We start from the raw sequence: 70,936 nt of genomic DNA, 5'->3' as shown, positions 1-70,936 counted from the left end.
ATGATCCATTGATGTAGGTAGGGTGTTATTATTGTATTGCTGTTTGTCCCTTTATTTCTGTTACTGTTCGCTTATATATTTAAGTGATTCTGTGTTTGGTGCATTAAGTGTTCACAAGTGTTACATCCTCTTGTTGACTGACCCCTTTATTATGATGTAGTGCCCTTCGCTGTCTCTCATTGCTGTCTTTGTTTTCAAGTCTGATACAAGTATTGCTATGCTTTCTTTTCATTTCCATTTGTATAGAATATATTTTTTCAACCCTGTCACTTCTGGTCTGTATGTTTTCTTAGATCTAAAGTGCATCTTTTATAGGGTGCATACATGTTGGTCTTATTTCCTTATCTAGTCAGCCGCTCTATGTCTTTTGATTGGCACACTCAGTCCATTTACACTACAGAAGTTATTGATAGCATGCACTTAATTGTCATTTTGTTAATTGATTCCTGGTTGTTTTTTCAGTTCTTGTCTGTTCCTTTATTTGTTTGTTCTCTTCTCCTGTGATTTGATGACTTTCTTTAGTATTGTATGTTGTTTTTCTGTGTTCTCTTGTAGCTCTCTGAGCATCTTTAGAACACTTATTTTGAATTCTTTGTCAAGCAATTCCATTTTTCTGAGGCCAGTTACTGGATATTTACTGTATTCTTTTGTGATGTTTCTCTTTTCTTCATGATCCTATAAACTTGTGTAGGTGACTATGCGTTTGAAGCAGCAGTCAAATGTTTCAAGCTTTATAGATTGACTTTGATCTGCAGGTAGGAATACAATGAATCATGCTGTTATCATGGGTCTAGTGGAGCAGGCCGTCAAGTGTCGGGGTTCGGGCTGCACAACTGCAAGGCCTTGGCTGGCTGCTGTTGTGGCTCCTGCTTCCAGCAGGGCTTGGGCGGAGGGAGCAGAGAGGGACGCAGGTGGCTAGTGCCTGCAAATGCAAATACTTCTGTGGGGCAAAAGCTGGTGAAATCATGGTGGCTGAGCTGGCTGTTAGCTTCTTCAGAGGTGAAGTCTGCTGTATTTGTGTGCAAGGTAAGTCACTGTTAACTGTGGTCACCCCCACTGCATAGCTGTTATTGATAGTCCCTCATTTTCCTCTTTGTTCCTAGTTATCTCTATGTCTCAGCTTTGCCAGTCTCGGTTGGGTGACACAAAAGTGTGACTTTCTTGCAGTGTCTCAGTTGGGGAGTGGGATAGTGCAGGTAAAATAAAATTGTCTTCCTTCTCTTCTTGTACTGTTATTTTTTGTTGTCCTTGTTATTGTACTACTGAGTTGTTAAAAGTTTGTTAAGTGAACACTGGACCTTCCACAGAGCTGTTGTAGTTTGTGGATCGCTGTCCAGCTATTGACCTTTGTGGCAGAGTGGAGGTTGATTTCCCCTGTGTCAACATCTTGAAATATCACCTTGATGAGTGCTGTTGATAATGGAAGCTATGAATGTGCGGGTGCAGGGGGTATATGTGAAATCACTGTGTATTCTCAATTTTTTTAGTAACCCTAACCCTGCTATGAAAATATAAAGTTTTCAAAAATATGGGAAAATACTGATGAGAACAATTAAAGAGGATTGAGGTAATGATATATTACTTGTTAGTGCATTGGAAAACTCAATTTAGTTAAGACATAAACTCTTCTTAAACTGATCTTTATATTCAATAAGATCATATTCAAAATTCCATTCAGTATTTTTGTAAAAATAGGCAACTTTATTTTTAATTGTGTATTAGAAAGAAAGGACCAAAATAGTTCACCTTTAAATATATTCCATTCCACTAATTAAAAAATAATTTGGAAAGGAGGGAGAAATAGAAGGAGGGAAGAAAGAAGGAAGGGAGGAAAGAAGAAAAAGAAGGGGAGAAGAGATGGAGAGAGAAAGAAATCCACCATGCATTTACGAGACATTTTTTAAGGTTGAATATGTACTACAAATAATTTGTGAATAAATACATAGGATTTAAAAATCCTTAACTGACATAACTTGGGATAATAGATCAGAACTATGATTTTAATATAGAGGAGACATTTGAATGACCTGAGGAAAATCAATCCCAACTCTTTCTTTGCCTTTGAAACTTTAATAGATTTTAGAGGCTATTCTATAGCAGGATCATAAAACAGCTCACAGCTGCAGATGACTTCAGTGAAAATATGCAACTGAGGTTACTGACCCTTTTTACAGTTCTTCGTTGGAAAATGAACAAGTACAGATAGATTGAATTATAAGTTGTTCTGTCAGGTGTGGACTAAGAACAATTGATGTAACTTCAAGCTAAATGTTACCAATCATGGTGGGTGAGGTTGTAGCAGAAAAAAAAAGTTTCCTGTAAGTTTGTAAACAATATTAAGGATCTTAATGCTCTCTGATTCAGTTTCCTTCAATAAGCTATTATCAGTAAGTCTGTTTGGAAAGGAACAAACTATGAACATTTTCTATAGGAATTACAAGAAATTAGTGATATTTTCTCCAGAGATAGTCACAATTAAGTGTATAATCCTGGTTAAATTATTAGAATCAAGCTTGAGTAAAAGACTGAAAGAAAACACAAGAAGAAGATGAGAAAATAACCAGTGCCTCTTGTAGGAGGCACAGAAGTTTGATTAGTGATAAGCCAAACTAAAACATGGTTTAATAAACACTTAAAGACTACTTGTGAGGAAAAAGAATAAACATTTTTTCCCCTGAGTGCTATCCTCTGATTCTGAGACCCTTGCATTATAATTTTGGCCACATTGTGAGGGGGATAATTCTAAGATATATACTGGACCTAAACTGTAACCTAAGATAGCAGCAGAACTGAATTAAAACATAAAGTGTATTGCAGCTGCAATTAACAAAAAACATTGTTAATATGGACAACCTACCTGGAAACCATTTGAAACAGCTAGTCTCTATATTTAGTATACACAAAATCCTTGCCTTTGAAAGCTGATATTTAAAAGACTGATAGTGAATGATCCCTTGATCACTTGATCTTCTGTGAACAAGATTATTCCACTGAAAACAGAAAAGTTACAGTGTTGCATAGGTGTAGTGGAAGAAATACTTCTCAGTGTGTGAATTTCTCAGTATAAGTGATTCACATCTAGGTAAGTGCTCTGAGACTTGTCAGCTGTGTGAAATATTCAGGTTATGTGGGATAAAATTGTTTGTTTTCTCACCCCCAGGGAGTTGAGAGTTTCCCCTGCTACAGGCTGGTCACACTGACCATTTCATTAGCTTTCTGTGTCTCCAAATAGTCAATATAATCAGCATGTAGAATTACTTGCACATGTCTAATACTCAACTATGAATAATTATCTTTTTTTTTGAGTGAGAACACTGATACCTTCTTTGAAATAAGTAAAGGAACTAAATAGTTTCATATTTCTTCTCAATATGTAGCCAAACTAAACTACTCTAAAGGGAAAGAACTGGTTACTGGTTTTGCCACCACTAAAACTTGCCTTTACCGTAATAGGTATAAGTTTTAATTTTATAGTTAATGTGATTTCATGAGCTGCAATATCTCATGGAGATATTGTATTGTTTGCATTAATGAGTCTTCATGTGAAATTTGGAACAGTCTGTTAAGTTAAAAAAATAGCTAACTGATTGAAAATAACTAGTCATCTAATAATATAAAAGGTGAGGGTAATGTTTTCCTTTAAAATTCAAGACAAAATGGAATAGCACACTCACCAGTATAATGTGTGTGTAATAGAAAAACTCACTGAAAAAGCTGCCTTCCCATGCTTGGGCCCACAGGGACATCCTCTGTGAAATGACTGTTCAGGGAACTCACACTTTCAAAAAACCAAAAATATTCTTTCGAGGGAAATGTTGTAATGGAGTTCTATGAGACTGGACCCCTAAGGGTTTAAGAAATTAATGGCCAGAAGTTGGAACAAATTTCTATTTGAAAGTTGCCAACAATGTTTAAAAATTTATCTTTAGAGAGAGACTGTTCTTTACTTTGAGGAAAGGGTTTAAGTGATCTCTTGCTTATTTAAAAATAAAACAAAGTATCATATTCTAGAATTGAAAGAATGAGTTACACATTTCTGCTGAAACCAGGGCAGAGAAATAGCTGTCCCCACTATATAAAATATAAAATGTGTGTGTGTGTGTGTGTGTGTGTGTAATTATCTATCTTCCTGAGTGTTATAGGATCACAAGTTGAGAAAAATAATGCTTACTGTCATGGAGATACTGTGCTGTTCGCTAGGTTCAATTACCATCTCAGTTCTGAATGCAAGTCTCCTCTTTCAGTTCATTAAATTAATGCCCCAGTATTAGGACTTATTAATATGCCTTTTAGAGCTTTTAGAGTTGAACATAAGCAGATGAAATCACAGTGCTAAATCTGTTACTGTGAAATGTCCACTTCGTTACATGAATGTGCAGTTGAGATTGTCCATTTCATCTAAAAAACTGCATTTAAACTCTCATGATCAATAATTTTTATAAGCAGACTGTCCTTAACATATGGGGTTTCTGATTCTTTACAGGAGTGGTTCTGAATCTTGACTGCACATTACAATTATCTGGGGAATTTTAAACAATTCTGAAGATCTTGCCTCATCCCCAGATGAATTGTATCAGACTATCTCAAGGAATGGTCTAAGGAGTATGTTTACTCTCCCCAGGTGATTCTTATGTACAGTTATGGTAGAAAAACACTATCCTAGAATATTAAGGATACCTCCTACAGAAAAAGGAGAAAAGTTGCTGCTGTCACAGTGGTTCAGCATTCATTTATTAATCTCTTAGCAAATTGTTATAATGGTTTAGACTAATAATATTTAATATAATTGAAATTTGACTCTTTGCTAAGTTCTGTGATACAAAATTTGCGTATATTATATTCTGTAACCTTCATGTCGGGCCAATAATCTAGATGTTATTATGTTACCTCTTTTTACTAATGGAGGAACCAAGGCACATAGAAAAAGTTACTTGTTCAAAACTTCTTAATTAGGGTTTGGGAGATACGGGATTAGATTTCACTGTTACATAAAACACTGCATTATGTTTAACATTCTTAAAACAGGACAAAATTATTCTCCATAGGTTTGATATCCCAAGAATATTTCTCCAAGATTATTTATTGTTTAGGGTTATATAATCTAAGATTGATATCCCAAGCCTGTTAAATCAATTAGCCCTTGACCAAATAAATAAGCTCAGGGCATTATATTACTGTAAACAGCAGAGAAAAGAAAACAATTATATTGTAGGCTCAACCAATTTTTAATTTAATAAATTAAGTAGTAATAAATATGTGACAATTTATTTGCTTGTATTTGAGCTTACCTGCAAATACCCAGATAAGCTCCACCCACACTGAAGAACCTTTCAGACCATTCAAAACTAATTAGAATTTCAATACTTTATTTTTTAAAACTTTTTTATTGAATGAAAGATTCTTTAAATTGTATATAGTGCTTTACAATTTTCAAAAGTTTCACATACATGATATTTCAAGACAGTTAATGTCAGTTGAAGTATCAAAACCCCACTAACTTCAGTTAAGCAAAATGAACAAAACAATGGACACATGAGAAGATGTAATATTGCATTCTGTACATACCTAAGACTTTCATTGTTCTCTCCAAAACTCTTTGTCAGGGTCCACCAGAACAGTTAGAGATTTTAACTTACATGCATTTAATAGAATTCCCTAAGGGGGGAAAAAAAGCCTAAATAAAGCTAAAAAGGAAAGTCAATAGATACTCCAGTTACTTTTCAATTACTAACAAAAAGCAAGATTAGAAAATTCATTAAAAATCAAAATGCTGCACCTTTGTCTAAGAGAAATAGACAGGGTCAGAGAAATTATTTAAAGAAATAATAACAGAAAACTACCCACATCTGGGGAAGGAAATGACCATCCAAATCCATTGTGCCCAAAGAACCCCAAATAGACTGTACATCAAAAATTTTTCAGATACATCACATGTCAAAAGTTAAAGACAAAGAAAATTAAAGACAGAGAATTTTGTGCAACAAGAGAAAAGCAACTTGTCACATAAAAGGGTATATCCAAAAGACTAATAAATGAATTTCTCAGCCCAAACCTTGCTTATCAGAAGATAATGGGATGATATACTCAAAGTGTTCAAAGAGAAAAAAAAAACTTACTAACAAGCACTACTTTACCCAACAAAGCTCATCATCTAAGATTAGGAACAGGACAAAGATCCTTACTCCTGACATTTCTATTCAAAATAGTACCGGAATTCCCAGCCAGAGAAATTTAGGCAATTTTTTAAAAGGCATACAAATTATAATGTAAGAAGTAAAGTTGTCTCTGTTTGCAGATGACTGATTATAAATGTTTTCCCTAAAAAAAAACTACTATTAAGCTATTGGAACTGATCAACAAATTCAGTAATGTTGAAGAATACTAACTATATCAATATATAAAATTCAGTTGTTTTTCTGTGCACTAACAATAAACCATTATAAAAAGAAATCTCATTTACAGTAACATCAGAAACAATAAAACAGAAATAAATTCAATCAAGAAGGTGAACAGTCTGTACACTGAAAACTATAAGACATTGATGAGAGAAACTGAAGAATTTACAAGAAAATAGAAATATATTCATGATGATGAATTGGACAAATTATTATTGTGAAAATGTCTATACTACCCAAAGGCATCTACAGATTTAATGCAGCCTTATCAAAATTCTAGTGGCATTTTTCATAGAAATAGTAAAAAAAATTCTAAATTTTAAATGAAACCACAAGTGATTCTAAATAGCCAATGCAATCTTAAGAAAGAAGACAAAAGCTGGAGATAGCAAACTTCCTTACTTCAAATAATATTACATGGTAATAATTATAGTAATCAAAACAGCTTAGTACTGGTATAAACACACACACATAGACCAAAGGAAAAAAGTAGTCAAGAAAAAAAATCTCACACACATATGGCCAACTAATCTTTTTTTTTTCTCATTAAACTTTATTTTAATGGATCTCAAAATTCTGTGATAGATTTTTGGTCAAGTTGTTTCCATTAAAAAGTACTGATTTAAAAAACTAATAACTTAAAACTGCCGCACACACAGAAGAAACAAATGGTCCCCAAAACATTCTCCTTTCCTTCTGAAGGTTTTATGATTAAACTTAAATGGCCAATTGAGACAAACAGTTCTGAGACCGTTCTCCCACCACTGATTAAGACTGGGGCGGCAGGTACTGGGGATAATACTCATTTAGCCTTCTGAGCTTTCTGGGCGGACTTGGTGACCTTGCCAGCTCCAGCTGCCTTCTTGTCCACTGCCTTGGTGACACCCACAGCAACCGTCTGTCTCATGTCATGGACAGCAAAATGGCCCAGAGGAGGATAGTCAGAGAAGCTCTCAACACACATGGGCTTGCCAGGAACCATGTCAACAATGGCAGCCTCACCAGATCTCAAGAACTTGGGGCCACCTTCCAGCTTTTTCCCAGAATGACAGTCAATCTTCTCCTTCAGTTCAGCAAACTTGCAAGCAATGTGAGGTGTGTGACAATCCAGCACAGGTGCGTATCCAGCACTGATCTGGCCCGGGTGGTTCAAGATAATCACCTGAGCTGTGAAGCCAGCTGCTTCCATCGGTGGATCATTTTTGCTGTCACTAGCCACGTTGCCACGACGGACATCCTTGACAAAAACGTTCTTGATGTTGAACCCCCGTTGTCCCCAGGGAGAGCTTCACTCAAAGCTTCATGGTGCATCTCAACGGACTTGACTTCAGTTGTAACATTGACTGGAGCAAAGGTGACCACCATGCCAGGTTTGAGACCACCAGTCTCCACTCGACCCACAGGGACAGTACCAATACCACCACTCTTGTAGATGTCCTGGAGGGGCAGATGTGAGGGCTTGTCAGTTGGCTGAGTTGGTGGCAGGATGCAATCCAGAGCCTCAAGCAGCATGGTTCCACTGGCATTGCCATCTTTACAGGTGACTTTCCATCCCTTGAACCAAGGCATGTTAGCACTTGGCTCCAGCATGTTGTCACCATTCCAGCCAGAAATTGGCACAAATGCTATGGTGTCAGGGTTGTAGCCAATTTTCTTAATGTATGTGCTGACTTCCTTAACAATTTCCTCATCTCTCTTCTGGCTGTAGGGTGGCTCAGTGGAATCCATTTTGTTAACACCAATGATTAGCTGTTTCACACCCAGAGTGTGAGCCAGAAGGGCATGCTCACGGGGCTGCCCATTCTTGGAGATCCCTGCTTCAAAGTCACCGACAACAGCAGCCACAATCAGGCAGCACAGTCAGCCTGAGATATGCCTGCAATCATGTTTTTGATAAAGTCTCTGTGTCCTGGGGCAGCACTGATGGTCATGTAGTACTTGCTGGTCTCGAATTTCCACAGGGAGGTATCAATGGTGATACTGCACTCACGTTCTGCCTTCAGTTTGTCCAAGACCCAGGCATACTTGAAGGAGCCCTTTCCCACCTCGGCAGCCTCCTTCTCGAACTTTTTGATGGTTTTCTTGTCGATGCCACCACATTTGTAGATCAGATGGCTGGTGGTGATAGACTTGCCCAAATCTACATGTCCGATGACCACAATGTTGATGTGAGTCCTCTCCTTTCCCAGTTTGGCTTAGATTTAGTGGTGGTTTTCCTGACACTTGTGTCCTGGTGGCAAACCCATTGTGAAAAAGTTTGGTCAACGAATCTTTAACAAGTGCACCAAGAGTGCATAATAGAGAAAAGATCATCTCTTCAATAAATGGTCCTTGGGAAAACTGGTATCCACATGCAAAAATTTTTTCAAAGTCTTTGAACTCTTGCCTTATCTTACACCATACACAAAAATCAACTCAGAATGATTAAAGACTTCAGTGTTTAATGACTGAAACCATAAAACTCCTAGGAAAAATATAACAAAAAACTTCCTTGACTTTGGTCTTTGCAATGAATTTTTTGGATGTGACATCAAAAGAATAGGCAATAAAGTAAAAATAAACAAGTGGGGCTACATCAAACTAAAATCTTCTGAACAGTCAAGGAAATATTTTAAAAATGAAAAGATAATCTATGGAATGCAAGAAAATATTTGTATATTAAATACCTGAAGGTGTTAATATCTAAAATATATGAGAAATTTGTAAAACTCAACAATAACCACCACCAAATACTGATTTTAAAATGGGCGACCTGAATAGATATTTCACAAAAGAAGATAGGCATAGGGCCAAAAGGTTTATTAAAAATTGCTCAACAGCACTAATCATCAAGGAAATGCAAATCAAAACTACAATTAGGCATCATCTCACACCTATTAGAATGGCTATTGTTTACAAAAAGCTCCACAAAATATAACAAATGCTGGTAAGGATTTAGAGAAAAGGAAACACATACTTTTGGTGGAACTATAAATTGGTGCATCCATTTTGTAAAACAGTATGGAGTTTTCTCAAAAATTAAAAAAAAACCAACCCTACTTTATGACCCAGTGTTCCCATTCCTGGCTATTTTTCCGAAGGAATTGAAATCAATATCTCAAAGAGATACCTGTATTCTTATGTTTATTGTATCACTTTTCACATTAGGTATGGGAACAAGCTCAATGTCCACTGACAGATGAATGAATAAAGAAAATGTGGTATATACATGCACACTACTATATGTAGTATATACATATAGGAGTGGACTACTATACAGCCTTTAAAAGGAAGAAAATTCTGCTTTTACAACAACGTATATGGACCTGAGAGACAGTGAAATAAGTCACAGAAAAACAAATACTGTGTATATGCACTTATAAGTGGAATCTAAAACTGTGAAACTCGTAGACATAGAGAGCAGAATGATTATTACCAGGGACCGGGGGGAGAAATAGATGAGGAGATTTTGGTTAAGGGGTTTTCAGTTATAGAAGAGGAATAAGTCTGGAGAGTTAATGTACAGCATGGTGACTACAGATAATAATACTCTGCTATATAATTGAAATTTGCCAAAAGGCTAGATTCTAAGTATTCTCACCACAGACACAGAAAGATAACTATGTGAGGTGAGAAACATGTTAATTAGCTTGATCATTTCACAATATTTGTATATAAAATCCTCAAGTTGTACATGTTAGATCTACACAGGTAAAAAAATCTTGAAATATTTATGCTGAAGTCTATCTGGTTTAAAGAATCACTGACTCATTAGCAAAACTAATAATGGAAGTTATAGCAAAAATGACATTGGACAACATAATTTTATAAAGTTCTATTAAATTAGTAAAAGCTAAAACCAAATTCCTTCTGTATAGCACAGGGAACTATATTCAATATTTTGTAATAGCCTTTAATGAAAAAGAATATGAAAATGAATATATGTGTATATATATGCATGACTGGGACATTATGCTGTACACCAGAAATTGACACATTGTAACTGACTACACTTCAGTTAAAAAAATGAGCAAAACCTGAAATACAAAGCAAAATGTATCTGCATTAATAGAATTTCCTTTATGAGGTATATGTAAAGTTTGTGGGAATCAATAAAACAGATGTACATTTTGATTATTCTGTCTTCTGATCAACACTTCTCATATCATTTAGGAAATGAGAAAAGAGGTACAAAGATAAATGAAATCTGTTCAGATGGGCACAGGGTATATACCTAGTTATTATAACAGTTATTTCTTACCTCATTTCAGAATAAATTTAACAGGAGAGACCAATTATGTAAGTAAAAGTAATATGCATATTTTCTTTTCACCAGAGAATATGCTATAGTTGCACGACCAAAATATTTGATAAATCTATAAATGTTGCATTTGTTTTTGTGCATGTAAGCAAAGTGGACTGATAGGTTGAACAATTCAAATTTCATTCGGGCTGTGTAGACGAACAGTGTTGAAAAATCAGACAACCAAATGTTAATTTCTTCCATAAGAAAGGTTTTTATTTATCTTTTTGGTCCAAATTACCTATATTATTACTTAAATTACCTATATTATTACTTCAGCCCTTTCCTTTTCTTTGCCTGTGAAGGCATAGTTTTAATATATTTTATATCAAATCATAGCTATGGTTTTTAAAGACTCACTGTCAGATTTAATATGTTTAATTTAATATGTTTACTGTGCTTAGATTCCATAAATTTTATCTGCCATAAAATGGAAGCTTTTACATCCTTTACATCTCTTCTATATCAGCCATGCATCAGGATAAATAACATGCCATAAAAGAGCAGAAGGCACAGTTAAGATAGAATCATTATGCAGGTAGGTTATGGCCTGCTTTATATGAGAACAGCTTCCCTAAAGAGACCTAATGGGATGACTGACCTATAAAGCATTTAATTTGTTGTTAGCATTTCATTTGATTGCCTTGTAGTTCCTCCAGGAATAAAACTTTTGATTGTAAAAACTTCTAAATGACACAATGGTTAATTCCTTTTCCTGTAACTAACAGGGTCTCTCAATGGAGAACACAAAATTGTATACTTTTATTTCATAGCTGTTTCTCTGGTATGGTTTCTAAACTCTGAGATAATGCAAAGATCAAGAGTAGTTAAATAGATCATTCCTTAACTTGTAAGAGCTTGTTTTAAGAAACAATTGCCCTTATGGTAGCTCACAGAGAAAAAAATGTGACAATGAGTGTTTATATGTCCATGTATGACTGAAAAATTGTGATGAACACTGGAATTTGACAAAACATTGTAAAATGATTGTAAATCAATAAAAAATGTTTAAAAAAAGGAAGAAGTGGGAGAAAAAAAAGAAACAACTGCCTTATTGGTACCCACACAATTCTGATTACAAAAGAGAAAAATAAGAATATAGAGAGGACACAATTTTTCATTAAGAATATAATGAATTTTCCACTTTGGAACAGAAAGCCTTCTGTAGTATGGAATAGATAGTATAACATTTGATAATAAATAAGATGATAAATATATTGGAGGCCAATCATGTTAAGATATTTCTGGCTGTTAATACAATATTTAAAAGAGTATTAGCCTGTTTTCCACAGAGTTTTTCTATACATATTTGGAACTATATAAATTGTCCTAAAAAGTAAAAAAATATATATATTTTTTAGAATGTAACTCAGTGGTTTTCAAACTTACTTGCACACTGGAGTCGTCTGTGGACCTTCAAAAAATATTGATCTCTCTGCTACACTCCAAGAGAATGAGATATATTTCATCTAAGATTTGTCCTGGTCTGAAATTTTTGAAAGATAGCCATGTGATTCAATTGTGCAGACAAGATTGGGGAAAAAAGACTGATGTAAACTAAAAGTAATTACTGAAACCCAGGTTCATTGTTAGGTTCAAAATTAGAAAACTAAGCAGTAGCTAAGTAATTGCTGATTAAGCTCGCCGAGCGCGCCTAGCTGCTAGTTTTTTGAATGCTAATGAAATACACACGCACACACATACACAAAGTCTGAAAAGTATTTTGACAACAGAGAAACAAACTCCTTAATTTGCTTAAACACATGAATATAGTAGAATTCGTAGTGCAGTGACACAAGTAAATAACTCAATAATCATTTGCTGCTTTCAGAGCTAAATGAGACTTCATTCATTTTATCTATAAAATAAATGATTCAATAAATATTCACATTAAGAAGTGCTGGGTTATAAGCAAGAATAATTTAAAGGTATAAAATACAAACTAAAGGAGTGTTTTTGTTTTTCTCCTATTGTCCATAGACATAAACATACTGCCAACAGGTGACGTGTTTTGCAGTCCTTAACGAAACCACCACCCTGGGCAGATTCAGAAGACAGCAGTGGCTGACAATAGATTCTTAAAAATATGTTATCAGTGATAAGTCTCTAACTCTTTTCTCTGCACTTAAAACTTTTGCCTGGATTAGGTGAGCGTAAATAAGGTAGACATGGTGGCAGAGTTGTTGTCATGGGCCATGGGATAATAATATAAAAATATTTTATGATTAAAAAAAAGTCTAGCAACCCTTAATGTGTAAAGACATACAAGTGCCAAAAGATCATACATGAAAATCATGAATACATTCAAGTTTAGGGATGAAAAGCCCGCAGGGGCCTAGCTACCTCAGATATCACTTAGTCACATTTAAGGCGAACAATTAAAACGGGTTACTTGAGGCTTAAAGAGTTTACCAGGAGGAAGAATTCTCAGTGTTAAAATTGAAACAGTCTTGTGAAAAGAGGGCCAGTTAGTCGATCCAACACATTTCATCTTCTGCCTTATTGTTTCAGGTACATATTTTATAATACATTTTTAATTTTAAAATAGTTTAGATACACATAAAAGTTGAGAGAGTAGTACAGATAGCTCCCCACCCACTCTTCCCCACTGTTAGCACATTGCATTAGTATAATATGTTTGTTACAAGTAATTGATCAGTATCGATGCATGACTACTAACTAAAGTTCATACTTTATTCGATTTCCTTAGTGCTTATTTTGAGTGTTTTTTTTTTCCTGTTCTAGGATCCCATCTAGCATATCATCACGGTACTTGCAGTCATTCTGTCTCTTTAAGCTCTGTCCCAGAAGCTTGAATGTGGAAAATGTTTCCAAATGTATTTTATGAGCTAGCACCACCCTATACCAAACGTGAACAAGACACTAGAAGAAAAGGAAGCTGAACATCAGTATGCCTTGTGAATACTGATACAAGAAAATCCTCAACAAAGTACTAGCAAACATAATTTAACAGCATATTAGAAGAATTATACTATGCTCAAGTGGGATAAAAATGAATCAATGTCTTCAACAAATGGTGCTGGAACAATTGTACATCCACATGCAGTAAAATTAATCTAGGCACACACCTTATACCCTTTTCAAAAATTAACTCAGCATAGATCACAGACTGAAATGTAAAATGCAAAATTACAAAACTCCTAGAAGATAACATGAGAAAGAAAAACGTAGATGGCCTCAGGTATGATCATGACCTTTCAGATCCAATACCAAAGTGATGATTCATGAAAGAAATCATCGGTAAGGTGGATTCATTAAAATTAAAAACTTCTGTTCTACAAAAGACAACGTCAGGAGAACAAGAAGACAGGCTATAGATTTGATGGAAATATTTGCAAAAGACACATCTGATAAAGTACTCTTATACAAAACATACAGTGAACTCTTAAAACTCAACAATAGAATACAAACAACCCAATTTCAAATGGGCCAAAGACCTTAATAGAAATCTTACCAAAGATACAGTGATGGCATAAGCATATGAAATATGCATATGAAAATGTGCTCCACATCTTATGTCATCAGGGAAATGGAAATTAAAGCAACAATGAGATACTACTTCATAACTATTAAAATGACTAAAATTTAGAACATGGAAAACATTGAATGCTGGCAAGGATATGTGACTACAGGAACGTTCTTTCGTGGCTGGTGGGAATGCAAAATGGTACAGCCACTTTGGATGACAGTTTGATGCCTTCTTACAAAGCTAAATATACTCTCAACATATGATCCAGTATTTATGCTCCTTGGCATTTATCCAAAAGATTTGAAAATTATGTGCACACAAAAGTTTGCACATGGATGTTTATGTAGTTTTATGTATAATTGTCAAAACTGCAAAGCAATCAAGATGTCCTGCAGTAGGTGAGTGGATAAATAAATTGTGTTACATCCATATAATGAAATATTATTCAGCACTAAAAACAATGAGCTATCAAGCTGTGAAAAGACATGGAATAATCTTTTTTTTTCCTTTTAGAAGTAATAATTTATTTTTAACATTTTTTATTGATTTATAATCATTTTACAATGTTGTGTCAAATTCCAGTGTAGAGCACAATTTTTCAGTTATACATGAACATATATATATTCATTGTCACATTTTTTTCTCTGTGAGCTACCATAAGATCTTGTGTATATTTCCCTGCGCTCTACAGTATAATCTTGTTTATCTATTCTACAATTTTGAAATCCCAGTCTATCTCTTCCCATCCCCCACCTCCTTGGCAACCACAAGTTTGTATTCTATGTGAGTTTATTTTTGTTTTGTATTTATGCTTTGTTTTTTTGTTGTTGTTTGTTTTTTAGATTCCACATTTGAGCAATCTCATATGGTATTTTTCTTTCACTTTCTGGCGTACTTCTCTTAGAATGACATTCTCCAGGAGCATCCATGTTGCTGCAAGTGGCATTATGTTGGCGGTTTTTATGGCTGAGTAGTATTCCACTGTATAAACATACCACATCTTCTTTATCCAGTCATCTGTTGGTGGACATTTAGGCTGTTTCCACGTCTTGGCTATTGTAAATAGTGCTGCTATGAACATTGGGGTGCACGAAGACATGGAATAATCTTAACTGCATATTACTAACTGAAAGGAGCCCACCTGAAAAGGCTACATACTGTATGATTTCAACTATATGACATTCTGGAAAGAGCAAAACTTGAAGACAGCAACAAGTTCAGTGGTTGCCAGGGGTTAGTAGGGCTGGGGGGAGGAGACAAACAGGCAGAACAGGAAGGATCTTTAGGGCAGTGAAAATACTCTATATGACATCATAATGAGGGGTACATACTGCTATATATTTGCTTAAACCAATAGAATGAACAGCACCAAGAGTGAACCGAAATGTAAACTATGAGTTTTGGGTGATTATGACATGTCAGTGTAGGTTCATCGGCCTTAACCTACCAAGTGTACCACTCTGGTGAGTGATGTTGATAACGGGAGAGTATGTGTGAGGGAAATCTCTGTGTTTTCCCCTCAATTTTGCTGTGAACCCAAAACTATTCTAAAAAAAAAAAACTTAAAAAATAGAGTTTTTAAAAAAATCAATCAACAATCAACATATATATCACATTAACAAACTAAAGAAAAAATAGAAAGCATGATCATCTCCATTGATGTAGAAAAAGTGTTTGATAAAATTCAACAAACTTTCATGATTAAAAAAAAAAAAACAAGAAATTGTCCACATAAGCATAGCACCTGACCATCACAAAGGCCACAGAGCGAAAGCATACACACACTGTCATGTACACAACAGGGTGAGAAAGGAAGTTTTTCTTCTAGGTTTAGGAACAAGATGGGGATACCTGCATTTGCCCCGTTTATTCAATACAGTATCAGAAATTCCAGCCAGAACAATTAGGCAGAAAAAGGAATAAAGATACACAAGTTGGAAAGGAAGAAGTAAAATTGTCTTCAATTACAGATGATAAGTAGAATATCCTAAAGATTCACAACAAGAGTGGTTAGAACTAACAGACAAATTCAGCAAAGCTGTGGGATATAAAACCAACACACAAGAGTCAGTGGCATTCCTATCAACCATACAAAGTGAAAATTCTGAAAAGGAAATGAGGAAACAATTTAATTTGCAATAACTTATAAAAAAGAATAAAATACTTAGGAACAAACAATGAATGGGGTGACAAACTTGTACACTGGAAATTATAAAACATTGCTGGAGGAAATTAAGACACACAAAAAATGGAAAGAAACCCCACCAAGTTCATGGTTAAAAGACGGTATTTTTAGGATGTCAGTAATACCCAATGCAATTTATCACTTCAGTGCAGTCCCTGTCACAGTTCAAATGACAATTTTTCAGAAATAGAAAAATACATCTTAAAATTCATACAGAATATCAAGGGATCTTGAGATGCCACATAATATCTTGAAAAAGAACAAAGTTGGAGGTCTCACACTTCCTGACTTCAAATCTTGCTACAAAAGCTACACTAATCAAAACGGTGTGGTACTAAAACAAAGACATACAGACTGATAGAGTAGACGAAGAGAACCAAGAAACAAACCTTCAGATATAGAGTCAAATGATTCTGAACAAGGGCGCCAAAACCTTTCAATGGGTAAAGGACAGTGTTTTCAATAAATGGTGCTAGTAAAGTTGGATATTCATATACAAAAGCATGAGTTTAGACCCTTACCTTACACCATATACAAAAATTAACTCACAATGAATGAAAGACCTAAATGTGAAAGCTGAAACTGTAAAACACTTAGGAGAAAACATAGGATAAAGCTTCATTACGTTGGATTTGGAAATGATTATACCAAATGCATGAGCAATTTTTTAAAATGGATTAATTTGTTTTGATAAAATTTTTAAAAATCCTTTTGTACATCAAAGGACATCATTAAGAGGATGAAAAAGAACTCAAGGAATAGGAGAAAATATCTGCAAAGTAACTGTCTTATAAGGGATCAATATCCAAAAAAAAATTAAGTACTACTACAACTCAACCAAAAAAAAAAAAAAAGCAATCAAACACAAACAACCCAGTTAAACATGGGCAACAGTCTTTCATGGATGTTTCTCCAAAGAAGGCAGACAGATGACCAACAAGCATGTGAAAATATTATCACTATCATTAATTATTAGGGAAATGCAAATCAATACCACAATGAGATAACACTTCACATGAATTAGGATGTGTTTTATTAAAATAAACAGAAAAGAACAAATGTTGACAAGGATATGGAGAAATTAGAACTCTTGTACATTGTTGGTGGGAATGTAAAATGGTGCAGCCACTGTGGAAAACTGTTTGACCAGTCCTCAAAAAGTTAACCAGAATTACCATATAATCCATCAACTTCACTCCTAGGTATATATCCAAAATGTTGGAAGCAGAAATTTGAACAGCTATGTGTACATCCATGTTCATAGTAGCATTTTCCACAGCAGCCAAAAAGTAGAAAAATCCAAGTGCCCACTGATAAACAAAATGTGGAATATACATGCAATGGAATATTATTCATCCTTAAAAAGTAATAAAATTTTGATACATGCTACAGCATGGATGAATATCATAGATCTCATGCTAAATGAAATAAGCATACACAATGCGACAAATACTGAGTGATTCCTCTTACATGAGGTGCCTGGTTTAGTCAAATTCATTGAGACAGAGAATAGAATTGTGCTTGTGCAGAGCTGATTGGTTTGTGAAGATGAAGATTTCTGGAGATGGATGGTGTTGATATTTGGCTAACAATGTGAATGTGCTTAATTCCACTGAAAATTTTAGTACAACTGAAAAATGGTTAAAATGATAAATTTCTCTTCTGTGTATTTTACTATAATAAAAACTACTTTAGCAAATTTCAAATAAAAATTTTGTATCTGTCTTACGATAGAGACGTAGAAAACACACACATTGTCATTGTTTATTTTACTTGTCCACAATTTCCTTAAAACACAATTTCTGTTATTAAACTATCCCACCAGTTTGGATTATTTAAGCAACATGTCTGTGGTCAGCAGCTTTACTAATTCCTTGCTTTACTGAGAATAGTTTTTATTACTTTGAAAACAATTAATGCTTTGACTGAATAGGGAGTAAATTATTATTCGGTAACAACATATTTTTTTATCCTAAATATTATTCTCCATTCTGTTTATTGAGTATAAATATGTGTGTTTGCTTGTGTGTGTGTGTGTGTGTGCATGTGTGGTAGAAAAGGAATGGAGTGGTAAGAATTTTGAAAGAATTAATAGCATCATTTTATTTATACATACCTTTTCTACATTTCATAGACACTCACATATTCAGATATATGTAAACACATGCATAAAAAGAAACTGGAAGCTGCTAAGCTACAAAGCAAAGGTCAATAAGATATTTCATTTTCAATGAAGTTTTCATCTCTTTTAGCCTACCAGTCCCATCCTTGGTAAATTATAAACTTCTCAGATGTATAAATTATATTTTTTTTGCTACATATCACATGATTCTCATATATTAAAATAGTCTATGCATGCATCCACACATATGTAAACATACATAAAGATATATATTTTATAGTGCAATGTTTATGTGGAAAAAGTGACACACCTGGAAAACAAGAGATGAATGTCCTCAATATATAAAATGATTTGGGAAATAGTTAAACATCTGTGCCAAATGGAGCATGAGACAAGGAGCTAGAGAACTGGATCCTACTTCTGGCAGGAGTTTTTATAAAGTTCATTTTCTTTATTTTTTTTTTTAAGTCTCCACAGTGTAGATAACCATCATCATCTCAGGATTATAATGATCAAATAAAATAATGGATGTGACAATACACTGAATATAATGAAGAAGAGTTCAAATATTTTATTGAACTTCAGTACTTGCAGAAACAAAACTTGCAAATTAGGAGGAACTTTGTTTCACCTTCTGTCCCCAAATGCCCATTTTTGAAAAGATAATGTCTTAACAGGAACTTTTATTTCAGTATTATGTATTTTTAAATGAATTCTAATGATCCATCTAGTCTCCACTGCAGTGATATATTTTATCAAAAGTAAGATATTCTTTCATAAACAGTAATATATATCTCTGCAAGGCCATGATCAAAATCTTCTGTTAGCACCTCAGAATCAAAAATATGACATTTAACACTATTCCTGCTCCACATGTTAAAGTTGGAAGCGTTGCTTTGTAATTGTCATGATTTAAGCTGTATTTTCTTAGGAAGCTACAACTTAACTACACATTACATTACTGTGTCATGAAAGGCCTAAATTCTTTATAGAGCATGAAAATGAGTGTACATAAAAAGGACAGATTAATAAATAGATAAAAAGTGAAAAATTCTTAAAGCGAAAACAAGCAAGTGCAAACCAAAAGAAGCCAAATATATGGGATACAGAACATGGAATCTTTGTTCCACACATGAGAAATGTAAAGTAGAAATTAGGGTAGCAAAACATTTTTAGAGAGTTACGAATTCATTTTCTATAACATCATCTCAATGGCCACCATGAGAATTTCAGTCCAATTTCCATATGATAGGAAAACAGTCTTTACCCAACATTACCATCCATGTATAGATGGTTCTTGTTTAATAATACAAAACCGCTGAGAATAAAATTAAAAACAACAGTGAGAACACAAATTTGGACCCCAGTTATGTGATACGAGCTAAGGGGAAGTGACTCTGGACCTCCAGAGATATCTCAGAATATATCAGAACCTTGAACAACAAGGCAAGACATCAGCTCCGGAAATTCCTTCGTAAAATGCAGATATTGCTTAAGGAAATGTCACATCAACGCATTATTAGATTGGATTAATATTAATTAGTCATTTCCCTACCTAGCAGAGAATTACTGCCTTGGCAGCTAACCTTTCAAGGTAGTCTGAATTTGATTCGTTTAGTCTCAGGAACAATTTTTGCTTGAATAACGCAGAGCAATCAGTGGAGCTGAACAGCCGGGTGCGGTCGGGGAAAGCAGCGCTCAGACTCCTGCCCAAGTCACTGTCGTTCCGAGGTGACTGCGGGCCGACGCAGGGCTGTACCCTCTGAGGAGAGGAGCAGAGACTTGACACTGTGCCATGGGGACATCTGTGGTAAACAGACTGTCAGGAGCTCAGCTGAGCCGGAGAGACTAAGCACAGTGAGCTGCCAGCTGTGGGGAGCTGATGAAAGCAACGAACCCGCAGTGAAAGTAACAATTAAGCCTTTCATCACCTACTTTATATACAAGGAAGAAGCTAAAGCCAAAGAATGTGCCAACTTCACCGTTTAGTTTCCCCCGTGGAATGGCATACTGGTAGAGGGCCAGGGGCATCAGCACAGAGGGGGGAGGTCACTTCACTGTTGAGGGAGCTGCAAAACAAATGGCTCTTGCAGTTTTGTGGACCCTGGGGGTGGGGAGGAAAATGGTTCGCGTGGAAAAGTAATGAGTACAGAGTCGGAGTCGAGAAAAGTCTCTTCAAGTTTTTACCCTCTTCTCCCCAATAATGAAGCCTCAGCTGAGGCTTCTGAAGATCTCAGCAGAAGGTTCCAGATAAAGAGACCTAGGAGTAAAGGAGCTTAGCTGGGAATGCAAATATGCATAAAAGCACGGCCAGCCAGAGAGGGCCTGAGTCTTTGACTGTGACTCCCTTCAGATACTGAAATGCATTGCTCGGGTCTGATGCGCTAAGAATAGCTTCCCCTCCCCAACCCTGCAAGTAAAAACCGTGCAACTGCCTACGGCCCAGAGTGAAAACCCACATAGGTTTTAACCAGGAGATATTTGTAAGTTTGGCTTTTTTAGATTCCAGATACAAATAATTGACACTTGGACAAGGTGGGGGTTAGCTGGCTCTGACCTCCATGCAGTCAAAAATCTGTATATAACATTATAGTCGGCCCTCCATGTCTGCAGTTCTGAGTTTGTAGATTCAATCAACCATGGATCATGTAGCGCACTATTGAAACACATTTCCGTAGAAGGGGACCCACACAATTCACATTCGTGTTAGTCAAGGGTCAGCTGTACTTGTCTTTTTCTGTCCGACTTCTCTCACTTAACATTATGTGCCCAAGGTCCATCCTTGTTGTCACAAAGAGCAGGGTGTCCTTTTTTGTGGCAGGGTAATATTCCATTGTATATACAGTTGAAACTTGAACAATGAGGGGTTTACGGGAGTGAACTCCTGTCCATTTGAAAACCAATCAGAGTATAACCTTACAGTCAGCCCTCGTAACCACAGTTCTGTATCCAGGAATTCAGCCAACCTCAGACTGGGGAATGCTGTGTGTGCATTTACTGAAAAAAAAATGCACATGTAAGTGGACTCGTGCAATTCAAAGCGATGTTGTTGCATGTTGCTGAAGTGTCAATTCTTTATACCACATCTTCATTATCCATTCATTGATTGAAGGGCACTCAGGTTATTTTCATATCTTTGTTATTATGAATAAAGCTGCAATAAACATAGAAATGTATATATCTCTTTGATATCTTGTTTTCAGATAATTTTAAAGACAACCAGCAGCAGAATTGCTGGGTCATACGGTAAATCAATTTTTAGTTTTTGAGGAAATACATATTATTTTCCAGAGTGGTTGTAAGTTTACATTCCCACCAACAGTACACAAGTTTTCCCTTTTCTCCATATTTCACCAATCTGTGTTATCTCTTGTTCTTCTTAGGAATATTACTATCACAGGCATGAGGTGATATCTCATTGTGGTATTGACTCATTTCCCTGATGGTTTTTGATGTATGTTTTCATATACCTGTTGGCCATTTGAATGTCTTCTCTGGAAAAATGTCTGTTTAGTTGTTCTGACCATTTTTAAATCAGTTTGCTTGTTACTGAGTTGAATGAGTTCTTTATATATCTTGGATATTAACCCTTAATTGATATATGTTTGCAAAAATATTTAACCCATTCTGTAGGTTGACTTTTCATTTTATTAATTGTTTCTTTTGCTGTGCAGAAGCTTTTAAGTATCATGTTGTCTCATTACTATTTTATGTAGTCTTACTGCCATTTTTGGTTTAGTCTGTTACGTCTGATAGAAGAATATCTACTCCCACTTTCCTTTGGTTTCCTCTTGCATGAAATATCTCCTTTCATCTCTTCACTTTGAGCCTGTGTGTGTCTTTAGAGCTGAAAGTAATCGCCTATAGGCAACATATAATTTGTTCTTTTTTTTCTTTCCATTCAGTCACTCTGCCTTTTGATTGCTGAGTTCAATCTATTTACATTTATTTTTTTCAACATTTTTTTTAAATTGAGTCACAGTCATGTTACAATGTTGTGTCAAATTCCAGTGTAGAGCACAATTTTCCAGTTATACATGAACATACATATATTCATTGTCACATTCTTTTTTGCTGTGAGTACATTTAGATTATTCATATATAAGGTCTTACTACAGCCATCTTATCACCTGCCTTCCGGTTGTTTTGTAATTCCATTGTTTCTTTTCACCTCTGCTTCTGCCTACTTTTATAATGTGTCGCTTCCCATGTCGATATGCTCAGTCTCACCTCTTTTTATGTTTCATAACTCTACTCTAGATTTTTGCTTTGTGATTACTGTGGGTCTTATATAAAAACAGCTCATAGATATAGCAGTTCATTTTATGCTGATAGCAACTTACTTTTATTTGCCTAAAAAGTCTCTGCTCTTATACTCATCCCCTTTTATATTTTTGATGTCACAATTTACCTATTTTTGGTATAAATTTATTAAATAATATAGTAGCAATCATTATTTTTAATGGTCTTTCCCTTTAAACTTCATACTGTAATTAAGTGGTTAACACATTATTCTAATGTAGTACAGTTGATCCTTGAACAACATGGGTTTGAACTCTGTGGGTCCACTTATAGATTTTTTTTGATAAATATCACAGTAAAATGTGATTCATAGTTGCTTAAATCCATGATGCAGAAATACGGGTACCAAGGGTGGACTATGAAACTTGAGCATCCATGGATTTTGATAACTGTGGTCTGGAACCAATCCTCTACAGGTTCTGGGGGACTACTGCACAGGTTTCTAATGCTGACTGTTTATTTTTCACATTTACCAGAGTGTTGTGTACTTTTGTAAGTTTTTATGTTACTGACGAGCATCTTTTTATTTTAGACTGGAGAACTCCTTTCATCATTTTTTTGCAAAGCAGATCTAGTGGTGGTGAACTCCCTTACCTTTTATTTCTGGGAAAGCCTTTATTTTTCCTTCATATCTTAAGGATAACTTTGCCAAATAAAGTATTCTTTGTTGCCATTTTTTTTCTTTCAATATTTTGAATATATCATTTCTACTCTATCCTGGCCTATAAAGTCTCTGCTTGAAAATTCACTGATAGCTTAATGGGGGTTCCTTTGTAGGTTCCTTTTTACCCCTGGCAGCCTTTAAGATTCTTTCTTTATCATTAATTTTTGACAATTTGATTATAATATGTCTTGGAGAAGGCCTATTTGCATTGAGATAATAGGATCCTTGATTAACTTCTTGGATTTGTACGTCCAGTACCCTCTCTGGTTGGGAAATTCTCAGCTATTATTTTAAAAAATAATTTCTCTGCGCCCTTCCTGTCTCTTCTCCTTTTGGGACAACAATTATTCTTATATTTGCTGTTCTGATAGTTTCCTATAGGTCTTGTAGGGTTTCTTCACATTTTAAGAATCTTAATTCTCTCTCCTAACTGATGCATTTCTAATTTCTATCCTCCAAGTCACTTACTCTTTTTTTGATCTGATCTGCTTTGCTTCTGATACTATTACATTCTTTATCTCATTAACTGAATTCTTCTGCTCTAAAATTTTTCCTTGGTACTCTTTTTATAATTTCAATATTTTTGGTAAAAAACTGCTTATGTTCATTAACTTTATTCTGAGTTTCCTTAATTGTCTTTTTGAGTTTTCTTGTAGCTAGTTGAATTTCCTCATAAACATCTAGTTTGAATGTTTTATCAGTTAGATCACATTATTTCATTCTTTTAAGTTCAGTTACTACAGAATTATCATTTTTTTGTGAAACCATATTTTTTAAAAAGTTTTTCATAAAGTTCATTGATTTTGTCCTGTACTGTGTCCAGTCTAATAATGAGTTTGAAGGAATTCTTCATTACTACTATAGAGTTTTTGATTTCTATTATTTCTTTTTTTATTCTTAGAATGTTCATCTCTCTGTTTACATTACTCATTTGTTCTTGCATATTGTCTACTTTTAAAATTAGAGTTATTAACATATTAATCACATTTTTCAAAATTTCTGGTCTGATAATTTCAACATCTTAATGCTATATGGGTCCGGTTATGACACTTGCTTTGTCTGTTCAAACTCTCCTGTTTTCCTCTCAATGTGCCTCATAATTTTTTTGTTGAAAACTAGACATCATTTTGTTGAACTCTAGTACCTAGGGTTTTAGTGATGTGTTCCTAAGGTGTGTTGGGAGGGAAAGTGTTTTATAGTCCCATGATTAGGTTTCATTCTTTTGTGAGACTGTTCCCCTGGGCTGTGACCTTTATTAGTATATCTCAGAGCCCCTCCCCTCTTTAGGGAAGGGGCCAAATGACTAGAGGGAACTAAAATTGAGTATTTCCCTTCCCCCCATGTGTAAGGCTAAAGAGGGCTGGAGCTGAATATTTTGTTCCCTCCAAGTCAGTTATGATCTGATTAACCTCAGTAGGTTAGTGTCTATGATTAAAAAAACTCTCAGCAAACTAAGAATAGAGGAAAGATTCCTCAATTTGGTAAAGAACATCTTAAAAAAGACCTATAGCCAATATCATCCTTAATTGTTAGAAAGTAGATGATTTTCCCCTAACATCAAGAATAAAGCAAGGATGATCCAAGACAAGAAATAAACAAAGTATACAAATTAGGAAGAAAGAAATAATACTCTATTTGTTCAGAAAAGACATGATTGTTTACATAAAAAATCTTACAAAATTCACAAAAAATAGTGCTGGAACTCATAAATGATTATAGAAAGGTCACTTGATACAAAGTTATTATACAAAATTCCATTTTTTCTATATGTACCAGTAATGAACAATTCTAATTTGAAATTCAAAACATCATTATTTATAACAGTACCAAAATTTTTAATACTTTGGTATAATATTAACAAAATATGTACAGAATCTAGATATGGAAAGCTAAGAACTCTGGTGAAAGAAATCAAAAACAGTCTAAATACATGGAGAGGTAATTCATGTTTGTGTACTAAAAGACTCAATATTGTTAAGACATAAATTCTCCCCATTTTTACATATACATTCAAGGCAATTCTAACCCAAACCCAGTAATTTGTGTTGGAGATATCAACAAATATTCTAAAATGTATGTGTATAATCTAAAGACCCGAAATATCCAATATGACACCAAAGAAGAACAAAGTTGGAGGACTGGCACGATCTGATTTGAATCCTTACTATAAAAGCTACAGCAATCCAGAGGGAGGATGTAGCTCAGTGGTAAAGTGCATGCCTAGCATGCAAAAGTCCTGAGTTCAATTCCCAGTACCTCCATTAAAATAAATAAATAAGTAAACCTAATTTCTGCCCCCCACCTGGAAAAATTAATAAATAAAAACTTAAACAAACAAACATAAAAAGCTACAGTAATCCAGAGACCATGGGACTGGTAAAAGAATAGACATATAGATCAGTGGACTCGAATAGAGAGCCCAAAATAGGACACTGCAAGTACAGTCATTAGTTCTTGATGGAGGAAAAAAAAATCAGTGGAGGAAGGATAATCTTTTCAACAAATGGCACAGGAATAATTGAACATCACTATGCAAAAAAAGTTAAACAGACACAGAACTTACCCATTTCACAATAATTAACTCAATAAAGATCAGAGGCATAAGTATAAAATACAATATGTAAACTTAGAGAAGAAAAAAAGGAAAAAAATCAATGTAATCTTGAGTGTGGTAATAAGGTTTTAAATACAATAGCAAAATCATGATTCATGGAAGTAAATTGGTAGATTGATAAATCAGACTTTATTAAACTAAAAACCTCCATGAAAGACATTGTTAAAAGAACGAATTGACAGTAATGGATTGGGAGAAAATATATGCACAAAAGACATATGAAAAAGAATCTTCATCCAAAATATACAAGAAATAAGTAAAAACACAACAGTAAGAAAGCAAATAACTCCAATAAAAATGGGCAAATTATTTGACAGACACCTTCACCAATAAAGATATGTAGACGGAAAATAAGCATATAAAATTCATTTCATCATTTCTTTTCAGGGAATTTCAAATTAAAACAAGTACAAGATACTAATACACACCTATTTAAAAGATTTAAATTCCAAAAACTAACAATGCCACATCCTGGCAAGGATGTAGAATAAGAACTCTTATTCATTGCTGGTGGGATTACAAAATGGTAGAACCACACTGGCAGACAGGTTGGCAGTCTCTTACAAAGTTAAACATAGTCTTGCCATATAATCCAGAAAATGCATCGTGTGATATTTTCTCAATTGCTTTGAAAAATTATGCTCACACAAAAACATGCATGCTAACGTTCATAGCAGTTTTATTCATAATCACCCAAAACTTAAAGCTACCAACATATGCTGTTCAAGAACTGAATAGATAAACTGTAAATCCATGTAATGCAATTTAGCAATTAAAGTAATTTAGTTATTAAAAAGCAGTAAGTTACCAAGCCATGAAAAGACATGAAGGAAACATAAGTGTATACTGCTAAGTGAAAGAAGCCAGTAGAAAAAGGGTACAAATTCTATAATTCCAATTATTTGACATTCTGGAAAAGACAAAGCTTTAAAGACACTGAAATGATTTGGGTTTCCAGGTGTTTGGGGGTTTGAAGGAGAGATGAACTGGTGATGCATAGAGGACTTTTAAGGTAGTGAAAACATTCTGTATAGTTACTGCAGCACTGGAAACAGGACTTGTCTTTCTCAAAACCCACAGAACTTAAGAGAACAGAGTGAACCTTGATATGTGCAGATTATATATATATATAAAAAAAGCAAAAAACGAGGTCAGGGGACCCCAGGAAAGAATGCAGACTGTGGCCAAAACAATCTAATTATATTACAAATGTATTAAACTATTGCACTGAAATGAATGTGGGGGAAAATGCTGACCTATGTAACTTTGGAAACAAGTATAGTCTGTAAGAATAAAGGCAAAGAAACTGCATATATGTATGCTCCATAGTTCATGAACTTGTTTCCCACGGAAGTAGGGTGAAAATCTGATACTGTTGTGCAAGTACAATGGGGTGGAACAAGTCTATAAATAGGTGACAAATAAAGGGAGCCAGGTGTTTCACTGCTGGAGTGGGAGTTTATAGATAAGCAAAGGGAACAGATTAGCTACATTGTATCCCTGTAGCTTATTCACGTTATTCATAGCAATTTCTTTCTTTTTTTTTTTTCCCCTGTGAGGCTGAGTTGTTTATCCAGGGGCTAGAGGGAGGGCAGGTAGGCATCCGGCCAGATGAAGCTGGGGACAGCTGCACACCTCCGCCAGTCGGGCCCTGACAGGTGGGGCCATGTGCTCCCGCCGCCCCAGGCCGGGGCGGGGTGCAGGCGCGCGCGGCGGGAGCCGGCGGAGGGCGGCTCGGCCCGATCCCCGGGAGCCAGGCGCGCCGCGCCGGCCGACGGAGGAGGAAGCCGGCGCCGACCAGCGGCGGGAGAGCTTTCCCGCGAGGCGGGCGTGAGCCGAGGGCCGCAGGCCGTAGTCGCCCTCGAGCTCCCGGCGCGAGATCGCGATGTTGCCGGTGTACCAGAGGACCCAGCCCAGAGGCTGAGGAAGCCCGAGTAGACGAGCAGGTCGCCGAAGTCGCGGCCGCGCCCCTGCAGCTGCGCGAACACGCCGGTCAGCAGCGCCGCGGCCAGAAGCAGCGCCATCCCGCAGCGGCCCAGGCCGGGCGCCGGCACGGGCGCGCCCCCCGCTGGGACGGTGCGCCGGGCGGGGCTCCCCTGCTCTTAATTCTCTATAAACATTGTGTGTAAGTCAGCACTTGGGAAAGTTCTACTTTCTTAACTTGTTAGTACCAGGAATAAAATATGAAAAATTAAACAGAAAACAAATCACCCTGGGGGGGATCATCAATCTTTGAGACGTTGGAAACTCCCCAATACTGAAATGACTGGGCAGTCTTTGTCTTAGCTTCCCCACTGCATGTGAGCTGGTTTATGCCATTTCTCTTTGTTGTGCAGCCAAGGCAGGCTCTACCATGTCATTAGCAAGATGGGAACAGTGGGACGTACCATACTTGTGGCTGACTGTGAAGGGCCAATAAGCCAGGGAGCAAGGACCTCTGACGTCTGAAAAATTCTTCTCCACCTTTCAAATTCCTCAGTCTTTCAGTCATCTCATGACCCTCGTGTCTCTTTGTAAAGTCCTATTTAGCCATTTCAGGGGACAAAAAGCCACTTCTTTCTCCACTAAGCCACTCTCTGAAAAAGGACAGGCTGGCCTCAGTGCTTGCAAATCCAGGCTTCTGGCAGGGATAGGGAAGGAGAAAGCCGTCTTTCCTGGTCACTGTTCTGTGCCCTTCCTCACCGCACCCAGGCCTGACCGCAGCTCCATCGCCCTCCTGTGTGCTCGCATCTCTTCCTATGATAAAGGGGTCGTGTAGGTGGCACCTCCACTATCTGTTTCTTGGAAAGTGCAGCCTCTTTGGCCAGTTCGGTGTGGCTTGAATGAAGGAAGTTCAAAGGGCTGCTCTAGGTTAGAGTCTAAGGAAGAGTATTTTCTTACAGCTCCATCCAGTTGCTGCATTTGAAGCAAAGCTTCACTTGGTATTTGCCCCATATTTAATCTAAAGTAGAGGGTTTAACATTTTTAACCTGATCTGTGGAGCAGAGGCTGAAAGCACTTAACTCTTGTTCAATACCCAGTATCTTGTTCTTCCCTTACTGCCTGGGTGTCTCTCTGGCTCCTTTGCATAAACATCCCTTTCCAATCCTTTCAAATCTTCAGTATAAATTTGTTACATCACCATCACTTGTAAAGTTGGAGTCACCGCTTCAGCTATGTGACAGGCTTCCCAAAGGCGGCTTTGGCACCCACTGCCTCAGCAGGCTTGGGCCTCTGGGAGATGGTTCTGAGCAGGCCTGAGACTTGTCCCACTGAAGGGGGTGGAGCTGGGGTGCTGATACCCTGACTCCCTGTTGGTGCTGGCCGAGACCTGCGCCCAGGGGCAGCACCTCCCTGGGAGCAGGCCAGGGAAGACTTCGGGTGAGGGCAGGGGCGCACAGGACACCGTTGGCTTTTATGTGAAGAACGAATGATGAGGGGATATGGGCGGGGTCGTGTGCACAGACCCACTTCCCTGTTCTCAGGCCTGGTTCTGTCCCCGAGGTCTCACTCCCTGTCAGTCCCTAGGGAGCCTTTCCTAATGGCCTGTTAGAAACAACACCGCCTCGTACGCTATGCCCCTCCCCTGCTGGATTTGCTTTACAGCACTTTAACACTCCCTCATGCATTATGTGTGTGGGTTTTTCTTGCCTGAATCATTTCAGTGCGGGAAGAGACAGCACACAAATGTTTAACGCATCAGGCAGTCGTGAGCGCAGAGGAGGAAGGGTTAGGGACGTCGTCCGGGGAGGGGCTGCTCCTGTATGCGGCAGCCTGTGTGTGGCGGGGGTCCTCTTCCACAAGATGTCACTGAGTGGACAGAAACCTTTAGGAAATGAGGGAGTGAGAAAGCTTTCCAGGCAAAGGAGACAGCAGGTACAAAGGTCCTGAGGTGGAAGCACGTTTGGCGTATCTGAGCCCAACACTGTGGGAGCACAGGCCTTGAAGGGGAGAGGAGGCAGGTGAGGCCAGGCAGGTGGCAGGGAATCTGACAGATGGTTTGGTCTCGGTAAGGACTTGGGATTTTACTCTGCGAATTAGTCAGGATTAGAAAAAAAAGAAAGAAAGAAAAGAAGCAAGCTGCCCTCCGGCCACGTGCCGCCCACGGCCAGGCCCTTCTGCACACAAAGCTGGGGAGCGCGCGCCTTCTCTGGTGACAGGCTTGCTCCGTCTGCTTCACTCCCCCTCTGCAGCCCTCTTCTTGCAGGGTCACAGCAGGACATCTTCAAGGTAACCTTTTCCATACAGACACTAAAAGGAGAGTCTCCACGATCGCTCGCAACAAAGTGCTGGGAAACCAGTGTTCTCAACCCTCCTCCGCGCTGTGCTCTGTGTTCTCAGGACGATGACGTGGTACACCTGAACTGCTGGCTCACTGAGAATGAAATGTAAGGCACATGCATATAAAGCATATATTGGTGCAGTGATTTAGAATATGGAAGCCAAGAGACAACTATCTGTACTACATTACCTTTTTCCTGAATCTTACCCAAGTACACATATTGTAAAACAAATCATTTATAAGACAATCAGGGAAACTTGAACACTGGACATTCGATGCATTATTTTTTTAGGTGCAGCAATGGTACTGTAGTTTTCTTAAGAGCGCTGCCTTTTAGGGATACTGAAATACTCTTGGATGAAATGACCAGACGATGCCTCGGAATTGTTTCAAAATAATCTAGGGGGAGAGGAGTGAAGAGACAAATAGATGAAACAAGATTGGTCACGAAACAATGAAAATGGGCACATGGAGATTCACTACTCTCTATGCCAAGATTTCCTACAATAAAAAGTCACACACCACAGGGTGGGACACATATCTACTCTGACACCAGTTACTCCAGCGAGATGAGTCCAGGTCTCACCCTCGAACTGCCCAGCCTTCTAGGGAGAAATGGAGGCCAGACACCGCAGGCCACCCTTCTGAGGACCTCGGCAATAGGGGCCCTGCCCCCGAGAGCAGCACTGTGCCAGCTGGCGCGTGGCAGGGATGGAGGGAGGCTGGGCGAATGGATGTGCTTCTCAGTACACAGAGGAGGAGAGAGCTACACGGGGCATAGCGCCTGCAGGGAGGCAGGGGAGACCACACACCCTCAGATCCCACGTTCTCCAGGGGTTCTGGGCCCACCTGGCAGCGCTCGAGGGGTTCGGCGCTATGAAGCTTGCCTAGGGGAGCACACGTGCTTCTGGCTTGCTGGGAGCCTGCAAGCTGAGCAGGGCGGAACTGGCTCTGGGGCCTCGCACGTTCCCTGGGATCAGCCAGCAGAGACTCGGGTCTCTGTATTGCCCCGACTCCCGCTTCCCACCACGGGACTGCCCAGAAAATGGGAACTCAGCCGGTAAATTCAAACTGGGGCAAGGGGCCAGCGCCATGAATGGGTGACTCCTCCCCAGCCTCGGCTGCTAAGAGTAGGAGGAAACAGCACCTGGCTGGAAGAAACCACCACGGCAGCCACCCACCGAAACAAGCTCCAAACTGGGGCGCTGAGGGACGCCTGTCCTGTGAGGCCTGAGTGATGATAATTTGTGTCCCAAGTGTTTGTCTTGGGAATGCGGCTGCTTGTTTTTCATTTCCTTTTCCTTGTGCTCAGTATCAGCCTCTCCCAAGCATCACTTTTTATTCAGTGCCTGAATCAAACAAGCTGTCTCATTCTGTCTTTCTCTGAAGATGACCTGAGCGGAAAATACCGCCCGCGGAAGGTGCTGTTGGCCTCACGTGACAGACACAGAAGCTGAGTTTGAGAAGTTAAACAGCCTCCCCAAGCTCACACAGCTTATCAGTGCAAGAGCTGAGATATGAGCCTTATTCTTACTTCACAAAGCTGCCTCCACGTTGGGGAAGGTGATGTTGGCCCTGAGAATCTGCCTAAGAACTCCCAAGAGAGGGGAGGGGCTACCAGGAGACAGAATTGCCCTTGCAGCTACCAGCCAGCTCTCATAGCACAACTGGCAGTGCTGGGTTTAGACGGACTGAGGAACCCATCCTTGATACAGAGTACCTCACGAGGCCTCTCTCCCCACCATCACATCCGGTCTCAGCTTCCAGAAATCTCTTGGGCCCCATGAGCAGCTCCCATTATCATCTACAGGCCACGTCTGCTCCCCCTCCACCCCCCAGCCCGGCCCGGCCACGGAGCTCTCACCACTGAGCAGCGGGACCCAGTGGTACACGTGTGTTGCTCTCTCCACTCTCCACCATGACCCAGTCTCTGTTCCCTGTATTCCAACACAGGGAACTCTGGCCAGCTCACCAGGCATTTCAGAATCATGTCACTTTCTGAACTCAGCCCACTGGACCTCAGAGCTACACCAGGAGCTGCTGACCACCTCCCCCGAATCTCTCTTCCTCGGCCCTGTGACACCTCCTCCGGGGGCCTCTGCTCCAGTGGACGATCCCTGGGGCTGCGGGTTCTTCAGCTCTGAGAACTGCCCAGAGCCCCACCCTCTTCCTGCCCTGTGCTCTCTCCCCAGGGGACCTGCAGCCTCACCCGACCCCCTCAACCACGCCCTGCAGGCCAGTGCCGTTCTGTTCACCGCACGGCTTCAGGGCTTGGGTGACGTGCCACGCCGCAGGGCATGGGGTCTGGCTTTTCTGGTGTCAAGTGATATAATCCCGGCAGGTGAAGGGAGCCAGTACCTGACAGGGCGAACGTGGAGCAATGACGGATGGGAGACAAAACAGAGAGAAGGTGAATTCGCTCTCTGTCCCTCCAGCAACCCCAGCGTGGTGCTTCTGTGGCGTCTACCCAAGACACCACATGGGGGCAAGCGGCTAGTTGTGTGTACACCACCTCCCTGAGACAAAGCTTGTGTTTTCCTCTCCCTCCCTGCCTCGCTTCCCTCACCCTCACTGCTCTGGGGTTGTATCTACCAATAAAGCGCCAACACTTCAGCTGTGTTTTCTAAGAAACCTGAGTTAAGGCAGAACTAAACTATGCCTTCAGCCACCACAGACACACTTCCCGCTCACGCCCCAAACTTCATCTCCACCCCAGACTCTCCGCCGAGCCCTCGCCCAGAGGGTCCACCTGCTGACGGACAGCTCTGCTCGGCCATTCCCCCATGTGCCTCAGACTCATCTCTAAACTGAAGCTAACAGGGCCCCTTCCTGAACATGGGGCCTTCTCCCAGGTTTGGGGGGAAGCAGACATGAAAGACACCCCAAAGGTGCTGTCAGTCTGGTTGAAGTGGGAGACAGATGGGTTAACTAACAATTACAATGGAGCAGGATGCTTAGTAGTGTAAAGCAATGCAGCATGAGCGTGTGCTGAGGAGGAGAGAGCCTGCCGTGCACCAGGCTCACGTGTGCGATCTCATTTAGCCTTTACAGCGGCCCTGTAAGGTACTGTTCCTCCCGTTTTGCAGCTGAGAAAGCAGACCGGAGACCAGAAACCTTGCCAAGGTCAGAGTGCACCTAAATCTAAGCACACCAGAAAAAAAAAAAATTAAAAAAGGTTCATATTCTTTGCTGCCCCAGAACAGGAGCACCTAGTAGGTCACAGGGATTACAGATTTCCTAAGGCAGCAATGCCTGAGCTTAATAAATGAACACGATGTCAGCTAAGGTGGGGTGGGTGGGGCAGGGGCAGGGAGGTAGAGTAGAGGGAAGGAGGTAACTGGCATTCTGAGCAATGGGAAGAGGCCTGAGCCATCGCAGGGTGGCAGAGAAGCTGCAGGGGCCACTGAGGCTGGACCGTGAGGCACGAGAGAGGCTGAGGGGCGGGCAGGACCCAGGGCATGGGTGGCCTCATGGGCCAGTCCAGTGAGTCTGAATTTTAGATTCTAGACACTTAAAGGAATCCTTTCAGGATTTTGTTTCATTTTAAATTCTAGTTGGAAGAACCACTTTAGGATTTAAAGCAGAGAATGACATGGCCCAGTCTGCATTCTGGAAAGGTCCCTCTGACATCAATGAGCACTGGCTGAGAGAGGCAACGGAGGCAGGGGGACCAGTTTAAAAACTGCTGAAGTACCCAGAGCAAGAAATTATACACAAAGTTAGCAGTGGAGGGAGTGGGAAAAAGTGAACGGGTATGAGAGACGGTAATGAAGGACAAACTGAGCAGGACTGGGTAATAAATTAGCTAAGGAGAGTGAAGAAGCCGTCAGATACTCAGGTTTGTGGCTTGTCGCACACAGGACATGAGAGATGACTTCCCTTTTAGACCTGCTGACTTTGAGATACATACTGACATGCAACTGAATAAATGAGTCTTGCATTCAGGGAGTAAGTGGTGAGAAAGTGCTCTCAAGGGACAAGAAAGCCCTGTCCTGTCCCCACGCCTCTGGGAGGTGCCCAGTCTCGGCCCTTGTTTTCTCACCCACTGAGGGGAAGGCAGGTCAGCAGCGTGGGCAGAAAGAACAGGACCACCACGCACTCCCGGGAGAGAACAGCGCGCTGTGTGATTTCCTCGGCGCTAGCAGAGCCCGGTTTGGAGACAGACTCTCTGATACCAAGACACAGCCCCCCTTCCCAGCCAGTTCCGGAAGAATTAAGTCCTCACACCCTAAGATACCCCTCACGTGTAATGAGTTATGTCCTGCGCGTCTACGTAAACCCCCTGACAGTATCGAGGAAGGTCACACAAATCATCTTTTCTTGGAACCCTCCCTGAAGAAGGCCAAGGCACAGAGCAGGTATCAAGCACCGTAATTCACCAACCTTACCGGAGCGGGCTCCGCCTGGGAACCGTGCCCAGCACTGCCTGTGCCCTGGGCCCCCAACCTGGAGCCTCCCTGTCCCGTCTGCTCCTTTCCCTCCAGAGAGGAAGCCCACAAGCCGAGGCCCTGACCCAGCTGGAGCTGCTCCGAAGCACGAAGGGTCTCTTCCTCCAACTGGATCAGAGACCGCCGGCGGCCTGGACAGGGTCTCCCCAAGAGAGGGATAAAACAGCGTGTCAAGGAGCCAGCCCACTGCACTAACCGGGTCAGGGTGCTGCTCACTGGCCTCAAATGTACAAGTGATTCCAGCAGATCTGGGCCAATGCCCAAAAGGCTGTGAGTTTTTTCAAAGGGGCTCCTCAGGTGACACTCATTTGTAGGGGGACTTGGGAGCAGCGTTTGTAACTTCTCTTTGCTCTTACTCATCTGTAATGTTCTCTCTGAGAGGTCCCGGGTCTTACGGGGAGACCGTGGCCAGCACATCAGAAAGCTGGCTGGAGAGGTGATCGTACCAATAGCCCAGCTCCAAATGCTGGCTTGAAGGCCAGTGGAAGGTCCAGGAAGCAGAGGCAGGCCTGGCGGAGGCTACACACTCCTGACCCTCCTACCTCCGTAAATGAACTCAGGTGCCGAGCGCCCGGTCTAGCCCCTGCCCCCTTGCTCAGAGAAACTTACTGCATGTGAATTTGAGGGACACAGCATTCTACGGATCACTGCCTTCCCATCTGGCACAGCCAAGCCTCCTCGCATCCCCTGTCCTCCACTCCTGCTCCGAGTCCAATGGCCCATGTCCCACTCCCAACACCACAAAGAAAGCACTGAAGCAGAGGAGGCCTCGATCAAGGCGTGAAGTCCTTTATTAGGGGGACCTCACACAACCTTTGTGGTGGGGTCTCAGCCTGCCCCCCACGGCCCCTGAGGCTCCTCAGGAAGGAGGAAGCAGCTAAACAGCGGGTTTTGGCAGAGGCCGGGGAATGGAAATAGGGGAACCCATGTCAAGGGGCTGGGGCGGGACACTGACAGGTGGGGTGAGGCTGACCGGGGCAGGAAGAGCTCTCCACACCCGGGGGCTGGCCGAGGGGGCTGTGTGGCAGGCAGAGCGGTCCCAGGAGGGCTGAGGGGAGAAGGGGACCGCGGGGCAAGGAGCACTTAGGAGATGAGGCGGCCGTGAAGCTGGTGTAGCTGCTCCTGGGTGAGCACCAGCCGGTGCCGCTGCCCAAGGCCAGCCGCGCACGAGAAGGTCACTTTGCCCACGTACACAGTGTCGTCCTGCTGCTCCTCCTTGGCCTGGGGGTTGGGGGAGGAAGAGGCCCCAGGTCAGGGGCTCACTTGTGCCGTGTGCCCCTGACACGGTCCTGAGCACTGAGACCGAGGCAGCCTCTCAGGACCTGAGGCTTTGAGGCTCCTCGGTTATGACAACCACGTTTTTTTCCAAATCAGAACTGGGCTACACAGCCTGACAAGGGAGTTTTCAGCCCATCCTGATATTGAAAGTCATAGAAGATGTTTGTGAAAATATTGGAATCTTTGGAAGCCTTGCAAGCACTCTTAAGTTGCTTCCAAGTAAGGCTGGGCGAGGCAACTCAGATGTGCAGTTGTTGGACCTGAGACCCCAGGGGCCTCTTCAAATTCTGGGGAGAGGGGAAGGACCCACCTGAGCCCTCCATACTGCCCACCCTCCTCCCCGTGCTCCCCCTTACCCTGAGGAAGGCTGATGAGGGGAAGGTGGCAAAGTCAGTGGGGACCGTGGCTCCAGGGCGCTGAGATACGGTCTCCTTAAGGACCTCATCCTGGTGGAGGAGGGGAAGAGGCTTCATTCAAGGGACCCCACTGGCTAGCCCAGTGTGGTTTCACAGGAACACTCAGACCAAGGAAGCAGGGACCCACTCCTCTTCATCACCACACTTTTGCTCTCAACTCCAACCCCACCGCTACCCAACATCCTTACTTTACGGATCCTTCAAGGCCCAACTCAGGCTCTGCAGCTTCTGGGAAGCCACCCCGACCATCCTACCCCGCAGTGACCTCAGCTCCGACAGAACCGGCACCTGAACCACACGCTCAACCTGTCTTGCTGATGAGTATCTGTACCGAGAGTGAGCTCCCAAGGCAGGAACCCCGCCTTCCCTGCCACCCCTCCCCAGCGGGCCGTCGAGCACAGGGCTGGGCTCCAGGAACCCTGGCACCTCCTGTGGGAGTGAGTGTGCCCAGGGCCCCCCAGCGAGCGCTCTGAAATGAGCACCGCAGGGTGAGAAAGGGCGGGGTCCAAACTGACCTTGAGCTTCTCGACGGTGTCACTTAGGGCCTTGAGCTGAGCCACCTGCTCCAGGAGCTGGGCCGATGGGCTTTTGGCAGCTGTGGGGAGAGCAGGCTAGTGAGGCCACCAAGGCCCAGGCAGGCAGCCGAGCTGGGCTAAGGGTCAAGAGTGCAAATGCTGGACCCTCCAACGGGGCAGACACGGAAGAGAGCAGGTGAGCCGAGCAAACTGAACACAGAGGCCACGGAGCAGTGCTGGCGGAGCCTCCCGGCGTGAGAACTGCCCGGGCAGGGACTGCATCTCTGGGGCAAGGAGGGGATCTGTGGTTCATCCCAGGAGCTGGCAGGTCCATACCAGGGCTGGCGCGGGTGATGTCCACCACACGGGTGTGCGTGCTCAGCTGATTCAACGTCTCCAGCAGCTGGGTGGTCTTGCGGTACAGCGCTCCAGAGGCTAGCTCACTGCCAGGGCCCTCGTGGCGTGGGAGGGAGAGCTTCGCTGCGTGCAGAGGGGGCAGGGCTGCTAAGGACGCCTTCATCTGGGCTCCCTGTGAAGGAGGGGACGAGGGAAGAGGGGTGGCGGTGAGAGGTGACAGCAGGCCCTGCCCCCTGTCATCAGTGAGGCAGCTATACGCCACCTCGACCCGTCCTCCCCAGGACCCGCTCACCTTGAGGACGCTGTTCTCGCGCTGCAGCTGGGAGATGTGCAGTCTCATGGCAGAGATCTGCTGAAGCAGCAGCGGCGAGTCCTTCACCAGCCCTGGGCCTGGCGCAGATGCTGGAGCCTGTCCGGGGGCACCGCCTTTGGGGACCACAGCAAATGTCATCAGCTTAGGTGGAGAGGGCTGAAGACGGCGTCCACCCGCAATCATCCCCTCCTACCTCCAGTCCTGATTGCTCCCAAGGGGCAAGTCTCACCCTGCGCCCCAGCCCCGACTCCCACCAGCCCTGTTCACCCCCAGCCAGGATGGGTCTCTACCTCGCTGCTTCTCTTCTGTGCTCAGGACAGCCCACGGGGAGCAGGAAAAGAGCAGAGAGGAATTAGATGATCTGGGGGTGAGGGGGACACACCAGAGGAATCCCGGGCGTGCGGGAAAACCCTTCTCCTGATCACCACACCTTCTCTAGCAAGACCCTGCCTCTCTCGGGGGAAAGAGCGTGTGAAAGACAGAAAGGGGAGCGAGGCCACGAGACGGGGTGCGAGGAAGAGTGGCCGCAGGAGTGTGCGCTGGAGGAAGCACGTGGGGCATGAGGCCGTTCCTGCCTCATACTCCATCTCCAAGAAAGGCAGACGGAAAGCTCCCGAGACCCTCGGTGCTCCCTAGCGGCAAAACTTACGTTGAAGATGCAGACACATTCCCTGTCCCTCAGGTCCCCCGCTGCTCTGAGGCAAAAGTCACCATTTTTTTTTTGGTGGGAAGTTTCATAGATTAAGAACCAAAATTTGTTTAAAGAACTCATGCTACAACAACACTATGTGGTAATTCTGGAGACTCCTCTCCCAAGGAACATGGACACATCTGCACCATGAAGACTGTACAGTCAAGAAGACACTTGGTGGCCTCCGGTATCAAGCAGCACCAGTGATGGGGCCTCCGAGTGAGGACCAGACCCTAGGTGAGGCCAGCTGACAGGAGAGGCCCAGCAGGGGGATCTGGAGATCCCGAGGGCTTAATTCCACTACAACCAGTTTGTCTGCTGGAGGTGAGGAGGGCAAGCAAGAAGCGGAAGGCAGAACAAAAGCAAACCACACAGTAGATGGGAACGAGGACGGCGATGACCGTGACCTTGGTCAGGAACCTGGGGAGATGAGGCCTGGAGGCCAGAAAAACTCCAAGTAAGGAGCCTTGGCCACACAAAGCGACCAGGCAAAGGTCAGAACACAAGCCCCAGGTGACACTGGGCGAATCCAGCAACGGAAGGGACAACCACAGCACAGGGTGAAGCCACATGGACTCAGCGGGGAAAACGTAATGGCCACGCACAGGAGGAACGAGGGGCGAGCACCGGGCCCTGCTGGGCGCCACGGCCACGAGCCCCGCCTGCTGCAGGCCGGTGGCCCTCGTAAGTCACGGCTGGGACAGAAAGGCCAGACCGCAGAACCAGAAGGGACATCTACCAGCGTCTAACTGATGCTGTAACTCTGAGCTTCACGGACAACTCGGTGATGGCTCACTGCCCCCACTTGGTCAGACAACGCCACACATCTCAGGAGAAGTAAGTACTTGGTGAAAGCTGCCACGGAGTGACACCGGGCAAGCACGTTCCCAGCTGAACGTCCAGGCGGGTAAGAGGGGGCAGAAGTCAAACTGCGACCAAGGGCGGGAGGGAGGCCTTTCAGGTTCCTCTGGGCCGGCCCCACTGCACTCACCCCCAGCAATGTCAGAGACCAGGGTGGCAATACCCGAGGGAGGGGGCCCCCGGAGCCCCTCGATCGTGCGCTTGGACTGGCTGTTCAGCCGCTGCTTTAACTCTGCTTTCTCTGCCTCCAGCTGGTCGATGTCAGCCTGAAGGGCGTCCATCGTCTCCTCAAACTCTCTGTGAAGGAGAAGCTGGGCTTGGGCAGAGCCCCTTCCCCAGGGCCCCATCCCCACTCCTCAGTCCCGGCGGGTCCTGGGAGCGGCCCTGCCGGCGAGGAGCCAGGGGCAGAAGAGGCTCAGACTGGGACCACACCATGGGGCTGTGCCCCCGGGGGAGTCTCACTACGGGGGGGCCTGGGTTGGGGGGCAGAGAGCTGCCGCAGGAGGGAGGGCTGGAGTGAGCAGGGCCCGGGGGAGGTGCCTGACTTCTCCTTCTTCCGCAGCAGCGCCTGGGTCTCCTCCAGCCGGGTCTGGACCTTCTCGATGCGCTCGTCTGCATCCTTGGCCGCGCTGTCCAGCTTCTTCTCCAAGAGGCTCAGCCGCACGTTGGCCTCACTGAGCTCCTCCCCCTGGACGAGGGCAGAGCGCGTCTAGTCCCCTTACACCCCCACGGCCCCCCAGGGACCCAGCTAGACCATGATCCAGCAGGCCCCCTCAGGCCCCGCAAGAACTCCCACTGACCACAGGCACCACACCCCCCCTCAGCCAACACCACGGCTGCCCTGTGCCCCACAGTACTTCCTGGCCCCCCAGGTCCTGAGCCTTCCCTGCCCTCACCTTGATCTTGAGTGACTTCTTCAGCTCCTTGATAACTGTCTCTCGATCTTCAAGCTTCAAGCCCAGGCCTTCAGCATCTGTGATCTCCGCACGAAGGGCTGCCGCCCGCAGCTCAACAGGGGGAGGCTAAGGGTCAGGGTCAGGGCAGAGGGCGGGGCGGGGAGAGAAGGTCACCAAGGTGCTCCTTTTAGAGATCCGGTCACAGGGAAAATCTCCTTGCTTTCTCCAAATCCCTTCCCTCGGCCTCCCAGCCCTCCCATAACAGCAGTAGCTCTGGCAGTCCAGCTCCTCCAGGCCCCCGGAGGCCTCCAAGGGGCTCCCCACCCACCTTGCTAGGGGGCCGCTCTGCGTCGTACTCTCCCTCCTGCATGGCTGTGGCCACCTTGTTCATGGTACTGATGAGGATGCTGCATGACTGGCGCAGACACTCATGGGGGCTGCTGGAGGGGGCCCCGTAGATCTGTAGGAGCCCACGGCAACAGGGAGAACTCCACACAGGGGGCCCAGCTGACTCCCCCAGCACCACCTTCAGCCCAGCCATCCTGGCCCACCTGCTCGTTTGCTTTGAAAGCCAGCTCCTCCAGGGCAGCCACAGGCAGTCCCTCATTCTCCGCCAGTGGGGCGACGAGCTGGGCGGCAGCAGCTGCCACCTCCTGCAGCACAGCCACCACCCACGTCAAGTGCTTCCTGCAGTCCAGGAGGGTGTCAGACACCTGTGCAACCGGTCAGAGTCAGGAGCCCACCCTAGGCCCAGCTCCACAGCCCCCAGCTCTCTCAAAACCATCCTTGTCCCCCAACCAGAGCCCGATCTTGCCATGCCAGGCCCCTCCTGGTTCTACTCAGCTTCCTTCCCGTTCTCTCTCCCAGCCCTAAACCTGTGGGCCGAAGGCTAGTGCAGCTGGGATCCCGGGAGCATCCGTCCCTGGCATTCGCCTTCGGATCTTCTTGCAGAACTGGCGGATGTCGCTGCACGATGTTTCCAGGTCCCGGAGCAGGAGGGCAATATCTGAAGCCTCCTGCCCACCCTGGTCAGGGAGTAGGAAATGCACGGGGAACCAAGTCAGCATGGGGGCTGAGGGTGAGGAGGTGGGGACCGAGAAGGAAGAGGAGCCCACGCAGACCCAGCTGTGCTCTCACCTGCAAGAAGGCACGCAGCCGGCCCGCCTCCACGCTCATGCAGTCCAGGGCGCTCTGCGTGAACTGTGAGGACGGAGGCACGGCGCTCAGCCCTCAGCAGGAGGCCCTCTGCCCCATCACCACCTCTAAGGAGTCTCCGCCCTCGGCTGACCCCTGTACATAGTGGGCCCTCTGGCTTCCCTGATCTGGCCTTAGTGACCCTGATCCAGTCTTACGTGACACCCCTTAAGGGCCTGATCTGATGTCTTCCGTTTCTGGTCTCTCTAAGGGGCTCAGCCGCCGGCCCGGACACCTCACCTTGATGTGGTCGGCCAGCTGCATGGTGCTGTCCTCAGGCTGATCGGCAAGGTGGACGCTGTACAGATGCTGAAGACGGATGACAAAGAGGCAGACGGCCTTCAGGCCTTGGAAGAATGGAGAATTCTTCCCAAACTGCAATTTGAGCCCCAGGTATCCTGGGACTCCAAGGGTACGAGAGAGCAAGGGCGCCCAGCAGAAGAAACCCTCCCTTCCTCCCGGGCCAAGCCGGGGTTCTCGCCCCAGACCTGGTAGTACTTGATGGCCTTGGTGAGAGGCTCCACATTGACAGTCTCATCCAGCTGATCCTTGTGCAGCAGCTCGATGAGGAAATCCAAGGAGCGCTCGTGGGCACTCATCTCGGGGTAGAGGCTGCCCACCTTCTTATACACGTCCACGTGGCACTGAGAGAGGGCACTGGAGACCAGCAGAGGGCCCGGTGAGGCCAGGGTCTCCCAGGCAATGTCAGTTCCAGCCAGTCCCGGGCCCGTGGCCCTGGCGTAGGGCTCGGGGGTCACTTACTGCTCGTAACGGTGCAGGGTGGCCTGCAGCAAACTCAGCGAGTACACCAGCCCCGCAGCAAAGCTGAGCTGCTCCCCCGCAGCCCCTCGAAGCCCTGGCCGCTGTGAACAGTTCTCACTTAGTTCAAACTTCTCCTGAGCCTGCTTCCGGATCAGCTCTGCCTGTGGGAGGAAGCACCAGAGACCTGGGGCTCAGGGCAGAGAACGGAGAACGCAGACTTAGGAATACACGGAGCTGAGCAACTACGCGCGGGGCACGGAGACGTGAGGGAGAAAGCAGAGACAGTTCTCAGATGGGCAAGGAGCCGTACACGGGGAGAGGGTACTGACGTGGTCACCGGTGGTCCTGGGGATCTGGGATGTGGGGATGGACGGGTAGCAGGACCAGTGGGATCAAGCTCCTTCCCAAGCCTTCAGGCTGCTGCTCCTGCTGCCCTTCTCCCTAGAACGTTCTCCTAACAATTATCTCCCCACTAACTCGTAGCCATCTTCTGGGTCTCACCTCAAGCGTTATCCCTTCAGTGACGTCCCTCTATGTAAGTCAGATCCCCAGCTGTGTTCTCTCAAAGCAGCCGCCTCCCCGCCATCACCCGCCACGCGTAAGAAACGTCTGCCTGGGCCCCTGCTGACTGTGCTCCTCCCTGCATCGCGAACTCTGTGAGCGGGAGCGCTGCCTGATGCCTTTCCTTGGCATCCACAAGGCCCGGTTCAGAGCAAGGTCGACAGACTCCAGAGGAGCATGTGATGGAGACTGTACCTTGCAAACGAGACGAGGAATGAGCAGCAGCACCAGGACGCAGTCGTGGTCCCCGCCTGGCCGAAGGAAGCTGTCGGGCATGAAGGCTGTCAGCAGGGACGTGTGCCGGTTGGCCTGGGCCACCTCCATCTGCCTCAATTCCATCTCAATTGCCTGTGAGGCAGACAAAGAGGTGGGCTCTCGGCCAGGCTGGAGAGACCCTCGTAACCGCCATGCCGTGCTCCACCCCGTGTCCTGCTTCTGGGACAAGCCCAGGCCAGGAGGCTTCCAACCCCCCCCACCCAGGAACCTGAAGCCCAGAAACCCTGGCCAAGTCAGCGCACAGCCGCGCCCGGGCTGGCGCCCCGGCACTCAGCCGTCTCCGGCCACCCCCTCACCTGACCTTGGCGTGGGCCTTCGTCTCAGCAAACTTGATCTTGAAGTCAAAAGTCTCCGGCGGCGGCTGCTGCTGCCTCTCCGCAGACGCCTCCTGCTGGCTCGTCAGCTCGCGGTTCACGTCCTGAGGCGGGACAGACGGTGAGGCACGGCCGGCTCCCCAGGCGCCCGGGACGGCCGCGGGCAGCGCGCAGGGGGCACCAGGCACCTGCAGGTGGGCGGTCAGCTGGCGGTACTTCTTGATGGTTTGCTGATAGTCTGCCACCGTCTCCTGGGCCGCCTCCACCCGCTTCTGGGCCTCCCGGACCCGCGCGCCCGCCATGTCCAGCTGCTCCCGCAGCTCCAGCTCCGTCTCGCGCGCGTTCTCTTGCAGCTCGTCGTTCATCTCGTTCATCGCTTCCTGGGAGGCCGCGAGGCGGGGGGAAGGAAAGTCGGGGGGAGGGCACAGGCCTGGGCGGGTTCACTCACCACATGCCCTGCTCCAAGGTCAGGGGTCACAGGTCAGTCCATCCCTCAGCAAGCCCCTCCCAAACCCCCAGGGTCAGAGGTCAGGGGGCTGCTGATCTCTCACCAAGTCGCCCACGGTCTCCCTCAGTTCCCGCACTTTCTCCTCCAGATTCAGGTTCCGGACCGTCAGCATCTCCACCATCTCCTCAGCACCCAGAGCGGCGTCCACCTGCGTAACCGGGAGGGGGTGGGGAGGAGGCTGCTGAAAGGGGCCCAGACAGCACCCAGAGGTGGCGCCAGCAGGGGGGTCGGCGGGGGCCCCCCAGGCCAGCGGGGGGTCGGCAGGGGCGCCCCGGGCAAGGCGCTGGGCCCCCAGACCTGCTCCTTGAGCTCGTCGATGGTGCTCTCCGCCTGGGTCAGCTCCTCCTGCAGCCGCTCCCGCTGCTGCCTCACAGCTTCCAGCTCTTGGTTCTTCTTCTCCATGAGCTTCTGGAGTTTCACATGCTCCTGCTTCTCTGAGGAAGAAAGATCCCGCATCCTGGGGGAAAGTGGAGAGACAAGAAGAGGGCGTGCATCAGAGCCCCCGCGTGATGGCCGCCCTGACACGTCTGGAGGCCGCCGGGCGAGCCCAGCAGCAGAGGGCCCTACCTCACCAGGGCGTCCTTCAGGCGCGCATTCTGCTCCTCGAGCTGCTTGAGCTGATAGCTGGACGCAGCCCCGTCTGAGCCTGGGGAAGACCATCGACACTTTCAGACAAGGTTCCGACCCTGCCACTTGGTGCCTGGCTGCTCCTGGCCCTTACCCTTCTCTTCAATCTCGGCCTTGAGGATCTCCAAGTCGGTGGTGAGCTCGTCCACACGCTCCTTCAGCGCCTCCACCTCCTGCTGCAGGGACTCGGCCCGCTCTTCGGCCATCTCCTTGTCCAGAGTGGCCATCTCGATGGCGTCCGCAGTGTCGGCCATCTCCTCCATGTAGCGTTCCTTGGCCTCCAGCGCCTCCTTGGCTTCCTGAAGAGCGGTGGAGGTGGGCGGGGGCGCGAGCGCGCAGCACGCACCCTTTCTCACAGGACACTCCAGGCTCCGGTTCCAGCCCAGTTCCCAGCGCGCTTCCCCGGGCCCCGGGCCTCCCCAGACTCCCCCTTCATCCCAGGCCCCACCTTCCGCGCCTCCTTGAGGCGCCGCTGCAGGTCTGCCTGCTGCTCCTGCATTTTGCTTTTCCATTCTTGCACCTGCTCCAGCTGGATCTTGTGTTTCTCCAACTCTTTTAGTTTTGCCTTGTCTTCCGCGCGTTTCAGTCGCAGGGTCTCCAGTTTCTCCTCCAGGTCCCGCACCTGGGCCCTCAGCCCCTCCTCCTCCTGCAAAGGAGAGACACCTTGGTCTATGCACAGCCACCCTACCTTCCCCACCGAGGCTGAGCAGAAAGAAACGTATGTAGCCATCATTCCAGGCGCAGGGTCAATGGAAGTGGCATACGAACATCTGAGGGAAGCCCAACGTGTACGGGGCAAGTGTGGGAGAAGGGCAGAGAGGAAAGGGGAGCTTGGTCAGTGACGGGAGGCCTATGTGCTGTCCCCACCCTTCTGACCCAAGTTCTGGGCCTCCCCCAGCCCTGGGAAACGTCTAAGCTCCTGCCAGGGTGACAGGCCCCTTTGTGTCTTGGTTCTTCTTCACACTGACCCCAGTCCTTACCTTAGAGGGGGAAGGAAGCGGGGGGGCTGCTCCGGGAGAGGTGAGGGCCGGCGTGGGGATGATGGGGGCCGCGAGCGGGGTCTGGGCCGGGGTGCTGGGCTCGCTGCTGCTCAGCTCGCCTGCGGATGCTGATCCGGAGGGGCCCAGGGAGCTACTGGCCCCGGCCGCCCCGGAACTGGCTGGGCGGGTGGGCTATCGGAGAGGGTAGGGGCAGACCAGAAAGAGCAGGGAACAGGGGTGGTAAAGAGAGAGAGACGGAATATGAGATATGGTGAGAGAAGAGACAGAGGAGGATAAAGGCAGAGAGTATCAAAGCACAATGAGAACAGAGAGAGCGGAGGGCAGAGGGAAAATGAAACAGTCAGAGATAGTGACACAGGACCGGGGCGAGGGGGCAGGAGAGGAAGGGATGGAAGGAGACATAAGATTATAAGGCTCCTCCCTTGGCAGTGACCTCACGTTCCTCCCAGCTCTGGCACTATCCCCTTGGGGCAGAATCCCTCACTCCCGGACCTCCCCTCTGTGACCCACTTGTGATCATTCTAGCGACTTCTTAACACTATCCTATCGTTGCTCTGGGCCTGTGCCCTCCTCCCCCAGGGGGAAAAGTGCCTCAATGTCCTTCCCAGAGAGAAAGAACAGGCTGATCTCTAACGTTCACGTTCCCAACGACGGCTGGGCTACAAGTGGGGGTGCGAGGCTCCCCACCCCTGCGAGGCCCTCCCCGCTCTTTAAATGAAGCTGACTCTCCTTCCCTTGGTCTACCTCAGGGGAGCCTGCAGGTAAAAGGGCGAGGGTAAAAGTTGCAATCCTTGGCTCCCCCCAAAACAAGGTCAGTACAGTCAACCCACCTGTCACCTCCCTCTCCCAACACACAGGGGCTCTAATCAGAGGACGCTCCCCCGGCCCCGTGGGGTGAGGCCCCGAGCAGGCAGGCCTGCCCGCGCTCTTCCTCGCAGGGCTGAGCCTCGAGGCTCTCCAGCTGGGCTGACACGCAGAGACTGCGTGCTAGCCAGACTGCCCCCCGCCACCCAAAGCCTTTCACAGACACACCCACCTCCTTATTCCCTGACACTGACACAGCCAAGTTCTTTTTCACCTCTCTTCCAATCCCCCTGCCCCCCAAACACCCACCCAAAAGCTGGTCAAAATGCCCTTCTTCGAGAAAGCCTGCCTGGATTAACCACAACCACTCTGATTTCTCTTCTGCATTCAAGCTACCCCCTCTGAGAGCCAAGAGTCATTTTCTCAGGAGGGGCCTGTCATTACCCTCGGTCCCCTCACTCCCCTGAAAAGACAAGCCAGGATGCACTGTGACCAACTTTCACTTGCCCGTACACATGCCCACTCACACGCACACGCCTAAAATGTGTGTGTACACTCAGCAGTGGCTTGTACAGAGGCCTGCTTTTTCTCACCTTGGGCCGCCGAGTTGTGGTCTGGACAGGCAACAGGAGCCAGAGGAGAAGTAGTCAGGAAAGAAAGGACAATGGAAGACAGACAGACAGCAAAAGGGACAGCAGTGAGAGCAGGAGCAGCAACAGGAATGAGGCCACGGCTAGCGGTCCCCCCGCTCCCTCCCTCCCCACCCCATCCCCTTCCTCCAGTGAATCTCCGGGTCCTACTCCAGGGACTCAGAACTCCGATTCCCCACTGGCTCCTTTCCCCGCTTCTGTCCTACCCTTGCAGGCCTCACCGCTTCAGACACCCTGGAAACCCCAGAAGTCCCCATCTCCTAGGCTGAACCACAGGAGACCAAGGGCAGCAGCTGGCAGAGAAGGTCTCCAGAGACCAGCCTTCTGCAACACCTTCTCCCGCTCCAGCCCAGAGCCCCACCCGCCCGCCACCCCCAAGGACCTGCCCAGGTCAGCCCCTTTCTTCCAGTGCCAGACTCCACAGAGGACTCCCTAGAAATCCCATGTGACGTGAGGGATGATATGAACCCAGAAGTGAGGGACAGGAACCTGCAGAGGGAGATCAAGTCCCCAAGGCAGAGGAGCGAGGCTGTCCTCCCGCACCCCAACCCCCTCCCCAGGACCAGTTCCCGCAGCAGTCCCCAGCCCAGGGCAGAGGGCTCAGGTGTCAGCACCATGAATATTGCATTAGCCAGAAGCTCAGAGCTCAGCAAAGTAACCCCATCCGCCTGCAAGAAAGGAGGTGGGGGCGGGCAGCAGCGCTGGGAAACCACTGCCCGGAGCCAAAGCCAGAAACCCCTCAGGTCACTGCAAAGTGGGAAACAGATGATTAACTCCAACACCCAAATGGTGTTCTTGCCACCCAGAGTCTCACAGATCTGGCAAAAACAAGATTTGCCTTGGGCCCTGCTTCTAGGTCTCCCCAGGAGACTAACCCTGCCCTCTACTACCTTGGGTGACCCTCCATAGCTGTGTGTCAAAAGCTACTCTAGGCAGAGGCCCTTGGTACAAACCCCAGCGAGGGTGGGATGCTGGCAGTGCAACCAAGGGTCATTCTAGCAACGGTCGGTCGGGTGAGGCATGCCTGCTAGAGGCATGAACATGTGGACCTGCTTCCCCAGATCCTCTCACAGGAATCGCTCCCAGAGCCAGTTCACAGCAAAAGATGCGTGAAGCCCAAGCCTGCGAGGTCACTGGGTACAAGGCCCGGAACAGAGATTCAGAGCCAAAAGGAGGCAGGTCACGGAGCAGACGCCCAGGGCGTGGGGCACGGCAGCGACACACGCCCCTCCCTGCCCCCACCTGCATCCCTGTCCTCCTCCCCCGACCAGGTAGACGGAGGAAGGCAACCAGCCCCCACCCCCACCCCAGCAGCCTGCTGCCACCATCATGCTGCCAACCCGGCAGCAGGACCAGAGCGAGCAAGAGTACCTTTCGGGCTGTCGGTGCCTGTCTCATCATTGCAGAAAACCAAAGAGAGCCAGGAGAGGAAACAGAGGAAGGACAGACGGAGGGAAGGAGGGAGGGAGGGAGGGAGGGAAAGAGACCGAACAGAGGGAAAGGCGGCGGAGACAGGAGATTAGTGCATCAAATCCCAACAATGCAGCCTCAGCTTCCCGGCCCGGCAGCTCCCCCGCTGGCCAAGGGCTGCAGCTCAGATGCAGAAGCCCCCACAGGTGTGCGGTGGGGACAGCCAGGCTCCGGCAGGCACCCGGCCTAGTTCGCCAGCTTAGGCTGATGGCAGCCTCAGTGGCCGCAGCACCAGCTCCGCCTGACGTCATGCACCCACCCTCCTCTTCTCCACTGTGGGTGGAGTCACTGCTCCTCGGTCACCTAGCAACCGCCAGGCTCTGCTGGCTCCTCCTCCTCCTCATGACTGGACAAAGTCCTCCCCTGAACCCGCCCTGCTTCCTCCTCCAAAGAACTGGTTCTGGCTCCTCCCTCCCCTTCCCGAGACCCCATCCCCAAGAATTTGCTCCAAGAAATTGGGCTGGGGGCCATCCCATTTCTGCGATGACCTCTCTGGGACCAGGGGTATCACTGGACAGGGACACCGGGCCTCGCTGCTTCATCAGCCTCTCTCATGCCCTCACTCCCCTCTGCCCACAACCCCATCATCTCCATTTCTGTCTCATACACACAGACAACACCCTAATGGTGGCTCAGGAGGTGCGGGCGCCCAGAGCACCTCTCCTGTGATGACACCAGCTCTGCAGGGCACATATGAAACCCTGGGGAACATTCCATCTGGGCAGCGGCAGCGCTAATGACAGTGTCTGGCTCCTCTCCCAACTCTCCCCTGGTTGTAGGCAGGGCTGCGTCTGTCTATAACGGGCTTCTAGAAAGGGCTGCGCACCTTGCAGAGATGTCTGGTTTCTCTCCCGCCCTCCCCCTTTAAAAGCTCTTTTTTTGTTCTGGTGCAGCTCCCTGCTCCCTGTGAGAGAAGCACTGTGGAGGGAGACCGAGTGGGGGCCTGGACTACTTGACTGGCACTCTGCACCCACCGGGAGCCAAGGCGCAGCAAGGGAGCCTAGGCCGGGCTTTGCCACATCTCCCCAGGCAGCTGCCAAAACCCCGAGATTTGGGCACGGCTCAGGCCCCACCCAGGGCCAGGTGGGACTGCGGCCAGAACTCCTCCACAGACCCCAGACTGCAGCTCCCTGCTCTGCTCTCTTCGGGGGGCCTGCGGTAAGATGGGAGCCGCAGCCAGGAGACAACAATCAAGGGGAAAAGCCAAGTGTCCGCAGCAGGTCCAGCATCCTTAAGGGCGGTATTTTCCTTCTTACATCCCTGTTCCGTCCTGAGCCAGGACCCCAGCATATTGTCTCCTCCAAGGCAAGACTCCCAAGTGAGGACCCGCCACCAAACAGACGTCAAAATTCGTCTCCTCCCCACCCCACTGCCTCAACCTAGCAGCTCCCCATGCAAGGTCAGAAGGGCCAGAAACAGGCTGGCGACGAGGAAACCACAGAAACACACACACACCACAGGGCATACAGGTCAGACAGGCACATGCAGGGGGGACAGCCTGGGGACAGCCCCCAGGGCAGGGGCTGGTGTGAAGAAGTGGTCATGGCAGCGACTTAGGACAGAGCCCCAGGAGCGGCACGGCTGAGCCACACTCTGATGCTGGCTGGCGGAAGGCTGCGGGCCAGGGGAGGCGGGCAGCTCAGCCCCAGCGGATGGACGAGGCAGGCACAGCGCAGGCTTCTGAACTCAGGACTGCTCCCCCTGTGCTCTGTTCCCTGACCGCCTGCCTCCTGACCCAACCTCCTCACTTCGTAAGTCCCCCACTCCCGAACCCCCGGTCTCCCCTGCCACTACCCCTCAGCTCAGGCTAAGTGAGAAGCCACTGCAACCCAGTAAACGCTCTACTCCATGCAGCTGCTGTTTCCGGTCAAATGCTTGGCATCTCTGACTACAAGTCCGGAGGCAGGGGCAGGGGTATGAGGACGGGTGAGAATCACCCCCAGTCAGTGCAACCTGGGCCTGGACACTGAGCCTGAGGACCCTGCACCCCTCAAAGGAATTCTGAAAGCCAGGCTGCCATGTCCTCTGGCCACCCCAGTCCCAAGGGCACACACACACGCACACACAGGCATGCAGCAGCCCAAGGACATGCAGGACAGCTGGGGAGGGGGCTCATGGCCCTCACCCACCCAGGCACAAACAGTAAACACACCACCTTCTTAGCCTTCAGTCCCCGCTGCATGAGGAGTAGGAAAGGGCAGAGTTAGAGAACAGAGTGAAGGTCACATGGTGCTGGCTGGCCAGACATCCTGGGTACAGGTGTTAGGACCAATTCAGGCACACACAGGTGTGGGCGGAGTCAGATCACTGTCAAGTCCAGGGTTAAGTGAGAAGAGGGGTCTCTCAAGGATCAGCTTCCAGGAGGCCCACTACCTGGCCCAGGGAAGCTGGAGAGCCTGGAGCCCCACCTCACACACCCTGGACAGAGCAGCAGAGGGGAGCTACAGCGGGCCCTCCGCACACAGCCTACAACAGGTGGCAGAGGGCCCGGCTCCCTTCCATTCACCTGTGAATACGAGCGCGCCTTACTCCTCCAGTCCCTACCTTCCCCCTACCCTACCCCCCTCAGGTGTCGGCAGCCTTGGGGACCAAAAGGCAGGAAGCTGACACTACTAGAGTCAGACCTGGCCTCCTTATGCCCCTGAGCCTCAGTTCCAATGGATCCAGAACTTCTGGGCCCTAACAGCTTTGCTCTGCTACCGCCTCTAGCGCTAAGGCAGCAACTCACACCCAGAAAGCGTCCTTCGCAGGGAGAATGGAGGCTGGAAGGCTAACTCCGTCTACTCACCTACTGCTTCTCCCTGCCTAGGATGGGGTCTCCCTCCCCTCTTCCTCCTTTCCCGCTTTCTCCCTATTGCTCCCCACGCCCACCCCCAACCACTTACTGGTTTGCTGGTCTTTGCGTTTGAGTCAGCTCCCTCTGCAGAATGCAAACAGAAACAAAGTGTGTGCACTGAGGCACAGGGGCACAGAGCACCGCGGCCGGGCAGGCAGGGTGTAACAAGGCCATACAGCACTGACGGAAAATCTCAGGATCCACCTCGGCCCCTGCTCGGGGGAGAAGTCCTGGGGACTCGCGGGTGTGAGGAGCAACGCAAGTAGGTGGTGCTCACCTCTCCTGAGGACCTTCGAGGCAGAAGAATCGGGTGTCTCTGGGGAAGTAGTGTCTGCTCCATCTTCAAACACCTGGATCTGAGGCCACAGAACAGACTCACTATAGCCAGATCACGGATGGGTGGACGGAACAGGGGCCCCTGCCCAGGTCCTAAGCAAGCCTGGGGTACAGGGCAGCCTCCCTAAGGATGGCTCTCAGTCTTCCCTCCCCCACTACCTCCCACTCTCCCACCCAGAGACTTAAGCTCATACCCAGGACTCGAGAGCCCCAGCACAGCAGCTGCGCATGCAACAGAGCATGGGTCCATGCCCACGTGTGTTCATGCACACGTGTACACACACACACACACACACACACACACACACAAAGGAGGTGAGTACCTGGGACTGGCGCACAAAGATGCCATGTCCTTCATCACAAGTGAAGTACTTTCTGCCTTGGACAGTTCCATCATTCTTGCCCTTTGCTTCATCCAGGATCACGCCTACCCATTTGCCAGTGGCAAAGAGTGTGGCTCCAACATAGGCCACGGTGCCCCGGTGGCCTTTTCCAATCACCTCCACACGGGAGCCCACTCGCAGGGGCCGGGCGCTTGCCTCCGCGCTCATTCTGCTGCCACTGGGAGTCTGAAAGACACGCAAACGTGCGGGGTTAAAAGCCTCAGGTCAGAGGTGTCATCCTGATGGTGAGAAAGGCCCCAGTCAGGACCCTGGCCTGGACCCCGTTTCTCACGGTGAAGTCCCCCCTGTCAAATTCCCCTTTGACAAATGTCAGTGATGTGTTCTAAAATTTCTCTAGACTCCTCTGGAATCTGCCAGAAATTTTTTTAAGTTTATACTTAAATTTAACAATAAATCAGAATTCACTGATAGATGTGTAAGTGTCACCCCACATGGCTGCTCCCTCAGGAACACCGCCCCCAGGAGGGGAACTGCTCAAGCAAATGACGTGGTTTAGCCCAGGCTCCCCACAGCACAGTGCCCTGACTCGTGGGCCAGGCGAGTCCGTGAGCGACCCCACAGCACCCTGCTCCCCTCCCCCCTGCTGCCTGTCTTCCCTGAGGCTCAGGTGGCTCTCTAAGGCCTCTCCCTTTCAGAGGCACACAACTGCCCCCCTTCTAGCCCTTAGGTCACCACCACTCCTACCTGGGCTGACTCCCCACCCCCACCCCCCTGCCGTCACACTCCCGGACGCCTCAGGGAGCCCACTCAGCCATTTGACTCCCTTCTTCCCGGCCTGAGCCTGTGCTACCAACTCTCTACCCACAGCTCTGGAGAGTCTTCACTCGGGTTGCTGCTATGAAAACAAAAATGAAGGCCAGGTAAGGCAGGTACCTCAGGTCTGTCCCCAGACTCCGCCCACTGGTCCAAACGGATGCCTTATCACCCCTCGGATGGACAAAGCGCAGGACTGACTGAACGCTGTCCTTGGGAACCTCTCAGCTTCTGACACATCCGTGATGACAGGACAACGTGAAATTAGGTCCCAAACAGGCCCAGGGTTTAGAAGAAAATCACACCTAAGCCATTTTTAGCAATACCAGCTCCAAGAACCAGGGGCCTTGCAAACAGGTGAATGAGGCATGAAGTGACAGCATGGCCCTGAAGACGCCACAGGGTTCCCTTCTGGCGCCCCACTTGGCTACATAAGGGAACCTGGCCAGAGCCAGTCACTCCCCAGCGCTCTCCCCCAAAGAGCTCATCTGGGAAGCTGAGGCTAACATTCCCAGGGGCTCCGGGACCCCAAATCATACCTGAGACAGCAGAGTGGCTCTCATGGACCCGACAATAAAAGAAACTGACCGTAACATCAGGGCTGGCCTCAAACTCAGAGACTCTCCCCAACCTCCTAACCCTAACCAGCCTCCCAGACCCGGGTGGACACACTGGGTGGACACTCCGGATTCAGCCTCGGCCAGAAGAGCGGAAGAGCAAGTGACACATAACAAAGCTGCTCGAAAGAAAGGCTTCACTGCAAGGCCATTCCAGCCCACCGACCCCACTCGGAATCCCCAGGACGGTCTGGCCACCCGCAGGAACCTCTGGCCCGAGCTCCGATCAGAGTCAGCAGTCAGGCCTTGCCAGTAACCACCGAGGGCCCAGCGCTGGGAAGGGCAGCCTGTGCGGTCCAGCACCAGCGGGGCTGCGAGTGGCCCCAGCCTGTCTCCCAGCCCCCACAGCAATGTCCACAGGCACCCAGGCCTTCTCCAGGGCCCTCCCAGATCAGGGCCACTTACCCGGCTGTACACATGCCTCTTGCTCTGGGCCATGTTGCTCCCCTGGCCTCCACCCCCTCCCCCAGGTGGCCAGCGACAGAGAGAAAAGGCAGAAAGCTAGGCAGGAGGGTCAGGGCTCCGGGCCCTCATGGACAAGCACAGGAGCCGGCAGGCATGGCCCTCCCCAGTCCATGGACCTCACTGGGTGGCCCTCTGGGGGAGGGATGGGGACAGAGATGGGGGCTGAGCAGCCAGAGCCTCTGCTGCCGGAGGATTCCTGAACCCAGACACAGGAGTCCTGCTGCCAGCTGATGAGTCTCACTCTGCGCTAGTGCTGCTCTAGACTTGTCAGGAGCCGCGCTGGCCTCTGGGTCCTAATGCCCCCCTGCTCCACCTGGGCCAGGACAAGAGGGACAGGGAATGTGGGGCTGGGCCCACCGTCCTAGAGCCGGGAGCACAGCCCTGGCGGTCCCCCTAGTCTGCACGCTCTCACCATCCCTGCCACCCCCACCCCCGCCCCCAGGATCCGAGACCTCAGCAGACCCACACGCATCAAGTGGCACTTCAAAGTAGGGCCTGCACTCAGCCAGAACAGGGTATCTCACTCTCCTTCCTCCCTCCCCTTCTAACTTCTGGCCTCCGGGTCAGACCCACGTGACTAGGGTCTGGATTTCAATCGTACCCTGGGCCAGAGGAGCCAGGACCCCTGCCCAATACACAGCAAAGGAAGGGCAGCAATGGCGGCAACGTCACACCCACACACACAGCAAGTCACGTACCGCAGCCCCCTCAGCACTGGCCCCTGCGCCCTGCGCTCCTGGCCTTGCTGCCCAGGCATCTCCTGAACAGAAACCATGAAAAAGCTGATTTTCTATATTGCACAAAATGTATTTAAAAATAACCATGGGTTCCTTTTATCATTTAAAATGTTTAATTTAATAGGATGATACAGCCTAGCGAGAGGTCTCCAGAGGGCTCTGTGACCCAGACCACTGCACTCATGTACCCATCTAGCATGGGCTGTAAGCCAGCAGTTCAGGGTCCCTGCCCCGAAGTAGCCAACAGGGTTGTCCAGGGCGCTGACCTCTGGCTTCACTGGGCGCAGCGTGGATGTAGATGCCCTGGGCCTGGAAGTACCTGTCTTGTCCGCACTGGGCTTCACTGGCCGAGCAGGGTCTTCCTCCATTCCACCCTCTTGCTAAGGCAGGCCAGAGAGCCTAACAGTAGAGTGATAGCCAACGGCCAGATACACGGCTCCCAAACCCCTCTCCACATCTCCAATCCTGGCCAGACTCCCTAAGAAACCATTCTTCTCCTCCCCTGCTAAAGCTCCATGTTGTCCCCTCCCTTCTCTATCCCCATTACACGGGTGGGCAGGGCCACGCAGCTCCCTGCAGCCTGGGCTTCCGCAGGAGCACAGCACTTTACAGTCTACAGAGGACCTTCAAGAAGACTTGTTTAGCACCACAGTTACGGTTCTAGACGGGGGCTGCTTCTGTTCAATTCCTGGCTTCAGCATATGGTAGCTACATAAACTCGGTCCAGTCACTTCCTATCTCTGGGCCTCAATTTCCTCACCTGTTAGTTGGGAACAAGCAGAGAACATTTCTGAGAGCTGTTGCGAGGATTAGCTGAGATAATCCATGGAAAACATTTCGGACAGTGCAGAGTAAGTGCTCAAAGCCAGGGAGCTGGTAACGTTATCCTCAGATTTGGACATCTCCATCACCCCACAGAGAGGCAGGCCGGGACCAGTGCTGACAAAGAAGCTGAGGCTTAGAGACCTGAGCAACTTCCCTGAAGCTACACAGAAGGCAAGACGTGAAGCCAAAAGCGCAAGCAAAGCCTGAACCAGACCCCTCTGGGCTTTCCAGTCTGCTCACTGGGTTACATGCTTCTAGGTTCCCAAATTCGCGCTCTTCTTCGGGGCCACACAACCTTCCAAGGTTCAAAAGGGCTCAGATCGAAGAACCACAGCACAACTCACTAGCCACACAAGCATATGCAGCCACCTAACTCCGCGCAGGCCGTTTCTTCCCCTGTGAAAATGCGAACACCACCTGCCGTACGTTGTGAGGCTCAAATAAGAGAACGTACGTAAAAGTGCTCTGTGACACGTGCAGAGGCTGTTGGAGTACAAAGAGCTACCTCACCGGATAATAAATGGCAAATAGGTCTTAAATAAAATGCCTAGACAATAAACATTACAAGGAATTACAGAGAAGAGGAAGGTGAGCTGGAAAGAAAAGGGGGACCCGACTAGGCCTTGAATTACGAGTTGCTTCCATGGCTCTGTGGAGCAGGAAGGCCTGCGACACTGCAAACTGTGGGCGCGGTGTGAGTAGCAACACAGGACTCTGCTTGCCTGGGGAAAATGAAAGATGACTGGCTGGGCTGAAGTGAAGAATTCTAGATGAGTTCTCCTATCAAGCTAGGAGCCTTTCAAAGCAGAGCCCACAACCTGTCCTCTCCACGCTCTCATCACTCTCAGTGCAGGGAGTCAAACATTTCTTGAATGACTTAGCACATCGACACTGAGCTGTATCAGAAGGTAAGTATGGACAGTCAGGGAGTTTAACACCCGCCAGAGATGAACTGGCTCCGGTAACAGCGGGGAGCCAGAGCCCCCTGAGCAGGAGACTGGCATGATGAAAGCTCCTTGAGGAGGATCAGCAGGTGGCAGAGAACGAGACGGAGCAGAGGCGGGAGCGACTTGTTGAAGACAGGGACGCGCAGGACAGAGGCCGCGGCAACAGAGCAAGGGGTGAGGACGGTCTAAACCCGGTTCATGAGAGAGAGAGACGGAGACAGAGAAGAGGAAATGGACCAATTCAGGGACAGTACAAAAGAGCCCGGAGAAAGCCCCACGTTTTATCAGACACGGGGAAAGCAGCGGTGAGCCTGTCCGGGCTCTGAAGGTGACAGACCTGGATACAGCCCTGCTTCTCCTAGCTCCTCACCTGCACATCAACTCCGGGGGAGGGATTTTCAGAGCTCCAGTTACCCCATCTGACAAAAAAGGGGGAAGTAAAGCCGACCTCACAGGGATGTTGTGAGGATTAAATAAATAAGACCGGAGTACTTAGCACAGCGCCTACCACAGAGTACGTGCTCAACAAATTACAGACATGGTCTTCTCATTACTGAGAGGGGACGCTGGTAACGGTAGAAACACATGTTTCATGCATAAATGGGTGGGTGAATGAATGCATGAGGAAGTGAAGGAATGAGTAAAACTTGGGCGTTTTCTAGCAGGAGGAATGGAAGAATGATTGATAACAGAATTGGAAACTGAGCATGTTAGCAGAGAGATAATCATCTTGTCCTTAGCGTCTTCTCCGGGGCAGCTGTAACCGTGACCACTAACACATGCATCTCACGACCTCCTTCCAAAGTGAACCTGTGATGCGGACAACACCGGTCCCACTACCTGCGTCCCACAGGCGACGGAACTGAGTCTCAGAGGCCAGACGCCTCACCCAAGCCTCAGGGCCGGTCACCGGCGGGGGCACATCTGACTAAGCTGCACAGGGAGGGAGGCGGCCCTGCAACAGCACCGCCGGGCCCCACCCCTCGTCACACGTTCCCTCAGCCGGAAGACAGATAGCCCCTGACTTCTGGTTTCCTCCTCAGTGGTACTGAATACTGCTACAAGGTCTAGGAAAATGGGAAGAGAGGAGGGAAAAGTCTCTGTGTGGTAAACAGGTTACCAGCGGTCTCGGAGCACGTTTCAGAAATGACAGGAAAACCGGCGGATTATCGGGAATCGAGGCGCAACGGGTAAGGAGGACCAGCCCCTCTTGCACCGTTTCTTGCTCTAACTGGTACCCGGCAACCCTGGAGCCCTTGACTTCCTCTTGCTTCACCTCACTTAACCTTGATCCTGGGATAACCCAGCTATTTGCTTTCTCAGATCCCACTCGTAGAGGTCTGAAATCCAGGCAGTCTGAAAGCAGGGACCACACACTTGAACTTGAACTGAACTGCACAGGCGCTGGGTATTCTGATTCGGTTGCGAAGAGATAAAATGAAACACAATGCTAATCAGCAAGACACAGATTTTCTTAAAACTAGGGTGAAGGTGTACATCTCTAAAGGCACCAATAGGGAAGGGATAAGCGTGCACGTGAGTCCCCCAGGAGTGAGGAAAGGAGAGGGGAGCAGACACTCAGGGACTGGAAGCTCGGAAGGCTGGATGCCAGGTGTGCCCAGGAACCCAGAGAAGACACACACAGAGCCCTTGGTTCCCAGGTCCTGTTCCAGCACCTGCCTTGCAGGTCTCGTACAGACAGAACTCAGACCCTACATGGACTTCCCTTACCTCTCCAGCTCCCCATTATCCCCAGAAATATCTGCAGCCCACTCCTAATCTGAATACAGGGCTACGCCCTCCCACGGTACCCCCTCCCCCCAGGAGTACCCACTAATTGCCAGGTCCACCTCCACAGGGCCCAGACCTCCAAGAGCCAGGAAGGAAAGCTACTCCTTTTCCTCAATGAAGGAGCTTTTGCAGGAAGGCAACAGGCCCTTGAGCGCAGGCAGCCCTGTATGCAGGAACTGCAACCCTCCCAGAGCTGGCAGGAGTCCTCCTCAACTGCCTATGCAGTTCCTGAGGCTTCCTCCCCATGAAGCAACCAGCAAGTCCCTGGCACTAGGACCCTGCAGACAGGGAACCCTGAGCCTGCGCCCTAAAGAGAGAGATGCACCATTTCACAACTTCAGCAAAAGCAAAGCAGCCAACAAAGCCACGGCCACCTCGGGGCAGTCGGGGCAGCTCACGGGCCACTCCGCAGAAGCAGGGCATTCTGTCCTTTCTCTTTTTAAATCCACGTCATCATCTGATCATCATGGAAATCAGTCTCTTCAAGCCACCATGCAAAGGCGTATCCATGGCAACCTCAAGAGGAAGGACACAGAAATGATGCTCCAGCGGCTGCAGCAGGAGGAGGTAAGTACATTTTCCACCCATGCCATCTCACCATTCTCCCCTTCTGCTCAAGCCAGGTGTGCGCCTTACCTACAAATTCTACCTATCACACCAATGGCGAAAACATAAAAGGTGAATATTAATAATCTATGCTATTATATAAGGTTATGAGTCTGCCCTGTCCCATAGCTGGCAGAAAAAATTATTTTCTCAGCCTAACAAGTCATTATCTGTCACTTGTCTTTCTAGTCAGGTTGCTGGGAAACCACACAAGGATTTCAGAGGTCCCTACGTAGCTGTGAAAATACAGAAGCAACGCTGACCCCACCACCCTGCTCATCCAGGCCACCACCTGACCCCGCCACCCTGCTCACCCAGGCCACCACCTGACCCCGCCACCCTGCTCACCCAGGCCACCACCTGACCCCACCACCCTGCTCACCCAGGCCACCATCACACCCACAGACTGGCCTGGTAACATGCTCTCCTCAGCAGCCCTAAACTGCAGCCCCTCAAGGTCCAGAAACTGGAAGTTGGGATTAGATTTCTGCCTTTCTCTGAGGCCTCAGTGGAAGGAATGTCGTTTCTGCAGAGCTCAGAGACTCATCGGACGTAAGCACCACTAAGCGTAAGTCATCCTCTCAATTCCCTCTTCTGAAAAACAGGGATAATAGCAACACCCTTCTAACAGGATTGTTGTCAGAATCACGGGAAAATGCCTGGGAAGCACTCAGAAGAGTGCCTGCTGTCAAGCACTTACTAACTGCCAGCCACGATTACGATCAGGAAGAGGAAAGAGAAGGCTACAGTGCAGGGTTCAAGTTCGGAGGGAATCAGCGTTCCCGGAGCCCGTCTCGGGTCTGCGCTCATCCCCTCTCCTCTCTGGGTAGCTGTTTCAAGCCTCCCTCCCCACTTTCAAGTCCCTTTCCTGCTCGAGCCCCCACCAGGGTCCCCACCGCTCAGCAGGTAAACTTGCTGAGAAGGAAAACTGAGCCTATTAGGTGAGAATTCCTTTGCAATTTTAGATGTATCCATCACCGCCTCTTTCTCCCCACGTTCCTTCCTTTCTTCTGTCATTGCTCTTCAAAGAAACGATGTCCCCTTCTTTTCAGAGGCAACCCTCCCCCTTCCTCTAAGGGCCTGATTCAGCCATCACCTTTTCCTCTGTGCCTTCAAATGCCACCTCCCTACTGGCTCTTACACATCATCAGATAACCCATGCTCAAGGCTTCTAGTCCAGGAAAATCTGTCTCTAGTCTCTGCTACTCCTCCACGAGCTGCCACCATCTCCCTTCCTTCCTTCCTTCCCCGCCAAAAACCTCAAAGTGAGTGCATCTTCCGCATCCTCACTTCCTGTCCACTCTTCAATCCACCTGGCTCCCGTCCTCATGACTCCAATGAGGCTGCTCACGCTAAAAGACATAAAAAGCGCCCGGTGACCACACTCTCCTCACTGCCCAGTCTCAAGGTGCATCTTCCAAGCTCCTCCTGCCTGACCTCCCATAGTAACAGGCTGCTGATTCTCCTCCTGCAGCTTCTTCCTCTGTCGCCCCCTGGATGACATTCTGTCACACATTGCCCACCAGTCCCTCTCCTCTCCACTAGCATCCTCAGCCTTCAATGAGCGTGGCTGGGCTCATCCATTCCAACAGCACCGACTACCACTTCCACCTGCCACCCCCAGGGCACAGACTCCCCTCTGAACCAGACCCACATTTCCACCTGTCTGCTAAGTGCCAAAGAGCCCCCAAATTCAACATGATCCAAAACACGTGCTATCTTCCCCCCTCAGAAACACTCCTCTTCTAGAGGCGAGGGTATAGCTCCAGCGGTAGAGTGCATGCTTAACATGCAGGAGGTCCTAGGTTCAATCCCCAGTCCCTCCTCCAAATACAAAAATAAATAAACCCAATTACCCCCCCAAAGAAAAAAGAGAAAAAAAATTCCTCTTCTATATTCCCCCTTTACCACTGGCACCACCATCCACCCAAAATAGAAATCCAAGTCATCCTCAACAACTCAGGCTCCTGTTCTCAACAACTAGTCATTGCGTCAGGTTAACTCTGTCTCTGCAGTCTCTCTGACTCGTCCCCTCCTTCCCACCCCCACTGACCTAATCTTTAACTCAGCCTCCAGCCAAGCCTAGGTTACTACAAGAGTTTCCTGGCGTCCCTGATCCAGACTCTCCCCTTTCAGCCTAGTTCCACAACTGGCTTCCCAAAATACAATCACATCACCTCCCTGCCTGAAAACCTCCAGTGGCTTCCCTCCCACAAAACTGAATCTTAGCATAAACTACAGGCCGTTAAAAACCTGGCCTCCTTATGAATCTAGTCTCATCAATCGCCTCTCCTTTGATCCCAAAGTTCTCTTATATTCCAGCCACCTGAATCCACCCCCCTTAGGCTTCTGCAAATGTTGCAAGCGTCACCAGGTCCATTCTCTCTTCATCTTCAAGGCTCGACTCAGTTATCACCTCTTTCCCAAAGATTCCTTTGATGTCTCCACATGGGGCTAGTCACTCCCCACTCTGCCCTCCCGTAGCGCTTTGGAAATATCTCCACTACAGTATCACAGTTTATTTAAAACGTTGTCTCACTTATCATCAATTCTTCCAGGGCAGACAGATTTTACTCATCGCAGTCTCCTAAGCACTGAGCACAGACAGCCCTCGATGCTGAACAGAAGCCTGGACGTGCACCGCGCCAGGCTCTGGGGCACAGGCTGGCTCTGACAGGCTTCCCAGAGATGCCGTGAGGGACATGAAGTCCCGCACATGTCGCTCCGTCGTCCCCACAGAGGCACCTAAGAAACCACAAATGCAGGGACAGCGCCAGGGACTGGAAGGTGGTAGCGACACTAAAACTCAAGTTCACACGCATCCAGGGTCAAAGGAGCACAGGGAGACCGCGAGGCCGTAGGAGAAGTGCAGATCTTCTTGGAAAAGAGCTTCAGTGAGGCTCTGGGAGGGACAAGGGCCCAGTCGCTGCTTCAGTGACGCCCTCAGACAAGCAGGCATGCGGGGAGGTCAGACTGGACAGCCCATCTGCCCATCAGCCAAGGGCGACCAGGACTAGCCAGAACCTCTAAAGAAAAATTATATAAAACCAAATTCAGTGTCTCCAGGATGGCAAGGACCCTAAGATTTGAATCAGGTAACTGCTCAGCGCTCACCTCCTCAGGGGACACTGAGGGTCCAGTTTCCACGCCCTTGGTGTGGGACAGAGAGCCCCAGCCCCCCACAGCACCCCCGGCTGTAGGCAGGCTGAACACCCAGGGAGTCCTCCACCGCGGTCCCTCCCAACCTGTAACTCCAGGTGGCCACCAGCGAATGGGACAGCCGGCAGAGTGCAACCCACAGCAGCTGGCAATTCTGCCTTACGATTTTCCCAACTAGTCTGACTCCTCCCTGACCACTTCTTTTCCTTTGTACCCTCCTGGTCAATCAGGCCCAACTTATCACTTCTTCCTCGGTATTTCTCCCGCATCCTTCCTTCCTCCTCCATCACCACTGTCTTCACTTTGGTCAGCCACTCAATAGCTTTGCAAATTAAGGCAAATCATCTACCCTCTTTGGTGCCTCCTCTACAAAATGGGGTCACAGCTGCTCTGCCCACCTCCCAAGAAAGACTGCCTTCTGTAATCTATAAAATCTCACACATAAATATAAGGCATTACTGTTACCATCAACATAAGTCCTCTTCGCTGATCGATGAAATAGACCTGGCCCCCTGCCTTGCTGCTTCTCCATTTCCAACCACATTGCCCACCATAGTAAGACAACCACACACTCTAAAATACTGCTTTGCCCAAAGTCTTTCATTGTAAGTAACCTTACAATCTCACTGTAAGAAATCTTACCATTTCTTGCTTTAATCAAACAATCCTGGATCTGACAAGTGCAGTATCATCTCTGCACCACCGTCTGCTGCTCAGGATGCTTTCCCCAGTTTTGCAAGCCCCACCCACCCTTCAAAGTCCAGCTACAGCCCCACTACACCACACTGCAGAAGGACTAAATTTAAGAGAGGGATCTGGAACAACATCATGGAAGAGTAAAGGACAATGCACTCTGGGGAAACTAGGGAGAAACACCGTCATCTCACACTTTAAGTCACCTATTTAAATGAGGATTGCATTTTCCTTTTCTGTTGAATTCTAACAGATAACCTAGGACCAAAAGTATGGAAGCTGCAGAGATGTATTTCAACAAAACGAAAAAGTTCCTTACTGAGAGATTCCAAGATGAAACGGGATGGATGCCTTATATACATGCAGTAATTTCCCCACTATTAGAAATGTGCAAGTCCAGACTGGCCACTGGGCAAGGATAGTTTACTCAACTGTCACAGGGGTAACCAGACTAGAATCACAGCATGTTAGATCTGAAAGGAATCTTAGAGATCTTCTAGTCCAGTCTGCTATTTTATAGGCCTGGACAGGGAAGCGATCACTCAGAAGCAGCCCAGTTTGCTGTGGAGAGCAGGGCGCAGAGCACGGTCTCCTTCAATCCAGTGATCCACATCCTTGCTGCTCAAAGTGTGTGGTCCACGGACCAGCAGCTTCAGCGTCACCTGGGAACCAAATCTGTATTTTAATGAACAAGAAACCCCCCCCTCCCCTCGGCCAGATGCACGCGCCACTGAAGTTCAAAAAGCACTGACCTACACCACACCCTTCCAAACCTTGAGTTTCCGATGCTGGAACTCCATTTCCCAAACGGTTTCATATGTTAAACGGAAACAGTGCCCAAGAAAAACAGTATTTTCCATTCAAATCTGGGAAACTCTGCATACTGTTTACTTCCAGTGGGAAGTTCAAGGTAAGTATCATTAGCATATTGAAAACTGAAACATTCTACAGCAGAGAAAACTCTAATCATGAAGTTTCTAAACATATTTGAGCACAAAACGCCTTTTGAAAACAGTTACCGTCAACTACTATCCTCAACTTCCCGTGGCTTGGGCTTTGGCAGTGCGTCAGGTAGTGTCAGTCTCCACCTCAGAGCTCCTCGACTCTCAGGACCTTAAGCACACTGCATTCGTAAGTCGTCAATATGGGCGTGCTGCTCTGCTCACTGTAAAAATGAAGGCAAGTTTCCACGTCACCGCCTCTTTAACGACAGCAGAGTTCCTTGTCTGAGTGATTTTTTGGGAGAATGCGCAAGACGACTTCCCAAGGGTCATCCTTCCAGGTAAGGCGGGGCCCAGGAGTAAGTAGGAAACAGACACACTAAACGCACATCCAGGCCCCCAAGCTTGAATCCTCTATTTGGGCTGTTTTTTTGTTATGTTGTTTTGGTTTTTTTTTTTTTTCCCGTTTGACACAACTTCTCAACTATGCGCCCCAGGAAACCTGTAGCTCGAAATGGGTTCAGGGATGCCTCGGACGCTCCCACGAATGGAGAGGAACCCTGGCAGTTTCGGAAGAACTGGAGGCACAAGCACTCTGACCCCGGGAGAACACCGCCAGGCTAGGGAGCTCGGGCGGGTGGGACCGGCCCAGACCCCGGCGGGCGCCCACCCCCGCCGCCCCCGCCCCGCGGCCCCGGCTCCCGGCCGCGCCCCGCCGCGCGCCAAGCCCCCAGTGCACCGCCGGGAGCCTCGCCGACACGGGGTGGGGAGGAGACGGTTGCCAGCGTCGCCGCCTCCCTACCTGTCCTGCCAGGGGCTCCGCGCCGGGCTCCGCGCCGGGCTCCGGCCCCGCCGGCGACCGACGCCCAGGCCCGAGCGGCGGGCCCGCCCCGCCCGCGTGGGCTGCCCGACGCGCCGCCCGACACCCGCAGGCCCCCCGCCCCGGGCCCTCTCGCCGCTGAGGCCCAGAGGCGCGCTGGGTCCGGGGGACACGCTGCTCTTCCCCGAAGACCAGCCCGGGTTAAAAGCTGCCCCTGGACGCGGCCGTGGAGACAGCGATCAGGCACAAAGCTGGACACCTGGGGCGAAGCGCGCGCGTGCGCACTGCGCCTGGGAACCCGATTAGGCCCAGAGGAGGGCGGCGCGCGGCGGCCGGCGCGCTCCCCAGGCGGGCGCGGACGGCGCAGAGGCGCCGGGGGGCTCCCTTGCGTTGGGTAGGTGGGTCCCCCAGAGGGTCGCTGAGCTTTTCAGTGCTAAGCAGCTAATGAAAACAATAGTGATAAACCGTATTTCGTCAGGTAGCTTAAGGAGAAGATTAAATTTTGCTGCTGCTCTGTATTGCCCATCGTATGAGGATACAGGCATTCTCACGCCCTTATGGTGGAAATGTAAAATAATGGAAATTTACATAATGACATTTTGGCATTCTTTAATTAAAAGAAAAGAAAACATTAAAAGTGCAAGTTCCTTGACTCAGTGCACCCACTTCTAATGATGTAAACAAAAGAGGTGAAAAAAAGAATAGAACAAGTGTTCAAAGATATTTGTACAAAGATATTGGGAGAGCCAGGATTTGATAGACAATGGGTTCGAATTCGATTTCCTGGCTGCATGAGATCTTAAGTCGGTGACTTTACCTCTCACAGCCTCTGCTCTTTTGAAAAATGAGGATGTTAATGATGAAATCTACATGATTAGGTTGTTAGGAATATTAAGTGAATCCATGTAAAGAGAGAGCTATTGGAGGGTTAGGTTTATCCCAGTTAACTTCAGATTGAAACACAACCTGAGAGATCCATGAAGTTGTTGGTGGGGTGGAGGTGGGGAGTTAATGGTAGAAAGGGGGAACGGGGCAACATATCCATCACTGCCCCTTTTGTCCCTATTTCATCTTCTAAATATGTCTTGTTCTTATTCTTGATAGAAAATGCATTGGCGTGATTCAAAAATCAAAAGAACATGAAGACTGTGCACTGAGAAACCTCTCTTCACCCCTCTTCCCATCCATTCCTTGCACACCGCACGTAACCCTTGTTACTGGTTTCTCACTTGGCAAATATGAATATATAGTCTTACTCCCCCATTTCTTCTTTTTTTTTTTTTTTTCAATTTTCAGTCTTTTTAATGTTAATCATTCTTCCATCTGCACTGGTTTCCCATTTTGGCTTCCAGAAGTTAATTGGTCATTTGAGTATCTTCTGCTATGAGGTGCCTCTTCAAATCTGCTCATTAAAAAAACATAATTTTGTGTCATTTTTTTGTGATTTGTATAAATTCTTTATATATTTTGGGTAAGTCCTTTTGAAATGAGTGGGACTCTGTGGGACCTTCCCAGGACAGAGTGTCAGAGGGTCGGGGGTCTCTATCCTCTGTCCCTGCCTCGCCGTGTCTGAGTGTGGGGTGTCCTGGTCATCTTTCCCTGATGCGCTGTGTCTCAGTGTGGGGTGTGTTCTTCCTCTTTCCCGACTCGCTGTGTCTGAGTGTGGGTGTCTGTCCTCTGCCCTGACTTGCTGTGCCTGAAACATAGATAGACAAATGCACTAGCCTCCTTCTCCTCCTCAATTAGGTAGATAGACACACCAAACAACTCCTCCTTTAGATAGACAGACAGAGACAAATAGACAGACATACTAGACTTCTCTTCCGCCCGCATTTGATAGAAAAATAGACAGACGCACTAAGCTCCTCCTCCTCCTACAGGAGATAGACAGACTACACTCCTCCTCCATTAGATAGATACATAGACAGACAGACAGACAGAGGCAGAACCACACAGGGCTTTGGGGCTGTCACAGACACAGGAAGGCACTGTAGCCAATGTACCAAAGTGCCTGTTGGTTTCCCATCCTTTCTCTCCCCGACAGTCTAGGAAACAGCGCCCTGCAGCCCTGTCCTTTATTGATCTTTTTTGCCCTATGGTGAACACCTGGGCAGGAAGAGAGGGGTGAAGTTACTGTTTTTGATTATGAAAACCTATATTCACCCTTTATGTCCATGTATAGTTTTTATCTTGTAAACTGATCTGTTATTTTCCATACTTCACTCTTCTAGAAAATAATTGTCCAGTAAGCAATTGTCCTCAGTTACCTATTCCATGTATATAAAAATATATATGTACTTGTAAGTGTATAATAATGCTTAAATGATTCTGAGTAAAAGAGAGAGCTGATAAAGAGAGTGGCTTCCAACTTGAGGGCACCTACAAGTAAGTGGACAGTCATAAGCTCTTGGGCCCTGGCCCCCCCGAACCCCCCTTGGTTTTGTCTTTCTCTGTCCTTCTTGCCACCTGACCCCCACATCAGGGGGACTTCCGGATTATAAGCCTCAGTCCGCGCTCAGACCAACCCAATGGCCATGCATCGTGACTGCCCGGGGTCCAGCTGCGTTCCTCAGCCACAGAGTTCTCAAGACCTCCCTTGTGGCAGTCCTTGCTACCCAGGCCCTGCCAGAGCCAGCTTCTGTCCACAGTCCTTGCTACCCAGGCCCTGCCAGAGCCAGCTTCTGTCCACAGGAGTGAGCCCCAGGGGAAGGAAGGAGTGAGCCTTCTGTCTCTCGCCAGCTTCTAGGCCTACGACAGGAGTTAGGGAATATGGGGAGGGGAGTGAGTGGGTCTCAGTGGAGTAGCGGCCAGCCAGCCCACACTTCCCCGGGCTGCAGGCAAGCTCGCTGACACTCATGTGGGAAGGGGACAAGGGTCTCAGCACCAGCCTCAGTGCCAGTCAATGTTCCTGGTCACCAGCTGCAAGGGAGTTAGTGCTGCCCAGCAGTTCCCCACATCTCGGACTCCTTTCTACTCTCATGAATGTTCTCATGATATTTTCTTTCTCCAGGTCCTCTTCGGTGGGCAGCCACTCTCCCCAAGATGCTGTCATTAGTTGTCTGCAGTCCAGAAGTTTCTGCATAGATACAAGTCCTCCTGTCTGCATTCCTCTCCTGCCTTGTGTGGGTTTCAGCCCTCAAATGCCACCAGATACAAATTAAATAAATAAATAAATTCCAACAGAAATGTCTTTGAAAGCTTATTGCTGTTAATTTCCAGGATTTTACGTATTAACACCTTCTAAGAACACACTGAACCTGATAAAATCTAGCCAGTAGATCTTGGGAGACAAAAGTTTATAAAAATAGTAAAGAAAAGTAATCATAGGAATTACAGATACTGACCCATGTTATCATAGGTTGGCCCTAGGTTTGAAAGGATCAGCAATTGGGTTAATTCATACATAGAATTTATACAGTTATAGAAAACATTAACAGTTCTGTGGGCTTTAAATCATCAGAAGGCCTATGAAAGGCAGGAGAGTTTACCTGCTAGTGAAACTTCTCTGTTTTAAGCCATTTATTTGTTTTGTCAATTAAACTCCGATGAAAAAAAGGGAAGGGTTCCCTAAGGGGAGGTGGTCACCATTCTAGAGTAGCGTCACCCACATTCAGTCACTGAATAAGTGTCTATGGGGGGATTCGTTTTTCTCAGACTAAGGAGGAAATATCATCTGTGGACATGGGCTAAGACTGTGTACACAGGGAAGAAAGCACATGAAGTGAAAATCACACCAGGAGATCAAACTGCTAAACTGATAGAGAAGAGAGGTAGGGCTCCTCAGAGAGGCCTGTGAAGTCACTGTATTCTTCCTAATAAGAGTGACACCAAAAAATTGTAAAATTTAATTTTTTTAACATTTTTTATTGATTTATAATCATTTTACAATGTTGTGTGAGCTGGGCCAGCGGAGGGGCAGCGGGCCATGTCCTCCTCTCACTGAATATCCATAGCAGACCTTGGGGGCCACTCAGCACACCGCCCTCTCCCAGAAGCCTTGTGATTCAGCATTGAGCACCTTCTGTATGCCTAGTCCTGTGCCAGGCACCACCAGGGGAGCAGAGGAAGGAGAGAGTCCTGTCTGGTGGTTGTATTTGTGGTCGCCTACTGTGTGCTGAGAAGGGGGCAGAGCACTTTTGTACGAGATCTTACTGCCTCCCCTCCAAGGAGCTGGGTCCTCTTATTTCACCCATTTTACAGACAAGGAAACAAAGGCTCAGGGAGGTTGGGCAACCTTGTCAAGGTCACCCATTTAACAGGCAGCAGAGCCAAGATTTAGACCCCATAATCTGACTCTTAATCCCACACTCTTAGGCACCGCACTGAATGTCCTCGGGGTTCCCTCCCTTGGGGGAGGAACAATTTTTAGATGCAGCAGGCCCCATGCAGAGTTGAACTGATTGGTGCAGAGCTGCTGCTGAAGGTGGAGGAGTTAGGGTCTCATGGGCCATGGACCATGTAGTCTAGGGAGGGAGAGATGGTCATATGAAATCTGTCCCCGGTGATGGCCTGGGTTGGGAGCACTGAGGAATGATGGAAGATCTGGGCTTGGGGAAGGGCACACAGAGGCAGAAATGTCAGGGGCCCATGACAGTGTCCATCTGAGCCAAGGAGGAGCAGGAAGGACACGAGAGCCCAGCAAGGAGCCCAGCCTTTTGCCTAGGATGGACTCCTCAGCTCTCCTCCTCACACTCCCCTTCAGGGTACCATGGCTGGTGGCCCAGGTTGGGCACTGCACAAGGGCACTGTGGCTGAGGCACAGCCCTCTGCACTGGGGACATTCAGATGTGACTATTTCTATGACAGTTTTGTGACACAGAAGCAAAGTGTCTTGGGTAAAGAGCTTTTTTTCTCTAATCTCTACAAAGACACCAACCAAGGCTCACCCCTCCCCGGCCCCTAGTCTGGGATAGTGGGCACTGTAGTCAGCCCAGTCATGGGCTCCGGCCTCAGCCTCTTTGCCTGGCAGCTGTGGAACCTTGGGCCTATTACTTAACCGCTCTGCATCTCAGTTTCCTGTTCCGTAAAATGGGTACGTATAATCCCTGTAAGGACCGAGAGCATCCTCACGGGGCGCCAGCTCACTGCCCGACACACAGCACTCATCAAGTTCGCGCATTATTCTTGTTCCCAGTCCCTAGGCAAGGCCTGTCCCTCCCCATGCCCCCTCCAGCCGCAGCCTCAGCTGCGTCCTCAGCCCAGCCCCGCTCCCCCCCTCCCAGGGTTAGGGCCCCAGGGCCGCACGACAGCGGAGGTGCGATTCCCCTGCTTTGGTCTCAATGTGTGGGCAGCTGTGTGCTGTCACCCCCCCTTCCTGGGTAACGGCTGCTGTCGCCATTTGTCTCCCCGGAGGAAGAGTGGCACCTGAGGGCCCAGGAGAGATGGCGCTGGACAGAAGTGGGGTGCAGGACATCTGCGCTGCATGTCCTGCGTGAGACGTCAGAGGCGGCGGGGTGCCTGGGCTCCCCCACCCTCCCTGGACACCCAGGACTCCCCCTTCTCCCCTCCTCACACCACAGCGAGAGCTCCCTGCGCTTCCCCGGGGACGTGCCTGCCGCTCCGAGCGAGCACAGGGCCTGGGCCCCACCTGGAGGATGACTCCCCTGGCCTGATGCGGAGGAGGAGCCAGCTGAGAGCTGGGGCCGCCTGCCCTGCTGAGCCTGGCGAGACCCAGGGCCTGCCTCACCGGGGGGTTGGTTTGAGCACAGGCTGGGCTAAAGGCGGGGGCTGGATGAGAGGGCCATGGGGCTCCCCATCAAGCATTTGGGCTTCCCTGGAGAGGACCGAGACCAGGGTGGGCTGTGACTCGTGTATGGGCCAGGCCTCCAATGGGCCACTGCTCTGCCCTGGCAGTGTCGCTGCAGCTGAGACATGTGTCCCTGGTGTCTGTGCCCCCCGAAGGCCTGCAGCCAGCCCCCGACACGGGCAGCCATAACTGTAAACAGAGTGTAACCTTTAAAAGTTGAATTAAAAAATTAAATTTAAAAAATGAAGAAAGCAGCATGCTAATTACCCAGATTCTTCAGCTTACCTTTCCAATTCCTACCTCTTATTATCATATTCATAAAAAAAGAAAACATACGGTATTCTGAAAATATCTAACATTTGTGTAATTAGAATCCTAAAAGGAGAGGGGACAGAGAATGACGTAGAAGCAATATTTGAAGGGATAATTACCAGGAAGTCCCTAAAACTGATTAATGTTATCAACCCATGGATTCAGGAAGCTCTGTGCACAAATATAAAGAAAGCCACACTGACACACAACATAGTAAGTTTGCTGAAACCAAAGACAAAGAGAAATCTTAAAAGCATTCAGAGGGGAAAAAAAAAAAGACAATCATTCAAAGGGGCAACAAAAAGATTTACAGCTGACATTTCCCCCAAAATGATGGCAGTCAGAACACAGCGGATTGACATCTTTAAAGTATTAAAAGAAAATAACTGCAAATTTGTAATTCTATAGCATCAGAAATACACTTCAAAAATAAAAGTAAAATAAAGATGCTTTCTAGGCAAACAAAACAGAATTTATCACCTGCAAACCTGCACTAAAAAAATAAATACTAAAGAGAGTTCTTCAGATACAAGGAAAATGATCCCAGAGGGGAACATGAAATTGTGGAAAGTCATGAAGAGCAACAGAAAATGTAGACATGTGAGTAAATATGAATGGATTGTGACTCCATAAAATAACAATGTAATGTCTTGTGAGGTTTAAAATGTATATAGAATTAAAATACATGCAA

General features: G+C 47.8%; 1 protein-coding gene, 1 long non-coding RNA gene and 2 pseudogenes across 8 annotated transcripts; 1 reads left to right on the top strand and 3 right to left on the bottom strand.

The window, feature by feature from the left end:
- Positions 1 to 7,104: 7,104 nt before the first annotated feature.
- LOC140685987 (elongation factor 1-alpha 1 pseudogene) lies at positions 7,105 to 9,382 on the bottom strand (annotated as a pseudogene).
- Positions 9,383 to 27,634: 18,252 nt separating this feature from the next.
- Positions 27,635 to 28,763, bottom strand: LOC140685986 (transmembrane protein 238-like; annotated as a pseudogene).
- Positions 28,764 to 35,536: 6,773 nt separating this feature from the next.
- Positions 35,537 to 64,296, bottom strand: LOC140685632 (dynactin subunit 1-like). 7 transcript variants are annotated; one of them, XM_072937497.1, is made up of 31 exons: positions 63,446 to 63,583; positions 62,859 to 63,088; positions 51,753 to 51,998; positions 51,371 to 51,449; positions 51,143 to 51,177; positions 48,159 to 48,176; positions 46,731 to 46,751; positions 45,313 to 45,504; positions 44,781 to 44,978; positions 44,427 to 44,631; positions 44,273 to 44,351; positions 44,003 to 44,162; positions 43,749 to 43,853; positions 43,386 to 43,577; positions 43,185 to 43,301; positions 42,803 to 42,955; positions 42,047 to 42,207; positions 41,773 to 41,941; positions 41,525 to 41,593; positions 41,228 to 41,290; positions 40,966 to 41,115; positions 40,642 to 40,803; positions 40,419 to 40,550; positions 40,091 to 40,216; positions 39,740 to 39,882; positions 39,325 to 39,491; positions 37,622 to 37,755; positions 37,309 to 37,501; positions 36,973 to 37,052; positions 36,398 to 36,487; positions 35,537 to 35,984 (listed from the first exon to the last, which is right to left on the bottom strand). In XM_072937497.1, exons 3-31 carry the CDS (start codon positions 51,978 to 51,980, stop codon positions 35,847 to 35,849), a joined length of 3,759 nt encoding a protein of 1,252 aa, XP_072793598.1. In that variant the 5' UTR covers positions 51,981 to 51,998; positions 62,859 to 63,088; positions 63,446 to 63,583; the 3' UTR covers positions 35,537 to 35,846. The 7 variants fall into 7 exon arrangements, with proteins under 7 accessions (XP_072793598.1, XP_072793604.1, XP_072793597.1 ...); XM_072937503.1 differs by lacking the exons at positions 62,859 to 63,088; positions 63,446 to 63,583 and adding an exon at positions 64,170 to 64,296; XM_072937496.1 differs by lacking the exon at positions 62,859 to 63,088 and having other exon boundaries at positions 63,446 to 63,585.
- Positions 64,297 to 64,388: 92 nt separating this feature from the next.
- LOC140685633 (uncharacterized) lies at positions 64,389 to 65,620 on the top strand. Its single transcript, XR_012058884.1, has 2 exons — positions 64,389 to 64,585; positions 65,292 to 65,620. It is a non-coding gene; the product is annotated as an uncharacterized lncRNA (long non-coding RNA).
- Positions 65,621 to 70,936: the final 5,316 nt, after the last annotated feature.

This window comes from Vicugna pacos, chromosome 15, assembly GCF_048564905.1.
Source record: "Vicugna pacos chromosome 15, VicPac4, whole genome shotgun sequence".
In the NCBI taxonomy this organism is placed as follows: Eukaryota; Metazoa; Chordata; class Mammalia; order Artiodactyla; family Camelidae; genus Vicugna; species Vicugna pacos.
The sequence above is the reverse complement of the archived record's forward strand: the minus strand, read 5'-3'. Positions and strand labels throughout refer to the sequence as shown.

Coding starts and splice junctions, on each gene's coding strand:
- LOC140685632 (XM_072937503.1), bottom strand. CDS start 51,980: ATGAGCGCGGAGGCAAGCGCCCGGCCCCTGCGAGTGGGCTCCCGTGTG. Junction 51,178..51,370: donor CTCGAAGGTCCTCAGGAGAG/GTGAGCACCACC, acceptor TGCATTCTGCAG/AGGGAGCTGACTCAAACGCA. Junction 42,956..43,184: donor AGACGAAGGCCCACGCCAAG/GTCAGGTGAGGG, acceptor TCTGCCTCACAG/GCAATTGAGATGGAATTGAG.